Source organism: Calypte anna, chromosome 1, assembly GCF_003957555.1.
Source record: "Calypte anna isolate BGI_N300 chromosome 1, bCalAnn1_v1.p, whole genome shotgun sequence".
NCBI classification, from domain to species: Eukaryota; Metazoa; Chordata; class Aves; order Apodiformes; family Trochilidae; genus Calypte; species Calypte anna.
In genome coordinates, this window is record NC_044244.1 from 65,126,066 (window position 1) to 65,186,598 (window position 60,533).

Below are 60,533 nucleotides of genomic sequence, written 5' to 3' on the forward strand. Positions count from 1 at the left end.
CCTCTCACTACACACCTGTGTAAAAAGCCCTACCCCAGCTTTCTTGTAGGCTCCCTCCAGATATTGGAAGGTTGCTATAAGGTCATCTCAGAGCCTTCTCTTCTCCAGGCTGAACAACACCAACTTCCTCAGCCTGGCTTCATAGGGGAGGTGCTCCAACCCTCTGATCATTTTAGTGTCTCTCCTCTGGACATGTTCCAGGAGCTCTGCGTCCTTATGCTGAGGACTCCAGAACTGGACACAGCACTCCAGGTGAAGTCTCACAGGAGCAGAGCAGAGGGGGAGAATCACCTCCCTCAATGGGCTGTCTGTGCTCCTTTTGATGCAGCCCAGGACAGGGTTGGCTTTCTGGGCTGCAAGCACACACTGATGGCTCATGTTGAGCTTCTGGTTCACCACCACCCCCAAGTCCTTCTCCTCAGGGCTCCCCTCAGTCCTTCCTCCCCCCAACCTGTATTCATGCGTGGGATTGCCTCGACCCAGCTGCAGAACCTTGCCTTTGGCCCTGTTGAATTCATGCAGTTTGCATGAGCCCACTTCTCCAGCCTGTCAAGGTCCCTCTGGATGCCATCCCTTCCCTCCAGTGTGGTGACAGGTCCAAGTAGACAATGCTGTTTGTTCTGCGGTTGTCCACCGAGTCTGTGACCCCATTGCCAAATGCCACCAAATGAGTCAGGCAGGGCTTGCCCTTAGTGAAGCTGTGTTGGCTGTCACCAATCACCTTTTGCTATCTGCTTGGCAGGGCCTTCAGGATGATCTGCTCCATGACCTTGCCAGGCACAGACGTGAGACTGACTGGCCTGTAGTTCCCTGGGTCTTGTTTTATTCTGTTTTTGAAAATGGGGGTTATGTTTCCCCTTTTCTAGTCGACAAGAACTTCACCAGACTGCCATGACTTTTCAAACAGGAGGGAGAATGGCTTTGCAACTTCATCCACCAGTTCTTTCAGGAGCTGTGGGTGAATCCCATCAGGTCCCATGGACTTGTTCACCTTCAGGTTCTTTGGATTGTCTTGAACCTGCTCTTCATCTACAGTGGGAGATCTTCCTTTCCCAGTCCCTGCCTTTGTTTTCTGTAACATGTAGGGTGTGACCAGAGTCCCTGCTGGTGAAGAGTCATTGAGTATTTTGGGTGACCAGTTCTCTCATTTCCTTCTGGAGAGGGCCCACATTTTCCCTAGTCTTCCTCTCATCATTACAATACCTATAGAAACTTTTCCTGTCGCCCTTAATCCCCTGTGCCAGATCCAATTCTCTCTGTGGTTTTGCTTTCCTAACCTGATCTCTTGCTTCTCTGACTACTCCTCTGTACTTCGCCCAGATTATCTGTCCTTGCTTCTATTGTCTGTAAACTTCGTTTTTACCCCTAACTGTATCCAGACATTCCTTGCTCACCCACACCAGCCTCTTGGCACTCTTTCCTGCCTTCCTCTTCACTGGGACACATAGTCTTGGGCATGTAGGAGATGAGTCTTGAATAAGGACCAGCTTCCCTGCAGGGCTTTGTCCCCTTCTATCTACTAATCAGATCCTTGAAGAGACTGAAGGCTGCCCTTTTAAAATCAAGTGCCATCAGCTTACTTCTCACTTTCCTCACTGTCCTAAGGATCTTGAATTACACACTGTCATGGTCATTGCAGCCTAGTCTACCATTAAGTTACATGCTGCTCACCAGCCCATCTCTGTTGGTGAGTACAAAACATAGCAAAGCTCCATTGCTGGTTGGTTGCTCTACCATTTGGAGGAAAAAGTTGTCATCAATGCACTCAAGAAACTTCCTAGAGTGCTGGTGCTTTGCTGTGTTGTCCCTCAAGCAGATGCTGGAGCGATTACAGTCGCTTATGAGGACCACGGTTCGTGAGTGTGAAGCAGCTCCTATCTGTCTAAAGAAGGCATTATCCACTTGGTCATCCTGGTTGGGGGGCCTGTAGCAGACCCTTCCTATGATACCACTTGCCCCTGTCTTCCCTTTAATCCTGACCCATAGGGTCTCTGTCAGCTCCTCATCCAACCCAAGGCAGAGCTCCATGGACTCCTGCTGATCAGTGATGTAGAGAGTGACACCTCCTCCTCTTTTGCCTTTCCTGTCCCTCCTAAGCAGTTTATGCCCAGGCGTCCCCACACTCCAGTCACAGAAGCCATCCCACTGCGTCTCGGTGATACCAGTAACACCATAGCCCTGCAGGCAGGCAGACGTGCAGCTCCTCTTGCTTATTCCCTGTGCTTTGGGTGTTTGCATAGAGGCATTTGAGATGTGCCCCCTTTGAAACAGCCTTACTGGCAGGGCCTGTATTTATCTGTACACACACGTTCCTCTTGGCCTGTGATCCTTTTCATCCCCGTGCCACCCCTTAATTCAATCTCTAGTAGTCAGAGTATTATTTTACTCTCTTCCCCCTTGAAATCTAGTTTAAAGCCCTGTTGATGAGCCCTGCCAAGTCCCAGCCAATAATCCTTTTCCCTCTTCAGAATAACTCTGCACTAACCCATGCCATGACCAAAAACCCAAAAATTCAACCAATAGCACCAGCCTCTAAGCCACGTGCTGATCAGCAGTGCTTTCCTATTCCTTTCAGCATTCCCTACCAGCAAAGGAACTGACAAACACACCGCATGTACTCTGCAACCCTCAACCATTCAGCCCAGTACCCTGGAGTCTCTTGTTATTGTCTTGAGACTTCTCTTGGTAACCTCATCCCTGCCCACCTGCATGACCAGTAGCAGGCAGTAATCAGAGGGTCTTACCAGAGCTGGAAGCTTCCTAGGAACATCTCTGACCCCTGCCCCAGGGAGGCAGCAGACTTCCCTGTGGGGTGGGTCTGGCAGGCATACCAGGCCCTCTGTTCCCCTCAGGAGGGAATCCCCTACAACAATTTCTCTCCTTTTATTTTTCAAAGGAGTGGTTCCACTGTGTGAGGCTGTTTTTCTTGGCAACTCCCTGGATGAACTTTTATCAACATCCTCGTCAGACAGGTCCTCCTTGCTGAAATTGAAGCAATATTTAAGAGTATCTGCAGGACACTTTCAGCTGGGAAAGCAGCTTCAATAGATACCTACTTTCCATCTATGCAGGCAAGCTTTCACCTATACTGACATGACCTGCATAATCCACTTAGTTTCCATTAAGAAGGATCCATACAACACAGTCAAGTCTCCATTATTTTGGCTAACAGAACAGAATAACCCAGCTAAAGGAAAGACATGCATAATTATTACTTCTAGGTAAGAACTGGCACATACTTCTGCATTGTGCTCTCCAGACAGAGCTTGTACTTCTGTCAGAGCTTGCTAACATACAGTTTAACTCTGGCATTACCTGCACCCATCTGGTACAAGCCAGCTTGGGTGTCTCTATGATTTAATCACCCCACAGGTAATCTACTGATAATTGTCTTAGTTAAAATTTAATAACAGCTTCCATATTCACCCTTTTATATGTGCTGATACTGACACAGTGTAGAGCCAGTCATGCATGGCCATGTCAAGGTTGAATATGACATAATGAGGACAAGCAAATTATGCATGAAAAGCAAGAGGAGAACATTCAAAGGAAAAGGGAATGTGTAAGGCACACAATGATGCGGAAGGGCTTTATATTCACATCTAACAACCCAGAATTAACACAAGCTCTTCCGCTCTTATTCCCCTTGCAGAGGAAGTATGCTTAGGACTGTCACAGGTAACACATGGAAGAACTAGAACTATCTTTCTACATCAGCTGTCAAACGTGTAGTTTTTTTACTGTGTTTCAATTACTCAGACACTTTGAACATTTGTCAGTTGCGAGTTCTCATAATCTCCACTGACCTTTTAGTACAAATAGATAGGCTTTCTGATCTCAGCATTGGTATATAAATTGTTGTTCATTCACGAGGGACAGTCAGTTCTGTTACAGATTTATGGGCAAAACAGTCTTCAGTACTGAAGAAAGGAATACAGGTTCTCTTCCAAAGAAAATGAAAATGTTGCAAGTAATTTTTTTCTGGATTCTAATGGGAGAAAAGGGATTATAAAAAAACAAGCTCAGACTTAATGAAATCAGCAACACCATTTCTTATACACTGAAGTGAATCATCTTATGGAAACCAAACCATTGTCAGGCAAGTTTTTAATGGTGTACTCGTACATTACATTGTTTTGAGGAATTGATGATTTTATTCTGCCAGACTCAATGTTGCACTTACAGATCAGCATTGCCTTGGTTTTTCTGCACATTACTATTAGATAGAGAAACACAATGATGCAAGCCACAGGCCCAGCTGTAAAGGGAAAATTGATGGGGTTTAGAAGTTAGCCATTATCGTGTCATGTTACTAGACTGGCTACAGAAAAAGCAGATGACAGCAAATCACAATGCCACATATATCAAATCCCTAAATATCTGTTCATTTTGCTTAAAGCATCACATACAGTGTTTAGATCACTGCGGAGGTCCTGAACGACATTTTCTATACTCCTGGTATCCTTCAGAATCTCAATGCTTTGCGTATATGGATTGAAATACACAGAGAAGGGACGATTGATCGATTTGGCAAAGTCCCTGAAAGAAAAAAGAAAATTACCATATTTTTTGTTTTGACTGCTAAAGAAGAGAAAAGTAGATTTTTGAGCCAACAAAAATAATTTACCTCATTTTTTCTTTGGCTTCTTCAAAACTTTCTGAAACAAAGTAAGCTTCCTGGAAAGTAGTGATAAGGCATTCTTGCAAACAGGTTGTCTTTGGATCGAATGTTTTCACATTGGCCTTATCAGAGAGAGCATGCTGCAAAACACATCACAGGATATGTTGGGTTTTTTTGATACTATGATGTATGTATACAACTTTTCACACATACAGTTTTTATGTTGCTGTGCTGCTCATTTCCCATTAGTTAGTAGACTCTCTTGTTATCCTTAGTGTTTTTTCAGTCTGAACAGAATTAATCATTCGTTACTTAAAAGCTCTTCTTATGGAGAGCAATTTATTTCCCAAAAGAAATTTTCAAATAATAAAAAGGGGATTAGAAACGCACCTGCCGTGTAGGCATACCTAATTCTTTAGCTGGAAATAGGAAAGTCATCAGATCACCTCTTCCTGAAAGATCACCTGTATAACCACAAGCATGTATGTCCCCAAAATATCACTTAATTGGCAGAACTCATCATCATCTTGGTGGGTGAGCTGAGTCTGACCAAACCATTCATATAATCTCTGCTCTACATTTTCACGTCAAAAATATATATAATTTTCCTGACAGTGTGTTTAAGAGTGAAACTATGTACATGAAAACTCATTAAATAAAGCCCATTTGTTGTGTGCTGATGAAATGCATTATCCTTCTGCCCCATACACCTGAGAAATACTGCTCCATGCAGCAGTGCAGGAAAAAATAACTACATGAACAGGCAGAGGTAGTTTAGTGCAGACAGTGGGCAAATAAAGCATCAAATGCTGCTACCAAGAGAAGAGAGCAGAATAAGAATATAGGTAAGAAGTTGCCTGTGTGCCAGTACTTAATTTATAGCCTTGTTATTCTGTGAGAGAACACGGAGTCTTGGAAAACTTGCAGCTAAATGTTTTTCTGCTCTACAGATCTGCAACATAGGACACTTTCAGATCTGCCACCTGCTTTCACCAGAATTTTGATGTTATCAGTATAATTTTCTATATTTAAAAATACTATTTAAAAAAAAAAAAAAAAAAAAAAGCACTGATTTGAACATCTGGGATCCAGTACCATCTTTATCCTCTTCAGAAAAACGAACTAAAACTTGTATTGGAACCTTTTCAGTTATAAAACCCAATGTTCTCTCTTCTTAACAAACTATCATTAAAACAAAACATGACTGCATACTGTATTTGGCTTTAAAAAATCTATACAAAAATATTCTAAGTCTACCTCGGTTAAATATAGAAGCATTTTATAGGGATATGAGATTTGATCTACAGACAAATGAAGTTGATAGAAGACTCCTTTAACGAAAGAGTTCAAGAGAGCATAATACAAAGTAAATGGATTAAAGCTTCCCAATACATTTGGGATGCCTTCTACAAATAGCTTTAATAATTGAAATGTACATTATTACTGCCTTATCTCTAACCCCAGAATATATACTGTGTAATTGTGGCAGCTAGAGTTAACCTGACTATATTAGGCAGAACATTTTATAACCACTTATTGTATTACTCATTTTCCACCAGGCTTTTTCATCTGCTCTTTCTCCTTGTTTGCTCCTTATTTTGCCTTCAAATTTTTCTGTTTGATGTCTCCATTGCATACAGAGGAGGAATAGCATTTTTCAGTATGCAAAATTCGAAGTCTAAATACCAAGTTAAATAAATCTCTAATTTTATAGTTTTTTGTTGCTAAAAGCTGTTGACCAGCTTTGAAGAGTGGAAGAGTGTAGCACAGAATCAGGGATCACTGAACAAGCCATTCATTCATTCATCTGAAAGGCCCAAATACTGCTGGCCACTTCCACCTTGCAAATAGTGCCACTCATTTATTTCTAGACATTTCTAGAAACTATATATAAAATTGGCCATGATTTTGTTTCCAGTGTTGCACTGGAAAGAGAGATGACAGGGAGGGCAGCTGCAGAAAGGCTTCTCCTCTTGCTGACAGAAGTATATATTACTATCAAGTGCCTGTAAATCAAGGTAGCAAAATCAACACTGAAACAATATTTATGTTCCTTGTCCTCTGTGGACAAGCCTTCTCTGTGGGAGAACACAAGGACAACTACATGTTTGATCTTCCAAAGAAGGGACTACGGGCTCACAACCACTATTGTCTTAATAATGACATAATTACTTCTAAAAGCACTTCTTCACTCTCACTTCTGTGAGAAGTCTGGATGCTGAACACAAGTGTCAGACTTCAGGGCCATACAACATGAGTCTCCTATTCATACCCACTCACTACAGAAATAGTCATTGTGATAATACTAGAAAATATCATTTCAAGAGTGGCTGCTGCCATCCATTAGAACTTCAGTTACAACCAGGATATCGATGTCATCAAGATCTCAACTACAGTCTATTAGGACAGCATTAGCTTTCAAAAGCCTTCAGGTCAAGGAGAAAATCTTCCCTCCCAATGGATGCTAGGAGGTACAGGAGGAAGGAAGGGAGGTTGCTTTCCACAAAAAACCAGAGATGGACAATGGCTTGATGGAAGGCTTCGTGCCAAGTCATGAGGTGCATAGCCTGCACCTGCCTGATGAAATCTTGTTGACACGAAGTCTCCTCACTGCCAGGTTTTTGCTCTAGGAACAGTTTCTCCCATGCCTGAATTAGCAGAAAAATTAATGGATTTATGCTTTTTTTTTCCCCTTACATTTTCCTTTCTTTTCTACCTGGAGCACAATCCCACAGAAAATTCCCTGACATTTTTCACCATATCAGTATCAGTTCTTGACGGAGACTGTGACTATTCATGGAATGGTGCTGTTCTGCACCTGCAGCAAATAACTAAAATGTCCAACTTCAGTCCCTGTGCTTGGTTAATATAAGAACTGCTGAAATTTAACAGCTTATGTTACAGAAGTGGTCAAATCAAATGATGGAATAGTCCCTTCTGGTTTCACACCTAGGAAATACATAAGTATGTAATAGACAAGTATATAATATCCCTGATTTGTGGCAAAACAGTGATGATATATATGTGTGGTAGTACCTTTGAAGCAGATCAGTATAGTATATTAATGTACACATTATTTAATTTGTACTGTTGCTTTTCAAAAGGATTATTCTTTGCATCTTTACTCTGAGATTATTGTTAGTAGTACCAAAAAATGCACATATGACAAGGATAATGTGTTTAAGACATTTAGGCTGAAAGATGTCTTATGTTCTTGACTGTTCATTTCCTCACTTTCGTGCCCCCATATGTTGTAAATGGTATGATAGATATTTTGGGGGTCATCACCTAATGACCATAATTGTTAGTTTAAATAAAAAGCCAGATTCTCTGTAGCACCCTGCACAAAATTTGGGGTGCAGCACAGAATGCTTTTGCACCAGAGGAAAACAAGTGGACATGTTGATCTCTTTGCATTTAGCTGTCTTTGTAATGTCGGTATTAAATATTGCCAGGCTGATACAGAATGCTTCTGTGGCTGAAGAATGCACTGAACTCAGAACAACAGTAATACAATCAAAGAAAAAGTATAGGAGAAGGTAATTTTCTTTAACCTTTTTCCAAGTAATGAAAGAACAGCAATTCGACTAATAAGCTTCACCATTAATATTCTCAGTTACAGGGGAAATGAGCACGAAGAAACTGAGATACTTAATCTATTAAATTGCCAGGTAGTTCACTGAAAGTGAGCCCAGAAGAGTGGGAAAATGTTTAAACACAAATGAGAAGCAGATATACTACAAAACTGTTTGTAAATACTATTCTGTATATGCTTCCTAAAACCCAAATGTTTACTTTAAAAAGCCACCAGGTGTTCATTTGGGTCCCAGGACCCAAATATAGCACTACTCTCTCTCCTTCCCCTTTCATCCCATCTTGCCAACAGAGAGATGTAGTATGTCCCAAAATACCACACTTGTAACAAAAGACCTCGTTTATTCCTTATGTTTTCTAGGTATAAAAAGAGGCAATAAATGATCCACTCTACCTACTCACAGCATGCAAGGTTAAACAGTTTCAACTTTATAAGAACAGGACTCTACATTATGTCACTCAGACAGGTATCTCAACCTTGCATACCTGAATTTTAAATATGATTAATATACTGAAACAGAACCTTAGAAAATGTTCTTTTAACGTCAATAATGAACTCACTGAAATACACTGGATTACTTACAACAGAATTGTGTCTGATTTCAGAACATTTGGTGTGTGTATTAAAAATACATGCTCCTCTTCTAAACAAAGCTTTCAGAGCCCAAGGCACCCTTACCTGTTAGAAACTTTTTACAAGGAATGCAAATTCAAACAGAAATAGGTTTTCTATTTTATAGTTGCTTTGGTACTTCAAGCCTTACAAATCCATTTCATGCTTCAAGTCCTAGCTGGCATTTCAAACAAAGTTTTTAGGTCAGTATCACATCCTAAAAGTAAGCTTTTTATCTTAAGAACTTTGCTATTTTAAAGGCAAAATATTTGCATCCAACAATTACTTTAAGATTAAAAAGTTGATTCTGTTTTAAGGGCACATACCTTTAATTCACCAATAGAAGACAGAAGTCCTGCCCCGTAAGCACGTAGTTGTCCTTCTTGTTTGCAAAGGCCAAATTCAATTGTAAAAAAATAGCACTGTAAAATATAACAGATATACAGAGATATATAGCAAAGTTGAAAACAGGCACTTCAGCATTGACAATGTGTGCCATATTCACCTGATTGCCCTACTTCTTCAGAATTTAATGTCTTTAGTATAAAATCATATAAAGCATATTGTTAGTGCTAAATACTTTAAATGTCAGGTTCTGCAGCAGGGGACCTTTGCACGAAAATGTGAGATTCTCCTTTTTATCTGGGCACCCAAGCAGTTCATTGGAATGGCCAGTTAGGATCTGACAAGAAAAATCATTTAGGTATAAAAGGCCTTGATAGTAATCTGCTGAGATTTTTGAAACTTTCTGAAATAAACGAGGTGCCTTAAAATAAAACCTTGCAAAGTAGTTGGTCTGCCTACCTAGGCATCTCTGGAGATCTCAAAGATCTAGTTCAGAGCACTCAGCTGTAAGCACAAGCTAATGCCACTTTAAAGGCTGGCAAGTATTTAAAGTGCTGTCTTGAGTTAGAATGAACTTACTTATATGCATATGCTTAAGAGCCTTCTTGAGCTGAGCTCTGACTATTCACTAGATTTTACCCTGTCATAAATGAAAAATAAATATACCATTTGGCTTCTTAAATTACAGAAAGTCAATTACAGTCAGTTGAATGAGTTCACCTGACCATTTAGTTACAGTTGTTCTTACAGTCTGCATTCAAGTGGGTAACATGCCTGAGCTGTAAAACTGATGAGCAGGTGTGAAAGAGGTGTTCTAAATCAGCATAACAGTACTCTGTCTAACTTTGCTGTATCCAGCCAACAAAGTTAAATACTGGGGAGGCATACGAAGCACAGGTAGCCCACTGCCCACTAAATGCAAAAGAAGAGAGTCGCTTCTGCTTATAGCACTGAGTTTTACTTTGGTTTTGTTAGGACACAAAAAAAATTGCTTATTGACATTAGATCAAACAGTCAAGATTAAGCTATTAACTATTTTTACACATAAAGGTGTTAGGAAGTTGATTCCTAACTTATATAAAAATACTGCATATATATGTACACACACACCCATATACATGTGTGTGCTTTTTTTACATTATCTGACAATTTCAGTCTTTGTGCAAAGGGACACAACTCCACTGAACCTGACAAATTTAAATTTCTTTGTAGGAAGTATGAATCTAGGACAAAAAACAACCCAGTATTCCATATTAAGTCTTAAGTTTTTCTAAATAACTTGAGAATGGATCCTAAAACAATTTTTTCGGTCCATTTCATCCTTAAACCCCCACTCTTCCAGCCTAAGCATCATCTTAAATGCAAAAGAGCAGAAATTAAGATCTCTTTTCAGTCCAAAAAATGTTTAGAAATTGAGAAATTATTCCTATCTCTGACTCACATATAAGATCCTGTAAAGCTAGTGATTCATGCAGCAGGGTGTAACAAAGAAGAATAAAACCACGAGCCCTGTGTCTGATCCAAGTCAGCTGCAAAGAAGGAAAGGCTGCAGTGACTTCAATTGTCTTCAGTCAGATTCCATCACAGGAGTCAAAGGCACAGATACCCAGAAGAGGATGTGAAAGCATGACATTGTCAAACAAAAAATAAAAAAATTAAAGTTCCAGTTCTGGCTTTGCTATTGCTTTGGATAAGCCCAGCTGGCATAAAGTTTTTCATTAGATGCAATGAACTGGTATTACCATTAAAGGAAGGCAAAGACAACGGGTTTAAAAAAAGAAAAAAAAAGCAAGGCCTCAGGAACACACAGTCAGATATGCAAAATAACAAAAACATCACTGTAGGAGCTGACTGAAGCTGAGAGACCAACAGTCAAGAAGAGAACAAACTTAGCTTGGCCACCTAAATATTTTGTCAGAAAAATCTTTAGAGGGCTACATTCCTGGTGCCATTATAACAATGAACCACGTGGCTTCCCACTTAAATCCCACTGACATCTTCGAATGAGACCCTATCTTCAGTATTGGTAAGACCTGCACTCTCAGTGTAACTAACTCAAGCAAAATGCATACAAAATGACCAGATTATAAAATATGTCTGTGTAGTACTAACTTGTGGTATTAAGCTACAGCTTTAAGAAAATTCCTTCAAATTAAAAGCTGATTTTTTGATAAATTTGCCATATTCAACAACTACAATTTCTGTATTTGAGAGCTCTGCTTAGCTAAGAAAATGAGATAGCTCACCCAATGCTGCCATCTTCAGATCATCAGTCTGCAACACACACTTCCCCCCCCCCCTCACAGACAGACAGACAGACAGACAGACAGACAGACAGGTAGAGGCAGTTCAGCACATGAGGAGACTCAGAGAATTTGGCAAGCTGTGCTCACCAGTCTACAAACACGAAAGCATATTGATAAAGAGGTTAAATACTAACTATATAGATACACTTCCTATACACCAGACATACAAATACCCACTGTGTGCCTGTCTTTGTATGGTAAACTACATTGACTGTGGTACTGTATGCTATATAGGATAACTGCACTGCACTGGGAATGACTGATTTTAAATGCCTTCCATGAAAGTAAACAGTAAACAGCTGGTTACTAGAGGTGGTAAATGTAAGCACAACTGAGGGCACACAGGCTCTCATGTTCTGATTTCAATCTTGGACCTATCAACCAGCAGAGTCCCCAGCTCATGGCCCCATACATGTGGCTCCTCTACAAGCTACAGCAATGTCCTATCATCTCCCTTTACTTCCAGTTCAACCTCATCTTTGGGGTGAAGTGTGGCTTTGCTACAACCTATAGGTAGGTTCTTGAAGTAGGAAAGGTACCTTTCCGTGATGTACAAATTCTACATTTCTTGAAAAGCTTTCCACTAAAATGACACTGTTAGTCAATTCAGCAAAATAAGATGAAAAGTCAAAAGGCAAAATAAAGGATTAAAAAGAAATTTTAGCCAAAAGACACTGTAATAATCAAGATTGCCAGGAGCGTGAGACACTGTAGGATATAATTTTAATTTTAATTTTCTCTTATTTAACCGAAGTACATGAAAGATAATTTCGTTATGCTTATGAAACACTGTCTACATGGGTTCAAAAATTAATAAATAGATCCATAGAAGAAAATCATATTAAGGGCTATTAAATATTAATATAGTAGATCTCTTCCTTCAGAATCCCAGAATCAAAAGTTAATGGCAATTAAAGCAGCATAGTAGGCAAATACCATCACTGTATGTCTTTAGACCTGCACTGTACTCTTCAGATATCTGCAATTTGTTGGTGCTAGAGAGAAGATACTGGGGTAGGTGATCTGGCCCTGTAGCTGTGCAATTGTAAGAGTTAGAGCAGTTGTCCTAGTATTGACAAGAAAGATACAGAACAGACCAAGCCACAGCAAACTCTAAGGCTGTTCTTCAAGCTAAATATGTCTGTTCATCATGTTCAGGCACTGTCCTACATTATAAACTGGACTACCAAAAAGAAAGAGGAAAAAAAACCCAAAAAACCAGTGACAGCTAATAAAAACAAAATCTCTATTCAGAAATTTTCAAAGACAGGAAAAAGGTCAGGTAAACTCAGCTCTCATCACCTGGCTGGTTTCTACGACTGAAAAGTCACCCCTCATATTCCCCATTTTGCATCTGGGAATCTCCCTCCTGGGACCTGTGCAAAGAGCTTGTGCAGGATCTTGGGTGCTAGAGTCACAGAGTCAGTATTTCAAAATCTGACTTGTCCATAAAAAGGCCTTTCAAGCCATTCCACTTCATTTAGTTTTCTTATGGTATAGCTTAAAGACCAATATTTGTGTTCACTTGGCAATTTTCAGCATGATGTATAACATGAGATTTTATCTGTTCTCTAAAAGAACATTGTAAAGGAGCTGTCAGGATGAGTCGTGAGCACCCCAAGCATGTCAGCAGCTGATTCACCTGCACCCTGTCACAGGGCGGAAGAAGGAAGGACTGAATGACTGGAAATATTCACCACTACAGGAACTGCTAATGGGTCATGTAACCCTTCTGCTGGGTTTAGTATTTTAAACCTTTGCTATTTTAGCTCTAAACTTATTTACCTAGAGATTAACTCTCTCATACAGTTGTAATTATCTTTTAAGAAGATAGTTATTTATAACTGACTTTCATCAAGCCCGTTGTTAGAAACTAATCCTGAGAATTAATGAAGATATTTTCTTTCAGTAAAAGCTGCTCAAATTGCAGCAAATATTTCTTTAAAGATCTCAGTGACTCTATTTGTGCTTTCATTCTTCGTTCAGAGCTGGTGCAAATAAATTTGTAAATAATTACTTAGTTTTCAGTCTCGGATATATCAATCACACCAGAAAAACAGCTGGCATTTCACATTTGACTGAATTATTCAAAATTCAGTCTGTTGAGTAGCACATCAAGAATGCTCCACTACAAGAAACAAGAGAAACACAATGCAGGTAACCCAGGCAACTAGCCAGTACAGCCCAGTGTTGGAGTCCAAACATCAAGCAATACCAGCTATTTGGCAGCTATTCATGTGGGAACACTACTGAGCAGAAACGCAGGGAGATTTTTGAACAACAAATAAATCTCATTATGAACTTGTGAATATATCAAAAGGAGAAAAGAAGTAAAAGTCAATGGCTAAGTCTGTCCTCGTAGATGATTCGCCTACCTCCAACAAAGGCAGTGACCCTACTGGCAGCCAACAGCACTTCTAAATAGGAAAAATGTTAATTATTCAGAGTCACCTTCATGGCGTATTTTGTTTGTGATTACTTTGAAATGTACTTAGGCTCACTGAAATAAGGTTGCCTTTGGGGATTTCAAATAATATGTACTTAACAATATTATTTTTCCCCTCATCAGATTGTTTTTTTCACTGAGGGTGAATGCTTAGAGCAATCTCTATAAACTGAAGTTTTTAGTTGATGTGGCATCACTCGTTAAAGCACTCAGGGACAGATGCACACCAGTCTTCACTCCTCTGTTGACAGCCATAGCACACAGAATCACCACATGTAAATTCTTCAAATGCAGAGGCTTGGCACACACAGAGAAAACATGCACTATATCTTGAGAACAGTGGGGATTAAACACTGCTGAATACTTCAAAATGTAATGGGGTTTGGGTTTTTTTTTCGCAGGCGTTTCTGGAGGAAAACTCATAACAGTAACCAAAATAAAATTATCAGCCTGAGTTTGTAAGGAAGCAGAAAATGCAGCTCAATGCCATGCTACTGTGGTATCAATAAGGAGGTAAGTCTATACCTCCAGTCCTTGGGAGCCTGGCCAAGACAAGAAAAATTGTATGGCAGCTGCCTACCTTGCAATCAGTTTTCCAGAACAAGATTGTTCTGGAGGACATTCCTACCAACACCTTGGTGTCTCTTGAGAGATTGTGTCATTCTGCAGTCCATTCTCATATGAAGGATGCCCTCCTGCTACTCTAGAGTGGGCAAGTGAATGGAGGATGAAGCATTTCTGGGATCTTTGGACTGCTTCCACTCCAAAAGAAGTTAGCTCCCACAGAATTGGAGCCACTCAACATCCCACTTCATGTTTGAATTACTCCTAAATAATCTGAATTTAGGCTTGCTCCGCACAAAGATTATGTTTGTTTACCCTTCTCATTTTATCTGAGTAGGAAACCCTGGAGATCCATGATGCTGCAGAACCTGGAGCCTCAACACTTAAGCAAAAAGCTTTTCTGTGTAAGAGAATAGTGTCTTCTGGCAAGGCAGCAATTCTCCTCCAACAAAGCTAGTGGTCACAGAAATGATGCAGAAAATCAGTCCTACACAGGCACACTTGCCTCAACTTGTTCAACACTGTCAGGGAAAAGAACTACTTTTCCCATAATTACAACATAATTAACTAATAATGCTGAAACTTAATATGCAGCTAAGGAGATGAGACGATCAGAACTATGAACTGCAGCTTGCATTGTTTGTTAAACATAAGCATTGAAGCCCCTAATGCTTCACACTTCTTATTTTCTCTCCCCTATTATTTGACTCTTATCTCAACTTCTAAAACCTGAGGGTTTAAGGTTTATTAATTTCATGTGAAGTTATTAGGAACCAAATGATGTACAGCAATGAGCCATCCACCTTCCACTCTACTTTACACAGGTAACATGAATTCACATTCAGCACTCCCTGTGGTAGATGAAGTGAATATTTGCTCATTTCTTTAGGAAGCTGGCTGCTTCAAATTTCAACATATAGAGATTTCACACAGTTAATGTAGAGGCCAGTCTTTTGACATGTTAGCTGGGACTCCAAGAGATAGGGTCCTCTGAAGTCAAGAAAAGGAGAAAAATTTAGAAAGTGAGTAAACATTTCACTGCTGTCCAACCACACTCTCCTGTCTATGCTGCCTGATGTGAAACACTTGATCCACCATGATCCTTCACAGTTCACAGTATAACAAACAGGGATTGTCTTCAGGGCTCTGCCATCCTGTTTTCTACATCCTTCTCCCTGCTACTCTTTCAAAATGAGGACTTCGTGTTAAACAAAAACCTACCCAAAGCAAGAACATTTTATTTTATATGTTATATGGACAAGGGCTGGTACCTCAGAGTGCTCTCTCAGCATTGTGGCTTATTTTACAGCTTGAAGAGTATGACCTCTAGCAAATGGCTAGACTGACAGGTTCACATGACTGAAGCAACAGCAGAATGTAGAACATATACATGTACAAGAGATTATTTATTTAGCTGTCCTTTACCTAACAGCATTTCCATTTTATGGGGAGTCATCACCACTAGGATTGTTGCCCCAGTTGTGAACTACATTGCTTAGAATACCCAGAAAACATAAAAGAACAACCTCAGGTACTTTTCTTCCCCCGGCATCCAAAGCAAGCAACTCTACAAAAGCTAACCCAGCCCTGGGGATGTCTTCCCACAATTACCTGTAAACCTCAGCACTGTTCAACATCACTTCTGCTTCTCTAAAAGGACCAACTTCCATTCCCCGGCAAGCATGTTAGGAAAAAGACTCAGAAGTGTAGGCCTAAAGAGATAACATTCCCTGATATGAAAAAAAAAACCCTCTTCAGGCTGGGAAGGCAGAATCTGTCCTTTTAACACACAGCAATTCTTTAGGGAAACTGCATAAGGGAAAAATAGACAGGACTCTTTCTTTTCCAAAAGCTAGGGAGAAGATTTGACAGACGAGGAACGTAAATCCACAGATTAATGAGAACAAAGGTGCAGCAACAAATCACAGTACTGGCAAGCTCATTTTATAATCAGTGATTCAGTAAATTTGTCAGAATTAACTACTGCAGGCTGTGAAGTCTCTTTAATAACTACCCTTGGCCAGCACAGACAGACTCCCAGCTACCCCCTCACAGACATTCCCTGGGGATGCACCAGGCACATGAGGTGCTTCTCAGGATGTAATGGCCTGGAGAAGGCTCTGTCCCACCTAATTGCCAGGGCAATTACTACGTATGGAGACTGCATTGCACAGAGGAATGCATAATGGTCACTAAGCCTCCCGTAACATTTTAGTTGAGGTGGGGTATGAGGTTCCTGTGTACATGATCAGCATCAAAAGTCCTAATGTCATGAGTTAGTCATATATTCAGAAAGGAGGGCCTGGAAGGGTCTCAGAACTTCTGTAAGCCCTGAAATTGTGGTGGAAGAAACACTGAAGAAACAGAGACAACTGGCTGGCAAAGTTTTACATTTCTGATTTCAAGAAAATAATGTACTATTTCTTCAAAGTTATAACCACTTAAAATTCATTTCTGAGGAAGAAGAAAGAGCAAGACTTACTTCAAAAATAAAAGCATCTATACTAATTTTCTAAATACTTAAAAATAAAATTAACTTCCTCTATTTATTTACTGAAAACTGATTTAAGAGCTAAGACATTTTTTCAAACATCACCGTTTCCAACAGCAACACTGCATTTAAACTCAATATTCTTTTAATCACATCAATGCAAAGGGACTCCAAAAAGCTTTTGTGGCTCTTAATGCATTTGCTTAACCTGCCTTGTAAAAAGAAAAACAAACAAACAAAATGTAGTAGGCATCAGAACAAAAGTGTAAGTTCATGTCAAGCTGACAGATCGATCAAAGAGGAAAGTAACTCAGGGAATTTAAATATCTATTGTTTTTTCTACTAAAAATATATCAAAATGAAGATGTTTTTCACAGCAAAAATCAAAAATCTTTTTCAGTACAGTTGAGCATTTCTTTGTATCTGATTGTCAGGCATGAGCACATGTAAAACAGATCAATCATGACCACAGAGAAGTCAACTGAGTCACTGCTGAGGTACCTGCTAGAAGTCTGTAGACACAAAGCAAATCACCTGAATGTCCACTCAGCAAGACAGAAAAAAGTTATGCTGAAATAGTACCTGTAAGCAGGGAGATCATAATCTTCACTGTACCAAAATCACAGGTATTTATAGTGGCTGTGGTCTAGGAGTGACTTACCAAAGATGAAAATCATCCTGTAATGGTCACTAGTGATCGGGTTCCCTCTGATATGCAAAATTACTATGCTCATACAGGTCCCAAATTCATTGCAGAAATATAACATGGATCTGTTTGTAAATTCATTGAAAGTTGAAAATTTAACCCTAAAAAGGTGTTTAAAATCTAGCAATTTGAAATGTCTTTTTAAATTACAATTTTAGCCACTTTTATGTAGTCCAACTATGTAATTGCAACAATTACAGCCTACTGATTCAAGGAAGGGAAGAAAATATTTAGAAAAAGAGTAAAAAGTTTTATGGAGGAAAAAAAAAGATAATTTGGGATACCCACTGATTCCAGCCCACGTTTTGAAAACGCTCTGAATTCAGACTTGTTTTATTTATTCAATAGTAGCAGGCATCATCTTTATTATTACCACAATGATGATCTATGAAAGTTCTCTATAATGTACAGAAATATAAAGCTAAACCAAGGTTATCTTGCCAGAACTCATGCTTTGCAAAAGGAAAATCCCAAACCAAGCTTGAACCGAACAAACAGACTGATGATGAGGGTGCGCCTGAAATCATTCATGCCATCATACTGAGGGTTCTGTTGACCTTGTACTGAGAACAACTTCAGCCACAGCTGAAATCAAACCAAAACTATCAAAATTAAGAGACACAAGGCCCTTCTCCACAAAACTTTGCTTTGGCTTCAACAATGCTCTCAGATTGAGAGTATTTGCTTTAACTTTCAAAAATTTATGAACAAATCAAAAAGCCCTTTACACAACAATATCAGAAGGCCTCCCAGGTCTAAGAAGCAGCAAACAGAATGTGTTCCATGCTGTACCAACGTGAGCCTGGTTGGACAAAGGAAGGAGACATAAATTTCAAAATCATGTGTTCTCCAGAGTCAATTCCTTTCCCTGCAGAATCTCATATTCCTAAATAACATGTTTTGGCAAGTAAAGGATTAATCTTACAGGATTAATCTTACAGGAACAGGAAGCAGGAAACCCTACCTTCTGTATACATGGAAATGAAGGCAGTATTAAGCCCACAGATCTAAACTTATTCAAAGCAATGGCAAACCTCCCCTTGGCCTTCTGTGGTGCGCAGAGTCAGGACCTATAAATATATAATTCAGCTATACTTACAAAATTGTTATGGTAGGAACACCCAAAAATATCTCAGTTAAAAATGTATTGGAACCATATTCCACCCAGCACTTTTATGCCATTTGAATAGAAAGATGACTACAGGCACAAGAACCACTTAAGAGCTGCAACATTAAGTAATTGAGCCTTAGGCATTGTTAGCTCTTTACAGATAGCAGCCATATTATGTTTTATCTGTGCCTACAAATACCAAGGAACATGCTGGGTGAGAGAATTAGACAGAACACAAGTGCTAACCTCAGTCCTTGAGCCAGTATTTAAAATGATTCACAAATTAGTATTAAGTTTGGATCTTTGCAGCTCTGTATACACATGAATATCAACATTCCTTCCATAAGAAGATGGTATTTTGGTTATCCATAGTAGCTACATGTATGAATGCTTCTTCTGGAAGCAAAATTATTTACTGAAAAATTCCAGACAAAAAAAGATAAGTGCATGGTTTGAGGACATTCTTCATTACACATTATCGGTTTGTTTTCTGCCTGAAAGCAAACTCTCCTCACTTTCTTCTCTAAAATGGGGGCCCACTGACACCTGAAAGGAGGGCCAGGCTGCCCTGCACAAGGTGCAGAAGTCCCCAAGTAAGGGGAATCTGGAGCTGGCCACCCCAACAGCATTGTAGCTCCCAACCAGCTAACAGGGCAGCCAGCATTCAGGGAGCTGCTCCCAGGAGAACCCCACCTGTAGTCACCAAAATTTTTTTGTACAGCACTCCTCAGCTGCTCTGGCTCCATAGAAAGCATGGATAAAGCCGATTCCCCATGTCTGGCACCCACAGCACAGACACTCCCTGGGTCTTAGGTGAGACCTTGACAGGGTTGAAATAGGCTGCCATATGCTGAACTTCTTCACTTCCCCACATACCTGTGTGGTGCTGCCAGATGATCTCCACATTTTTTACAAATGACTCAATTACCATTTTATATTACAGAATCTTGCAGATTTAAGTAACAAAAAACAAATGCAATGGAAAAAGAAATTAGCTTAGTGTAATTACCAACCAAATTTTTATCTCTGTATGAACACCACTGTACCAGGTACTACACTGTATATCAGTATTGAAGACCATATCACAACTACAGTATTTAAGCAGCTTCTTACCAAGAATGAAACGCAGAGCAACACTAATCCCAGCTAAAAAGCCACATATCACATACCCTGAATATCATACGTATAGGCATGATTGGTTTAACTTCCAACCCTGTAAAATTTTTGAAGAAAAAGGTCTGACTCCTGCTCAGCGAAGCCTTCTCTGTATCCTCCCACTGGAGCTGGAATTCAACTATTCAGGTAAATTAGTCAAAATTTAAACCTGGTATTGAGCTAATTAGCTTAAGCCATGTTGGGTGCCGTAAATCTGTCACGGTTTAACACTGGCCTGGCAATTAACTGAATGACAGATGCTATCTAATTAATCCCTCTGCCTGATAAAGAAAGGAGAGAGAACAAGGGAAAGAGACTTACAGGTTGAAAACTAAACTACACAGCTTTAATGAGACAGTAATGATAAAAAGGAAAATTACTAAATATATACAAATATACAGGAAATTGATACCACCTTCCTCCCCCCTCCCCTCTAATAACTCTCTCACGTCACCACTGAGGTTTGCAGGGCAGCCCTGGGAGAGTCCAGGCTGGACTCCTGGAGTCAGCAGCAGTAGGGAGATGGAGGCAGGAACACACAGATATGGGCTGGCATGGATCAGGAGCACAGGCAGAGGAATGGATGGAATCCTCACAGGATGCCGAAGCAAACAGGGACAGGGGAAGAAGAATGAAGGTGAAGGGCAAAGAGGAAGGTGAAGAGAAAAGGGTCTTGACCCTTGTGATCCCTCAAATTTATGCAGAGTATGATGTGTATGGAATGGAATGACTCTGGTCAATTCTGATCATCTGTCTTGTCTGCTCCTCCTAAAGGAGGGTTGCAGGTGTGACCTCCTTATTCCTTTTCTCTTTCCAGAGCATAAGATGTTCCTAAGAACCAAGCAGTGGCCTTGATTCTCCATACCAGTCTCTAGCTGTAACTATATGCACCGAGTGTTATCAGTCCAGAAGCAGACACAGAGAAACTTGCTGTTAATTTTCAGCAAGTACAGCTACTTATGAGAAAAGCAAAATTACAAGACAGAAAATTAGCTCTATCCTGGCCCAAACCAGGACAGCATTATACATTTACTTAGTTAATTTGCTTCAGCACCCAAGTATCCCTCTAAGAATACTTTTAGTGTTGTATGGGACTAGAGGAAATAGCCTGAAGATGCACAGAGGTTTAGACTAGATATTAGAAAGAATTTCTTTACTGAGAGAGTAGTCAGGTGCTGGAATGGGCTGCCCAGTGATGTGAGGGAGTCACCATCCTTGGAAATACTTAAAACCATATAGATTGAGGTACTTCAGAACATACAGATGAGGTACTTCAGAACATGTCCTAGTGGGCATGGTGATATACATATATTTATAGATTAACATATGCTAAATAATTTGATTTATTGGGGGGGGGGGATGAGGAGTGGAGGGAAGGAGGGAAATCTTAGAAGTCTTTTCCAACTATGACAATTCTGTGATTTTCTTCTACTAGTACACAAATATAGCTTTAGCAGCATGAGACCCGTCCACAGTTCTGAACTGTACATGTGAGTTTCACATGTATGTACTTGGACCAAAGAAAGGTAACTATAGCAATGTCAGTATGAATGTCTACACAGAGCCTAGCCCTTTTCCTTCAGCACAACAGTGAAGACACTGGGACAGTTGGAAAAGAAGTAGCAATATATTTAAACATTCCTGCTACTGCTTTTTTCCAGTTTTCTTTATTTAAATCTTTATTCCAGCAACTTATATTCTTGTTTGCAAAACACTTGTGTAATTATTGCACACTAAAGCTTATACTGGGTCCTTTCTTTTGTCCCAGTTGTATAGATTCTATAAAAGATATTTTATGCCATTTTGCTAATACATTTCCTGCTCCAGGTGAAAAGAGAAAACAAATATGCAAAAATCCTATCAAAATTCACAGACACCTTCAGCCTACCTCAAGTGAATCCAGCATCAAAATGGAAGATGCTCTCCACATGCATATGCTCCTAAATTCCACTAAATCCTCCAGAGCTCTATTTTTGAGGCTCAGTCCCATTTCTGTTGTAGCAGAGCACACATTAAGAGTGTGAGCTACTGAACTAACCAGCAAAGATTACTACTGCAGAATCTGCAATTTCTTAATGAAAACGAAATTGCTTCTGAAAAACAAATGTAATTAGCAAGTCAGTGCTGTGTGAATTTGCCACCATTCTCTTGTTAACCTATATGTCAAAATGTATTACCTGTGTGCGTGTAAATTTGTAACATCACAGATTATGATCTAACCACTTCTGGAAACATAATGCTACAAGAAATAAAAGCAAATCCACTGTCTGGATGTAATTTGTAATTTTATTAGAGGCTTTTTCTTTAGCATTCCTAACTGCTTAGGGCTTGATCTTCATAAACCACATCCTGCCTAAAAGGAGCTATATTATTTCTACAGTGAAATTTCCAATTCCTTCCCTGCTCCCAATTAAGTCAAATTACTTCTCTCTTGCATCTAGCTTATTAGTTCTCTATTGCATCTATCTTCCTCATTAAGGGGCTGGACCCAAGCATATAAACATGAAAGCATGGTAAAGAATAACATTATTTCTAATCAATTTCGAGTGCAAATAGGGTAACCTGACATCCTCTCAAGAAGCTGGTCACTGACCTGACTAACTGGGCACCCTCAGAGCAACAAGTGAACCTCCTTTATGTTCTTAACTTTGAATGCCACACTACAAAGCATGAAATGCTTCATTTCCAGATGTAGCACACCTGTGTTGACCTACTTAGCCCAGAAAGTTAAAGCAGGAGGCATCTATTTAAATTTTTTTGCAAACCAGTATTTTATGCCATCCTTTACAAATTAAACAAAGAAACACACACCACAATTCCAACATCAATGGTTCCAGCTCCCACCTTCACTGCAGTGATGGACACATGATTCTAAAACATTCAGTATTGATCCAGGGGAAAGCTTCAAGTATTTTCCCCCTGAGTCTGGTTCTGTGATAGATAGAACTTTTCTACTCACCTATTTGATTAGGCATACTAGAGAAAGTACCTGACATCATGTTTCACCAACTTTATCAAAAAGCATTGCTGAAAGAAACCCTTAAAAACGAGGACCATTACCTGTTATTAATTCCTTTGGAACACCACAAAGAGTGAACACACAAATTAGGGCATGCTACTGGAAGAGCAGGCAGTATACCAGCAACATCTTGCCAATCAAAGGAAGGTAATCCACACTAAGTTATCCTCTCCAGATTCAAACAACATTTGTGGACTTTGCAATGCTTAAGAAGGACACAAGGTTTCATCAGCTTTCTCTCTGCTTCTTGTAGCAGTTTTCAGATTTTGCACTTGGGAAATTTCCAAACATGTCCACAGATAGGTGTTTTTGCCTGGTCAAAGCCAGGAACAGAAACAATCAGGCCAACTACTGATGAACAATATGGATCACAATACTTGCAGTCTCATGCTGTGTAGCAGGACAAAGTTCTGGCTATATTAACCCATCATAACTGATTTCAGCTTTATAGTCATAGCTTTTACACTAGGAATTGGTTCATCTTTCCTAAGCAACACACATCAGAGTCCTTTCAGAGGAAGACAGTAATAATCCAGCCCACAAGCTGTACTTAGGGCTCAGCACTATCAAATAGCCCCTCTGGAAATCCAATCTGTTGTCTGGGAAGATGAAAGACTGCAAAAGTCTGCTCTGTCTAGAGAGACAACACTGCACCTACCCTAATTTACCAAATGCAACTTACCTGCAATGGTGCCCTTTCTTCCAGTCTGCTTATCTCCTCTGCAAACATAATGTATAATTATCCTGAATTATGTGCCAGTTGTCCAGCATGGGAGGAGAACTAAAATCAAGCCAACAAGGCCAGACAACATAGAACCTGAGAGAAGACAGGCAAGTAAACTTGCATGAATTACCACTGACCTCTCCCAGAGAGGTAGTTCTGAATAATGGTAGTTTTCTGCATAAACACTAACAAAACCAGGAGAAATGTCTTGATTTCTACTGTCCTACACAGTTAAAATACCAGAACAAATATCAAGAAAGACTAAAATGCAAGTTTCACAGTTCAAGAGAACTGAATGCTAAAACAAAACTTGGCAGGAGTGTGGAGTAATTTCTGCATTCACAAGAGAGGCGGGATCCTGTTTATCAGCTTGCAGCTTTACAAAGAGAGCTGCTCTCTGGCTCCCAGGTCTACAAATTACACGGTAATACTGAAATGTATATCTTTCGTACAATTTTCCTAGGAAAACCTTATGCTATGTGCTGTTTAATGTGTTGTAAATGATGTATTATATGAGTTGCAACACTTCATGTCAAGCCCTCCCTAGAGTTTATGGTTTGTTAGGTAAGCAGAAAAATGAGTGAAGGTCAAAAGACCAGGCACTTGAAAAATTCAAAGTATTTTATAAAGTCAGACAGAGTAGTAGAAGACATCAGTGATAATAGCAATAATTAGAACCCAGATATGCACAGCCAATATTGTATTTGGTCAACTAACAAACACATTATACCACACTACAAGCAAAAAACCGTATAGTGCAAGTATTTTGCCTTGTTTCCATAACCTATCTCTCAGTCATTTATTCTTGTATTTTCCTTTTTTCTTAGTCTCCTTAAATACTGGCTATTTAAATGGCATCTCAAAAAAAACAAAACACTGCAAAGACAGTCACTTGTCTCTTCAGTATTCTACTTTTCATGGTAAGAATACTTAAATTTGAAAGACTTTCTTTTCTCCTTGCCCCAGCCTGACTACCAGCTTCAAACAAGAGGAAGAGGGGAGTTCATATCCTTCTCCTTCCAGCTGGCCAGCACCCAGGGCCTCTGCAATGCTCTCTTGTTTAATCTCTGCTCTCAGTGGAGCTGCACATATGTGACTAATTGCAATATAGCAAATAATTTTAGTCTGCTCAGGGACCAGACTCCAGCTTGCTTTACATCCACTGTGTCAGTTCTGCAGGGACAACATCAGTGCACTTCCTTTGCAGCTCAGGACTGATAGGATACAAAGAGCACATCAAGGCTGATGAGTAGTGGGTTTTGAGAGCAGAATGGAGCCAAAGATTACAAAATCACCTGTAATAATTCTTTTCTTTCTCATCTCAACTCCTAAAGAGGCATTTTCCTCCTTTTCTAAAGCTATTGTCCTCCCTGTAATGTCTCAGCTGTTAATGTCACTATCTTTTGAAACAGGTGATGCTAATGGCAAGCTTGCTTTGGGCATATTTGGCTCATTAATATGCATGTTCTCTCTCCATTCGTTTGCTTCTCTGTTTTTGAAGCTACCTCGCTGGAACCTGCACTGCTTTTCTGTGTTAAGACTCTTGGCTGGCATTTCTCAGCTTGCTTTGTTTCTGGTTGTTATCTAGGATGGAAATGGGACCAAATATTGCAAAAGTAAGTTAATAGCACCTCAGGTAACATATGGTGCACAGGTGAAATTGATTTCTTGGCCTCCTCACCTCACAGATGAAAGATGTTCTTTCTGCTTCCTCTCAGACTGCCTATTTACATTGCAAATTTTAGGGCAAGTAACATCTCTGTATTTGTCCCCACTTGTCCCAGGGGAATACAGCCCATCACTGTACTTCTACAAAAAATAACACTACCTGGGTGCCTTTAGACACTCTTGAATGCCTCTTTCACCTGAAAGAGCTATTTCCGTCATGGGAGGAGAAATCAACTTTGACTCAGATATCAAAGTCTCAGTGTGATAAGGGAAAGTCATTCAGCTGTCTTTTATTTTTGGCTTTCTGATCAGCAGCTCATTGTTTCAGCTGACAACAAGTCAGTCATAACCTGGAACTTCCATGAAAGGGAGGAATTAAAGCATTTATGTAATATTGGAGGTCACTTTATATTAATATCCTTCCCCAAACACAGCAGTCACAACATGATCCTCTGCAATAGGCCCATGTCACCCGAGGTTATTCCGGGGTGAGAAACTTGGACATAGTATTTTCTACAAAGTCCCTACAGGGAAATCCAGCTAGGTAGTTTCTCTTGGGCCTGCAGTTCCTGGCAGGCTACATCTGCTTCCCACTACGTCCCTTTCTAGCAAACGTGCAAATAGACATACAGCTTTCATGATTCCTACATCCAGAGAACAGATTTTTCTTATTGGACAGCCATTTAGAAAACCAAAGGTATGCACTGTGAAATGTACAAGACGAATGGGCCATGAGGAACACACCAAGTCAGTCTAAAGAAGTGAGGCCAGTTTGATGAAAGGAATTTAGTAGCCTTGTCTGGAGGCTACAGGATTAAAACAAAACAAATGTGTACAAATGTCTTTTTCAGCAGACGGACTCTAAGCCATTGCTACACCAGTTTATCAAAACTATTCTAGTTTAATTGAACCCAGTTGAATCCACCCCCAATGCTGTGTCCATTATTTCCAACCCTTAAATCATACCTATGCTTCTCACATAAAAATCAGTGGTACAATGGATAAGTTTTAAAATAACCAGCTATGCTGTGTCTCAAAGAATTTTTGATGACATAAAATATTTAAACATGGAGCTGATTTTTAATACAATATAGTTCATTAAATTATTTGCCAGCATTAGTTTTAACAAGATCCATCAAAAGAAGCATACAGTAAGTTAAAATAACTGAAGAGAGGAAGTGGTAGAGACCAGCAGTCACTAGCCTATGTCATGACACAAGGAGCTGCATACGAGTGATTTGGATATGGCAATACAGCATTGCTGACAGGTGGGGAGGAGCTAAGAGCCCTGGCAGCTACACAGGGCCATTCAGTACAACCTGAGAATCACACAAGGGCCAAGAAGGCTCTAGTTGTGTGGTCAGTAACATCTGACACATTTAACATGCAACCTCTTCATGTTCATACTGCTACTGGCATGTACCTCACTTGATGCAATATAGAATCCATCTCAAATCCACTGGCTGAGGCACTTAACCTCAGTCTGGATCTACTGCTGTGCAGCCTTGGCTTAGTAACTACATATTCACCAACAGGAGGCAATACCAAGGGTGCAACGTCATCTCAGAATCCATCACACACTACAATACAGTAGCAAGAGAGAAACAGTGAGTTCAGAAATAGCAGTGTTAAGAGCCAAAGTAGCCAACTGTGGAGGACTGAGAGCACACATCAAAATGGTGGGAGCTTTTTGTTGTTTCTTCTTCCAAAATTACCTTGCTTGTTTGTTTTCAGCACATTCAAGTCAACTAAATCCATCTCAGCTAGCCCTGGAAATTGGTGGTTATTGCACATAAAAAATAAAACTGACTACCTGATGTCTAGTGTGTTCAGCTTTGCTTTTATTAAAAACAACAGAAATATACCTAGAGCTCTGAGATTGTCACATAATAGTCATCTGCATCCTGAAAATATAGTCAGCTCTAGTAAGCACAATGCACATCAACTTCATCAGTCAAAAAGGAGAACAGATGAGAGAGCAAGCCACAAAAAGATTTTGACTCACAGTGGCTAATTTCTGAACATCTTCATCAGATGCTCCCAGTGAAGCAAGTCCTATCTCTTGTGAAAAACTGTGCAAACTTGGGATCAGCAAGGAGAGGCACGTGTCCCAAGAGTTCGTGGCATGTATCCCTAAGGGAATGGAAAGGAAAAGTCATTACAGAAATTAATATCATAATCAATTTCATAATTAAGCATAAGCCATTTTACATGAGTCTGAACTCTACTTTAAACGTCTTACTATGAAACATGTTTTTTACCATAGTGCTTCCCTTTGAATGGTTCTGTAGAAACATACAGCTTTGTTTCCATTAAATGGATTGTATGTCATTTAACTTGTTCCATGATTTCTCTACCATTTCCAGATTAGTGGGAGGGGCTGATCACTGCTTAGTACCATGATCCAGGGTTACTACCATGAAGGCTGAACTGCCCAAAGGAAAAGCCAGATGTCTCAAGAGTACAGTTTTCAGCATTTCTCTCTACATGAATCAACGGTTCAGAATCCAACACATTCCCTCTTCATCTTCTCCATTCCCTTTCCACACCTGGCTACAACTCCATCACCCAACATTTTGCCACTAGAAATTCCACGGGCAATATTAACAGGGTTTTCTGTGTGCTTAATTTCTCATTTAATTTTAAATTCCTACTGCAATTCCTGGGTTATTGTTGTTGTTACTTTTCTTTTAAGCTCTCACCAAGCAGATTTCAGAACAAGCAGAGAATCCAAATTGTTTCAGAAAGAAACTGCTGTCCACATCTGTAAGTGCATTATGAGTCACAACAAAGTGCAGATATAAGTGTACAAAAAACTGCGTTGATAAACCAAACTAACAAAAGTGTACATGCATCGTCTACAAAAAGCTCTCAAACAATTCTGAAAGTTTTGGTGCATTTTGTTCACAAAAACCAATTGAATTGGTACTAAAGTTCACTTTAAAAAATCGGATCTGACATTTCCTTTGCTTTCATCTCTCAAAGACATTTCTCTTTTTTTTTTTTTTTTCCAAAGCTGTAAACAAATGTTTTTAAAGGCAGGGAGAAAACATCAAGTTTTCCTCTTTGTTTTTGAAATAATCCAATTTGTCTTTTATAACCTATTTTTGTTTGAAAAGACACAGAACCTGACACTTCAGATAAATCTATGAACAGAAAAACAACTCTCTGTATAGTTTTAAAGTTCCCTACTGAGTATTCTTCGCCAGGGAAGTCTGAGCCAACTGTGTCTAGGTAGACAGTAGACAGTAGTTCTGAGTTCATAGCAAATGAAATAACGTTTTGGAATTCCCAGTTTGTCTCACTAAAACTTCTCAAATTATAGTTTCAATGTTAATAACAAGTCTCTCTTCCCCAGTGCAGACCAGCCTCACTGACAGATGCTTAGCAACATCTGCTTCATATTACATTCATACTTTTTGGTGACACAAGAGCACTCTTAAGTTGTGCAAGATAAGTTTGAGCCAATTCTGTGTATGAGTGACTCATTCAAAATACAGAAGAATTACCAAATCTCATTTCTCTTCTTCCTAAACATACAGTTCCCCAAAGAGGCAGGGAGTAAATATATATTCTTTGCCTACAACTAAAAACAAACATGTCCACATGGTCCACAGCACTAACTGGAGATTCAATTGTAGCAATATAACTGCTTGCTCACTGTTCTCTTGCCAATATCTGTCAACACCCATGAAACATGTTTGATGTGTACAGCTGGCAGGAACAGTATCAAACATCATACTTACATAAAGAAAACCACTTGCCGTTTGTTTCCATCAACTGGAAACAGTCTGGGAACTGGAAACTGTACAGCTTGTCCTTCCTCCTGAAATAGTCCCTTCCTCCTTGTTTCTACATCATTGCATTCCTTTCAGAGCGTGGAAATTCCTGATTTTTCAAAAGTGGACTTAAAGGTTTTCCTTGTATGATCTCTTTCATTGACCACTTAAGGGACCTGCTTGGTAGGTATCAGGGATAAAAGTCCTGGAAGGGAAAGGAGCCCAGGTGGGCTGGTCAAATGTAACAAGGTTTACTTCTTCCAAGCCCAGAGCACTGCATCCCAAGAAAGAGGAGGCAGGAAAGAATGCCAGGAGACCTGCAGAGATGAATAAGGAATCCTGGACATTCTTAGATGTAAAAGAAAAAAAGTCTCCCAAGGGTGGAAACAGGGGCAAGGTAGGCTGTGAGGAATACAAGAAGTTGTCTGAGAAGCCAGGGATCATGTTAGGAAAGCTAAAGCCCAAGCAGAGTTTAAACCTGGCAGGACATCAAGGGTAGCAAGAAGGGTTTCTACAGGTACATCAGGTGATAAGCAGCAGACTAGGAAAAACACGGACCCTCTCCAAAAGGAAAACAGAATCCTGGTCCACACATGATATGGCTGAGATGCTCAAAGACTTTTTTTTGCCTCAGCCTTCACGGGCAAGGGGCTCTGGCCACACCACCCAAGTTGTAGAAGGCAAAGGAAGATCCACCCACTGCAGAGAGGAGCAGGTTCAAGACAATCCAAAACCTGAAAGTGCACAAGTCCATGCAAACTGATAAGATCCATCCATGGCTCCTGAGGGAAACTGGTGGATGAAGTTGCGAAGCCACTGTCCATCATATCTAAAAAGTCATTGCAGTCTGGTGAAGTTCCCACTTGACTGGAAAAGGGGAAACATAACCCCCATTTTCAAAAAAGGGAAAAAAGGAAGACTGGAAGACAACAGGCCATCAGTCTCACCTCTGTGCCCAGCAGGATTATGGAGCAGATCCTCTTGAAGGCTCTTCTAAGGCACATGGAAAAGGTGGAGGTAGCTGGTTGCAAACAGCATGGTTTCATCAAGGGCAAAATCATACCTGACAAAATTAGTGTCCTTTTGTGAATGACAGTCACCAATGTCAATGGACATGGGGAAAGCAACTGATGTCATCTACCCGGACTTCTGCAAAGAGGTTTCACACTGCCTTTGCATGTTATCCTGGTCTCTAAACTGGAGAGATTGGAATTGATTAATGGGCCACTTGACAGATGAGGAATTGGCTGGAAGGTCACACTCAGAGACTAGTGGTCAATGGTCTGATGTCCAAATGGAGACCAAGTGATGAGTGGAGCTTCCTCAGGGGGCAGTGCTGGGACCAGTGCTTTAACATCTTGGCCAGAGACATGGACAAGTTTGCTGATGACCTCATGCTGAGTGGTGTGGTAGACACTCTGAAAAGGGATGGCATCCAGAGGGACCTTGACAGGCTTGAAAGGTGGGCCTGTTGAAGAATCTCATGAAGTTCAACAAGGTCAAGTGCAAAGTCCTGCACCTGGGTTGGGGCAATGCCAAGGACAAACATGGGTTGTGAAACAATGGATTGAGAACAGCCTTGAGGAGAAGGACTTGGGAGTGTTGGCTGATGAGAAGCCCAACATGAGCCACAATGTGCATTTGCAGTCCAAAAGCCAACCATATCCTGGGATGCATCAAAAGAAGCATGGCCAGCAGGTCAAAGGAGGTGATTCTCCCCTCTACTCTGTGTCTCATGAGACCCCACCTGGTGTGTCAGTTCTGGAGCCCCAATACAGGAAGGACATGGAGCTGTTGGAAGAGTCCAGAGAGTCCACAAAGATGATCAGAGAACTGAAGAACCTGTGCTATGAAGAGAGGCAGGGAGAGATGGAGTTGTTCAGTCTGGATAAGAAAAGGCTCTGGAGGAGACCTTGTAGCAGCCTTCCAGTACCTGAGGGGGGCTTGGGAGGACTTTTTATGAGGGTGTGTAGCAATAGGACAAAAGGCAACAGTTTTAACAGAATAGGGTAGATCTAGTTAGAGAATAAAAGAAATCCTTTAGTGTGAGGGTAGTGAGACACTGGAAAGAGGTCACCGAGGAACGCTGTGGATACCCCAGCTCTGGAAGTGCCCAAGGCCAGGCTGGGTGGGACTTTGAGCAACTGGTCTGGTGGGAGGTGTCCCTGCCATGCAGGGGGGCTGGAACTAGATGATCTTTACGGTCCCTTCCAACACAAACCATTCTGTGATTCTATGATTCTGTGATCTCCACAACCCTCTAGTGATGCTCCAAGTCTGCAAGATGATCAAGTTCCTGCCACAAGACCTGTAGCTTAGGTAGCACTGCATTCCCCATGGAGCTCCAAACTAGAAAGTTTCTACTGGCCCTCCATCTCTTTGTTCAGGTGATGGTTTGCATCACTTGAGTGGAAAATCCTCAATGTAAAATGATCCTTTTTTAATTAATTCAGTCCAACAATTTCTTCTGTCATCTCTTGAAAGATTTAGCTCACTAAACAACACAAAGAACAGCAGGAAAAGGAGTTTACAGTATGACAGACACACCCAAAGAGTTCCCAGTACCCAAACAAATCACTGGAGGAACCTGACTCCTCCATCCATCATCTTCCAACACAGAAATGGGCTGCAAAGCTCAATGCTCTGAGCTCCAGAACTCTAACTCCAACTTTCAACTTCAATCTAGAAATGAATAATGATTGCTGAGCACTACACCTATGCTGCACTCCATCATTCCATATCAGTAGTTCAAATAACAAGAGCAAAGAAAATTTAGTGGGATCTGTTCGTGTTCCTGTCTTCAAGTAAGTGCACATGCAGACAGGCTTCTAGAGCAGCATGACTTCTAAGTGTACCTGAGTGAGTGTCTACATCTCTATATTCCTGTGCTGAAGTCACAGCTCCAGAAACAAATAAGCAAAGACATGTTATTCCTACTTCTGCACTAAGACATAGGCTCCTGGTGTCACTTTGACCCTTGCAGACAAAAGGAGCCCAGACAAAGCCTAGCTCCATTAAGCTTTGCTTTCCTGGCAAGGGGAGAAAGATGAGAAGGCAGCAAATATTTCTCTCATGCTTTTATCATTTAGCTTCCTCCATTAAAACTGTGCTAGGTTGTATTTTGAACATGCAGTTATAAAGAGGAGAGTTGGAACAAAAAGTATATGAACAAACAACAAACAAGCAAACAAACATATCTTCCAGCAGAACCAATGAACCAGCATTTGAGATCGTAATTGGTGTCCCAGGAATTTCCCTGCCAGTCTGGCCCTTTAGAAGACAGTCTAAAGAATACAATTCTTTGCTTAACTATCAGGGCTTGATTTTTTTGTTTTCTTTATTCAGAAAATAATTAAGTTTCTTTAATTTATTCACCCACATTGCTCAGAGAAATAAGACTTTTTGTAATGCACTTTTCACAGCAAAAGATTTTTATTGGACTAAATTAGTTAGCAAAGCAGAGGAAATCTATATAGCTCTGAAGATATAGTAGAAACATAATGAAATTCAGGAGAAATGTTTTAGAATGCATATAGTCGTGATACAGATCAAACCAATGAACTCTTCTAATTTGTATCTAGCTCTATAGCCTGTGTGTTAAATCTGATGGAAAGCCTACTGAAGTCAAGGAGTCTTTCTACCTAGTTCATGCCCTTGAAATGCAACATTCACCAAGTCAAGGACTTGCATCAAGCCTCATATAAGCCCATAACGTCAGCCACCAGATCTTAGGGCATTGCAGCCACAGCAGAAAGATGAAGACCTCCCCACTCAAGTCAGTTTAGGTTGCTGCTGGTATTTCTTTTTAAAAAGCCATGATTCACTATACATTTACTCTACTAATGGGAAAAAACCCAAACAAACCACATTTAAAATAGGGTTTTCAAAATTTCCTATGGAATTCCTGGTAGGCAGTACACATTATGTAAACAAGTAAGTCTTCAAGAGAGTAACCTCATTAGAAAATGACAAGTTGATTACTCTGTTAGTCATACTTAGAAATGTTAAGACCATAACCTGGACTAGGTTCAGCCTAAATAAGGAATAAAATCTTCATTCTAACCTGAGCTTTATTACTACACAGTGACTTTCCAGACACTGTGACCAGAAAGTTTACCAAAAAAAAGCAGTTGCTGTTACTACTAAGGATCAGCCATGATACACCATGTAATTCCTATAAGAAGCAGCACACTGAAAGCTACAGGGGTCTCAATCAGTGAACCAGAGAACATCAGTAAAAAGGATACACATAGGTAATTGCTTCCTGAAAGGTGTTCCTTTCTTGTTCATGTTGGAGCTGTGTGCCTAAATCCCTTATTATTAGATGAAAATGGTTGCATTAAGTTTGCATTAGTTAAGAGTTAAGAAATGTCATCAGCCAAAAGCTGACGGGTGCTGCAGTCTGAGAGACCAGCTTCCCACGAGAGGAAATCATTAGTGCAAAACCAGTACTACCCAGTATAATTTATTTTTTTAAAATATCTACATAATTTCATATAGACCAGAAGAGCTCAGCATCATATATATCCAGCCCTTTTTACAGGGCTTTAACATTCTTGAAAGTTGCCTAGAAATTGAGTAAGAGGATTCCTTCAGAGATTACCACATCCTTACAAGAAGAAACACACACACACAGATTGGCCTCTGAGCATTTCAGCAAGTACTTTGCCCAGTTCACAAGCTGAAGGAAGAAAAAAAAAATAGTTAAGTGTCTAACAGCACCACCTGGTGACTCTGCCAGAAAATGTCAGAGCATTTTAGATACAGCTCAGTATGTGCGGTTCCATTGATCCTTTTATATCCAAAAAATACCACTCTGTGGTTTTGGCAATCTATTTGATATCAAATTTGGCATGGGTCCAAATGATTACAGGTCCTGGAGCTCATATATATGTTATGAAACCTTTGTGTAAATTTTGGCCAAAATAAAAAATACTCAAATAGTCCAAGCTGACTGAAAAACAGCTACTATTTTCATGCTAACTGCCTGATGACTGATTCACTGCAAAAATGTCATTCCAGTGGTTACTAGATAGCAGATGCCTTTGGTAAAACTACCTCCATAATATCTGACATGTATTGTTTCTGTTATTACTACAAAGAGCACACAATAAATAAAACAAGGCAAGAACTACATTTCTTTGATCTTTTTTATCCCACTCTTCATCAGGAGATCATAAGGCAAAATATTTCATCCAACTCACAATAATCTGTTTTTGGAAAAAGCTGCAGTGCTGTCCATGAACATCTTAATTAAAGTGTCTCTTATTTCTACCATATTCCCTATAACAAGCTCTGTATGTAGTACCTCTGTAAGTGAGAGAGAGTACCTCATGACTTTCTTATATTGTGTTACAAGAGAGAAATGAAGCTGTTGAATCTGGCTCAGATAAAAGATAATAGACACAACAAGACCAAATTATAATTCTAGAAGGAATTATTCTCAAGAGATTCAGGGCTTTTTTTCCAAATTCTTTCCTTAGTTGACCATCAAAAACAAATTTTAGATATTTTTTCAGGATGCTTGATAATGATCCATTTTCCACTGAAATATAATACAAGTTGAAATGTTTTGACCCATCAGGTAAATAACCTAGTTATTTAAGACCTTCGTATAAAGTGCAAAGCAGCTCCTGAATTAAATTCTGGCTCACCAATATGAACGTTTTTTAACTCAACACTGTAAGTAGATTTTTTAAATTTGTAGCAGGTTCATCTTTCAATCTTGGCTAATTCAATGAGGTCTTTCAAGAATCTAGTGAGCACATTAAATTCAGTATTGAAGCCAGTAGCAACTTACGGTTCTGGTGTGTAGAGAGGATCTGAGCCATGTCGTATGTACTGAGTACAGTGAAAAACTCTGTATGCAAACCAGCTAAAAAATCTCGAGGAGACAGGTATCCAGCAACTGGTCTCACTGTGAACCAGACCCTTTCTGAGGTGAAGGAGACAATAAAAGACCACATTCTATAAAATACGTATATCACTAGATCAGTTTTTAAGGACAGGCAATGATCTGTGGTTAATTATTCTACTAGAAGCATGACATGGAAAATCTTGGCTGAAGATCAACACACATCATTTTCACCTATTGTGTACAAGAACTAATTTGCACAGCTAGCATATGCTTAATGAAAAGAGTCTCAGATATTTCAAAGTTGGCTTGAAATACCTTTGCCTAGAAAGATGGTAAGGTATCATAAGTGATGTTCTCGTATCAGAGTATCTCATTTTTTATGTCTTGATGGTGTCCAAAACAGAAGATTACTTCAGTAAAAATTAACAAAAACTAAGAGAACAGGAATTAAACTCAAATCCATCCTTATTTTAACAGATAAAATATTATTTTCATCGTGAAATACTGACTTTTCACTACTAAGGTTCTCATGATATTTAAATATTAAATATGCACGATAAATTAATTGATATGGTAATTAATAATAAATCTTAAATCTTTAACAAAGTGGAGAACCAATTTCAGACTCAGTGGCTCTGAAAAGCACATTTCTCTCCAAATTCATTCTTTAGTATTTCCAAGTCTTTACACAAGAATGTTCCATGTTTCTTGAACAGACAGTACTACTGCTGAATTTAGTTGAAAACATATTTCTAAAAGAAGTATGAAATTGTGAGTTCCTAGTTAGGGAGGAAGAACCTGTATGCTTTAGCATCATTCCTTAGAAACCATAGTGCAAGACCAGGAAGGACACAATCTAGTTTAAAGAGTGATAAGCCAGTTATTAGTAAATGCAGTTGTTCACAAAGAGTTACAGGTGCAGCAGAGACTGAGGAAAGTATGCCTTTCATTACATATTTTTTATTTCTACTAGCTAAAGATTTTCCATACTACCTGGACAAAATGCTGGCTAGTTTTTCTCATCAGACTTAATTTTATTTTTTTTTCAAACACCCATCTTTATAACATTTTAGTTCCTGAGCCCCTTGGAGCTCCTGAGCAAGAAGATTAAGGAACAAGTATGAGTATCTGAAGAGATCCTTGACAAGAAACAAAAATATTAAATGAACTCTTTGGTGGCTTTTGCTCTAGAGTTAAAAACAGCAGGTTCATGTCTGCCACTTCATAACAAATGAAAAATCAATTTTGAGGGGCCTGGGTGTGTTGATTGACAGACAGCCAAACATAAGCCAGCAGTTTGCCCAGGTGGCCAAGAAGACTAACAGCATCCTAGACTGTATCACGTGTGTGGCCAGCAGGACCAGGGAGAGGATCTTAGCCCTGTATTCAGCACTGGTGTGTCCACAACTCGATTACTGTGTCCAGTTTTGGACCCCTCACTACAGAAAGGACACTTTGCTACTAGAACGTGTCCAAAGAAGGGCCACGGAGCTGGTGAAGGTTTGGAGCATATGTCTTACAAGGAGCAGCTTAGGAGCTGGGGTTTGTTTAGCCTGGAGAAAGGAGGCTGAGAGGGGACCTTATTGGTCTTTACAACTGCCTTAAAGAAGTCTGTAAAGGGGTGGGGATCAGTCTGCTCAGTGTAGTTACAGTGATGGACAAGAGGTAATGGCCTCAAGTTGTGCCAGGGGAGGTTTAGATTGAATGTTAGGAAGAATTTCTTCACTGAAAGGGTTATAAGACACTGGAAACAGGCTGCCCAGGCATTGGTGGAGCCACCATCCCTGGAGGTATTTAAGAGTCATATTAGACATAGTACTTTGGATATGGCTTACTACGGTCTTGTCACTGTTAGGTAATAGTTGCACGTGATATCTTGAAGTCTTTTCCAACCAAGGCAATTCTGTGATTCTGTTATTTTCAAACTTAGATATGCAATTTATTGTATCAGATCACCTATGGAGTCTCAATGATCTTTTTTGAACATACAAATATAATTACTAACTTCATGAGGTCTTGGCAATCAGAAAAGGCTCATATTCCTCAGGCTTACAACAATGTGCCAAACCTGCTCTCCTCTTTCAATTTAATTATCTTGGCATTTTATTCCCTCTTTTACCTGCTAAGATATTTGAGGGAGGCCCACTGCAGTTATGAGAACTCCACTCTGGCAATAAGAAGAGAAGAGCTAACTCTGCTAAACCAAAGTCCTAACTCTCTCTAAACCAAAGTCCAGTGACAAAGTTCGGATGTCTGTTCTTTCAATGTGTTTTGTATTTATATCAACACATTTTCACACTAACACAAGGGAGTGTCTTCATTAAACTCTATTTACAAACCAAAATTGAATCTTACCTTTAAGAAAAACGGAAACATCTTCAACTGAGGCACATTATCCTCTCTGTACCCACAGTACTTGGTCAGCAGAGGAAGTTTTTTAAATATTCATGACAAGCATGGGTGGGATAGAGTTTAGTGAGCTCCCTAAATACCACCCCCATGTTTTAAATTTCTTCAGCGTGTATTCCACTCTGGGAATGGGTTGGCCACTGTAAAAAACAAATAATACAATACATTTGATCAACATTCTAGCCAGACTGTGGATGGCAAATTTCTGTGAAAATATTGTTTAAATAAAGGCAGACGTAGACTATTTAAAGCATTAAAAAGTTTTAAATAACAGCTAGATGTTTTTTCTTAGATTACTTCCTAATTATGTTGAACATATTACAATAATTTCTTAATAATTGTATTTCTTATCCAGCAATGAGATTATTTCTTGATCTTTCTACACATCACAGTAAAAAAAAATTTATATGCCATGTTCCTATACCAGAGTAATATTTTTCCATTCATTGCCACTGATGCCTTTGCAAGTATTTAAGTGAAGATGCTGACTCAGTCTAACTTGAAGATTCAGTAAGGCCTTCAGCAGACCACATGCTTTAAGCATTCTTTAAAATACAATAAATTCACAGCATTTTACAATGTGAAGATTACTCACTTACAGAGATATCTAGAAATGTGTGGATCCTACTAAAATAGATATATTTACTGTTCAGACTGTTACTTACATGTGCAAATAAGTTTGGAAACCAGATTCATGCAAGACTACACTGTGAGGAAGCTCACCTCAAGAGCTAGCAGCCTAGCCTATATGAAACTAAGCCTGCTAAATACAAATATTGGTTTTTTCCTGCATTCATTCCTCAGCCTTGTCCCCTTAACACAGATGTACAGAAATTGCAAAGCAGGATTCTTCACAGGAGACCTGCTAATCCATCTCTGTCATCCAAGATGTGCTTTGAGAGGTTACAGCTAATTCAAAACTGACAGTGTGAAGAGTGAAGAGCTCTCTTCCAATTTGCATTTCTTTGTATTTAGCTGTAAGGAATTTCCCATTACCTAATCCTGGGCACCATCTCATGTCATGAATTCCTTAGAAACTTTATAATCTTTCTCTGGATTTACATGTTTACAATCTATAGTATGGCCAATCTCTGCCAATTTGCCTTCTTCTCAGGTTATCCTCTTTTCCCACACTCTAATATAAAGAGACTGCAAACTGATTCAAAGGATTGCCTTACCACATCAGCCCCTTGCCAAAGGGCTGGCTGACATCCCAGCCCAGTACTTGTGGCTTTCCTGGTATTTCAGGAGCAGCCAAACAGGAGTCCAGTCACAGGGAATACCATTGCAGCAGAACTACAGTGCTGGGCTTTTGCCAGGGTTTGGATCTTCATAAAGCCTGTCACCCATTTCATGAGCCTGTCTCTACTGTAGGGGTTAGCAAGGGTAGCAAGCCCTCATGTCACATGCAAATACTGCTCTGCAGTGCCTACACACACAAGAGAAGAGCATTCACCCTACAGTTATTGTGACTGTCACCTCACCTTTATTGAAAAGCTACTACTTAATCCCATTGCCTTTCACTATATCAAAATATTTTGATCCATGTCAGTAATTGTCAATGTCCTGGTTTGCGCCAGAACAGAACCAATTTTCTTATTAGTAACTTTACTTTTCAGTAAATAAACTTTTTCATGAAATTGCACTTCCTGAAATTAACAGCATGTTTTTCAGTCAGTATACGCTTCTAGGACTAATAACACCTGACGTTCATAGGTACTGCTGGAAAACAGTGTGCAGAACCAAGGTCACTGCTCGGTTCTGCTGAACATCTTGTGCTCTGGAAACAAAAGGGAGTAAAGGGGCCACATCTGCAACCTTCCTGGAGGAAGAGAGGGCAAAATTGACCAAACGAAGTATTTCATCCCATATGCATTATACTAGATATAAAGCTGAGGGATGACTAGGATCGAAGCTGTTCTTCCACAGCAGCATCCTTGGAAGGACTCCATCCCTTCTTCTGCCTTCATCCCAGTCTAAGATTTCCTGAAACAGTGTGTTCCTGCATCCAGCTACCATCTAACACTGATGCCAGGAGCCCAGCCCAGGACTTTCCCAGGTCCTGCCCTGCAGCCTTGGTGGTGATGTGAACATTACTGAGGAAAGTGTGATATTCACTTTGTATATATTTGTATACATTTTATTATTTTCTTTTTCATCATTATCGTTTCATTAAAGCTGTGTAGTTTAGTTCCAACCCTTAAGTCCTCTCCCCTGTTTTCTTCCTTTCCCCTTCTGGGAAAATAGAGGGGGTTAATAAAACCCTGGTTTTTTCTAGGGGTTAATTCATTTTAATTGCCAGCCCAATTAAACTTTGACAATCAGTTAAAAGCTTCCTTGTATGATGTATTCATAGGTGTTAAAGACTCACTGAACACCCAATACATCCACTAATTCCCTTCAGCCACTCTTTTGCAGACATGACAAGTATTGTAACACAGATAGTGAAGCACTGTTCATCAACAGAACCTGCGCTGGGTCTATACCCATTCTGCCATGGGAATCAGTCCTTCAGGTCTAGAATCTGTCTTCACATCTACACTCCATTAGCCTTAAGCTCTCTACCAGCTTACTGAAAGCATAACACAGCTGTACTAAATCCTACCATACATGACAGACACAAGCAGGCTGTTACTCCATCCACCTGGGGTTGCCAGAATACTGGGCAATATTCATTCCTTTTCCTTGGGCTTGATCACTAATACAGATACGCCAGTACAGGCAAGCACTGGCCCAGCAAAGAGGAAGAAATGTGTGCAGTGGTAGAAAAACTCAGGTTCCTATTCAGCTTGTCACTAGAGAGTATAAATGCAGTCAAGCATTTGAAGCTTGTTCTCTGCTCACTAAAAGGTTTATAACTTAGTCATTGTTTCAATTAATTCTTTAGTACTCAAGTAAGGTTCACTGAACATTAATTGCTTAATAGGATTTATGCCTAGGAGAGCTGATCTTATTTCAAGCTGATCATAACATTGCTTTCTTTACTGAGAGGATCACAGCAGCCAGACTTGACCCATGCCTTTCTCACTCAGCTCTGCAAATCTCATTTTACTTCAGCAAGCAACACCCACCATGTATTTTACTTCAGCAAGCAACACCCACCATGTGGTCAAACCTTTCCATGAATCATGGGAATGGCCATCCTGCATAACCAGTTTTCTTGTGGCTGAGTAAGATAGTCTACAAGCTAATCTATCCTGAATTTCTACATTCCCTTATTAAAATCTTTTTTTCCATTTTGCCACAGTCATGAGCTATCAACTCACATTATAAATTTCATCTAAAACTTCAAATTTTTCCTGCAGATTTAATTTTATCAACACTTTTGCAACCCCTAATCAGTCTCAAAGGACTAATTAGCAAGATTAACACAATTTTACTACCTTTAGAATAGAATCTAAGTGGAGGAGGGAGGAATTTTTTTTATTTTTTTTTTTGTCCATTTATTTCATATAGCTGATTTTCACTGCTGTGCTCTGTTAACATGGAACTCCCTTTAACACCTAGCACCAGCAAATGTCTGCTTCTCCAAGCTCATGGCTTAATGTTTTTCTCTCTTGCAGCTACAAGGCCTCTTTATGGTCAAGACAAAGAGCATCTAGCTCTATAGAAGAGCAGATAAACTAAAAGCTGATCTGGGATTTTTAACTCAGTTTTTGACAGAGCCAGTTCCTTGCAGCCAATTTTTTGCAGAATTCTTGAAAACAAGACACTTTTTTTTTTTTCTACACTGGAAAATGGATCAAGACTCAATAAATTATTAGGAAGGTCACTTACCTGGAAGACACCGAGAGGTTCAAGACAATGCTCTGACTTTATCAGAAGCAGTCCTTACTATAGAGCTGTTTTTTTGTATAAATTAATAGTCATTAGGCCATAGAATAGAGTGTGTGACAGACTGCCATGCAGTGTTGAGACACTTGTATTAACCCTGAAGTCCCCAGCACAGGTAGCAGAAACAGCTGTAGCAGCATGGCATTCTCCTGAGCTGATTTGCTTTTTGTCACCATGGCTTAGGGTAAGCTGCAGAATGATGAGGGTAGATGTCTCCCAGGGCTGTTTCTACAAAGGGTACCCAGAGAGAGACTGACTGCACAGCCTGGTAGACATGGCACATCCTTGGGGTAAAGGTAAACTGCTGTAGCTGAGGAATATGAATGACACAACTGCCCTAATCACTAATCACATCCCTGCTATTTTGTGGTTCCTGGCGAAAAATACATGAAGCATCTTGTTTCTCACTGCTGATAATAACAGGAAGAGTTTTGAAATCCTTTAAGGTTTGAAAAGACAGATGAAGGAGTACTTCTGAGAAGTTTTGCTGAAGTACAACATCTGATTCCCCAAATAACTTAAGTTTTGGTTTGTTTGCTTTTTGTAATGCGCCTGCAAAACTAGATCTTGAGCCTTCAAAATCTAAAGGAAAATATCTTTCTTTTCCTTTATCTGTTTTACTGGGAATATGCAGCATTACTCTACGTGACGTTTGTGAAAAGGAATTGCCTAGTGGTTTCAGGGAGGAAAAAAAAAACAACTTTGCAGTGGAAGACCAACCACTGCCTAGTGAACCACAGCATGATCTTTCTAGCACTTAAGCAGCTGAGAGAGGGAAGGGAGGAAGGTAATTCCACCGGCTTAGCAGGAGTGAAGTGAATGGCACTACTGCTATGGTCATGGGTAAATGGATAACTATCTGACTTACTGAAAAGAGCTCTAGGAGCACACACAGCCTGCCCTCACCCATGGGTATCTGCTTGACATTTCACACTGCAATAAATGATAGGCAAAAAGAACTAACTCTACAGCAAACATGTTACTAGGGAAAAGATAATAATAATAATTCAATCAGATATGAACAAACAAAAAACTTCTCTCAATTTGCATTCAAAAGTTGGCTTACCTGTTCAGCCTAGAAAGCTTCTCTACCAACCAGCATCCTGCTCCCAGCAGGCAGCACTCTTTGTACTGGATGAATGTCAAATGCCACCCAGATAAACAAATGCCACCATGGGCAGAAAAAAGGGGAAACCAGCACTAGCACTTAAACAATTATTAGATTGATAATAGTTTAATGGAATGGGACAGGAATGGGACAAAACTAAAGGAAAATATATCAGGATTAATGGTCACACAGCAGAGTTAATGCTCCTTTCCCCCTGCAGCATTTTGCAACCATATGCTAACTTTATGTTAAAACCCCAAAAAAAGACAGAACTGAAAAACTTTCACAAATCCAGTTGCTTCCTGAAACAATGTACCTCTTACAAAAGGAGAAAAAAAACTGTTGCTTTTTACATCCTTCAAACAGCATAGGTAGAAATCTCAAAGGAGAATAATAAAAAACCTGATGAAGTGCAGTAGAATGGAAAAAAACCATCATGAAATTAGCATGTTCTTTCCCTTGAGAAGGAGGACTTTGGACTGCTGCAAATAAAACCTAGAGTATTAACAGAATTAACTGAATGATTCTATGACAAGAAAATTGCAACACAGCAGGTACCTGTACATAGTGCAGAAATTTTTTTTTACTTACAGGGATAGTAGCAAATTGAAAATACTGACTTTATATGCAAAAAAAAAAAAAAAAAAATTCAAGATGAGAAAATCCATGCAGTGTATTTGTGCACAGACACCAGCTCCACTAACCACAGAAAAATTCACTGATTTTATTCTGAGAAGTTCAGAGATGTACTGGCAAAACTGATGAATGGCATTTTGCAGCATCCACTATAATAAGCGCATGAAAAGAAAATAATAATTTTGGGCTTAATGAGCTTATCAAACTAGGAGCACTATATGTGGTGAATCAGCAGTACACCAGTTTGTCATTAAGACATGCAAGTGATTTTAAAAGGGTTTCTTAAGTTTAAGCACCTACAAATAAAAAGCTGAAGAGGTAGCATTTACATTTCAAATGCTTTATTTGCCTGTATCTGTACCAAAATGTAATGAGATTTCAAGCATAAGTTTTGTCATTTATAGCCTACACTAAAACAGCCAAAGTTTAAAAGATTACTTTATCTACTGTTAAACTTCATCCTACAGAATTAAGTAGAGCATAACTTCTAACTAGTCAGCAGCATGGGAATGACTTATGCCAGTACTTACTATTTATAACTCATGGCAACATCCACAAAGTACTTTCTCCTCTGTCGATAGACATTGTCTTTAAATCCCTTAAGCAAGGAAGAAAAGAGTAATTTACAATAAAGAAGAAAATTAGCTGTAAGAATTATTTTTAAAAAATCATTAAAGTGTTTATTTAGTACCTAATTATATTGTATTTTGATTAACACTGTCTATTGGACTGCAAGAAAAAATACGTATTTCTCTACCTTTTTCCCCACCAAAGTCCCACGTGATTTTTTTCAAGACAGGTTTGTGCATAGTCATTCATCCAAGATGTTGAAAAAGGGAAACTTTCTCCTTGTCATTTCATCTTATTCAGGTTTTCCTTAATCTGAATGGATATCTACATGCAGTCACAAAGCACAATAATTGACCTATACTTAATATACTTTTTTTCACTAGAAGAATCAAGTTCATGCCCAGAATTCATAAGCAACTCATTTCAGTAGTTTCCATCTTAACCAATGCATTAGAGACTGAGCCATCATCACCAAGCAGCAAATCTGGCCCAATATGAGTTACAGGGGAAGGGCTCATAGGCTGCAGTATGTAACACATACACACCAGCCAGTTACAGACCTTTGAGCTATTCACAATTAAACCAAGACCTCTTCTATACCTATTAAATATGTAGACACTTCAGGTTTTGGATTGCAAAAAGAGTTATCTGTTTTCAAGGTAGGACTGTGAACCTCTTGAATATGAAAAACGGTAAAGAGTTAGTAAGTTTCTCAGTTAGTAGCCCAGACAGTGCATTTAATTTTCCCCTAGTCAGAGCTCAGAAGTAAAATATGTTTTTCCTTACTGCTCACATACACAGACACAAATAGCTGAGGGATAACATTTTTTACTCAAAATATTGGTATGAGCTTCCAGAAATCTCAGAAGGCATTTTACTGCCCCATAACCAAAGCTGTTTCTGCTGCGTCAGAGAGGATGTCAAAGGACTGCAGAAAAGGCTCAAGCCTCCAAACCTACACAGAAAAGTGTTCTGACTGGCAAAAAGTTGCTGTACTCTGGGCAGTATCCTTGTCTGCTTAATATCTTTGATAAAAAACATTGAGTTATTCAGCTACAAAACTGTTCAAGAGACAAAAGGGAATGAAGACAGTACAGGGGATTTAAAATCCTGTCACATGTGGTAAAACTGAGACTGAAACCATTAGCCTATATGGAGAGGGTTAGGGCTATGCTGCTGAAGTGGTGCTGCACTGGTCCTATAAATAGGGTAATTCTCTTTGGTGCTCTGGCACCTACACACCACAAGTGGCCTTTGAAAGGCCAGTCACATCTCTAATACCTAGCACACTGCATAGGCTAACAAATGGCATGTAAATTATGTTTATAAGAGTTCCCCCAAGTGTAAAATATATATTCATATAATGCAAATGTCTTTTTTCATTGCCTGTAAAACTGAAGGCAGATTTTCAGGAAAGTACTCAAGTATTTAATGAAGGCACCAGCTCAGAACATAAAATGGTATCAAATGGCCCATCACCCAGGCTAGATTGAGCTGCCACTGAGGCCTCTGTTTAATACAAATGACTATTAATGACTGAGGGTAATCTACAGATTTTTCCATTTGAAGGCAAGGAGATAAATCCTAGTTTGGGCATCAAGAAGTACTTGGCAGAAAGCAGGATCCAGGAATGCATTCCCCGGTTGTGGGCCACAGTGTGAGAAGGTAGAGATGTTGCAAACCAAGTGAGGTGATGATGCTTATTGTGACTGCTATGTGGGCAGGTGACACCAGGGACCATGGAGGTGAGGTTGCCAGGGGACACAGAGGTGATGTCCACTTTTTTGTGCATGCAGACATGGAGGTCTGTGTCTGAGCCCCACCACAGCATGGCATTTGTAGGAGCTGTGGAGCAGATAGGGCAGAAGGAAGCAGTCTGAGTGCCATTTCCACACTGACATTGAGCCCCAAGCCCAGGACCTCCAGGGGTACCTGCTTCTCCTCAGCCAAGACAGTCGCCAGGGAGGAGCCCACACGGGAGCTGTAATCCCATGATATAGAACACTTGCACCACTAGAAAGTCTCCTACACCAAACTTATCTTTCTGCAGTCACATACAAACTCTTCAGGGCCATTTTTCATTACCCTGGACAAAAATGTATGTGACAAAAAAACAAAGGAGACTTGCTTACAGCTAAAGTTTAATCTGATTCTATTGCAAGGCAGTCTTATGATGAGACATCTTAGTTCATTACCTATTTCCTTTCAGCTGGAAATTTCCTACAATGCCACTATAATCCAGATGATTTTACTTTGGAATATAACTAGCTTTCACCAGTGTCTTTCAGCCAACTGGTCCAAATGTACAACGTTGGATTTATATCAAGTGAAAATACTGTAATGCGAATTCTTGCAGTCATATGCTATCTAAATACTCAGAGGTTAAGCATTTACAGACATCAGCCAAAAGAAAGAATAACAAATTCATTCTTTTTCCTTCTTCATTAAGCAATTGCCACTACTGCAGATGCAGCTTGTGTGAAATGCAGGCTTGCCTCCTGTTACCAAAGTGAGGAAACAATGCTAGACACCTTACCACCTGCTGCATTAATCCAGAAACAAGGACATACTGCTCTGTTTCCTTCTGTAGTTATCATCAATCATAAACTAAGAGCTACCTGTAGAAGAACCAAATGTCAGTTGATCTAAACTCCTCAGTTTTAAACCTTTCTGATAGCTAGTTAATTAAAAAATAAATACATAAAAACAGCATAAAAGGGGACACAGGCTTTTTAAGAGCAACTATATTTTCAGAAGAATTTTTGGGTGTTCTACTACAGAAAAAGAAAATTAACTCACTGAAACTGATGAAAAGAAATACATTTCCCAGCTTCTGAAAACCATATGCCTAAAAGAGCAGTTAGAAACAGCAGTCAACAGTCTTTTTATTTGACTGGCACATAACCTGAATGTATTATCTACAAGACAATTTGATGTTGCACTTACAGGGTGATCTGCATCCAGCTCAGATCCATACATCAAAACTCTCTGTGAGCATCTGTCTAGTTCAGATATCTTTCTGGGGAACCAAGGGACACAGTCAAGATCTGTAGAAGATAGAATGTGAATTCAATGTACTGGAGCCTAAGAGTACAGAGATACCTGCATATAACATTTGTCATTGTCTAAACCAAAAGACAGAAAAGCATCCTTGCCTTCTTCATCAGTCCAGATGTTTTCAGGTGGATTGAGAGATACGATATTAGTTTGAAATTTGAGCAATTGGATTAGTTCGTTAAATTCTTTCTTACTGCAGTCACAGTCCACAAAAATTTCCACCTCTGAGTTCCTTCTCTTTGATTTTCGTGATTCAATGTGAACCATACTCACATGTTTCTCCTGTGGAAAGATGAAGTAATGGATAAATACAGACATACCAGTTACTTCTCATTGAAAGTACTCCCTTTTTACTTACACAGTTAGTTAGCAATGCTTAGTAAATACTGAAACAAGAAATCTGCATACCAAAAGTAAAATAATACTATTATCTTTCTTTATTAAAGTCAACTAATGATTGTATAAAAATTGTGTTGGAATAAAAATTCAGTCTCTTGAAGAGGACAATATTGCATTGCAATTTTTTGAAGAAAAAAAACATAATGCAATTTTATATTTACTTTCACTATAAATATTCTAATGCAACTTTATTAGGCAATGTGCATTTTTAAACAGATGCTATTAAGCATGTACTACTTCAGTACCTCTTATGATCTCTTGAGGAAGAAAATATTTTTGTGCAGACAACTGTCTATCAGCCTCATATATTTTTCTTGCACTAATTAGGCAATAATGCTGTGTTAACAGTAATGAAATTTAAATCTAATTCAATTTATTCTCCATTACAACATTACCATCAAGACTAAATGATGCAACAAACATCAGTGTGTAAATAGTTCTAACATTAAAACATTTCCGTGGGATAGTTCTACCACTACAACTACTGGTCTGCCAAGAGTGCCATACAATGACAGACAAGAAGCTGACCTGATACAGTGCTGCCAAAGCCTTGCTTCAAAATAGAAGACTAGTCTAGAGGGATGCCTTCAACCAATACTTCTATTGACTCTGATTTTTCCTTTTTTTGCCAGGCAGAAACTGTACCTTTTCACAACTACTCCTTCTCTTTCCCGGTGAAGCAAAAAAAAATTTTCAACTTACAAATGGGGAGAACCATGTGCTTGTAATTCCACCCACCTGCTGCATTTTACAGAAATCACAGAAAGTCGGGGGTTGGAAGGGACCTCAAAAGATCATCTGGTTCAACCCCCCTGCCAGAGCAGGGTCACCTACAGGAGGTCACACAGGAACACATCCGGGTGGGCTTTGAATGTCTCCAAGAAGGAGACTCCACAACCTCTGGGCAGCCTGTGCCAGTGCTCTATCACCCTCACAGCAAAAAAATTCTTCCTAATATCTATGTGGAACCACCTATGCTCCAGTTTATAACCATTGCCCTTGTCCAACTGTTAGGCTTGACTCCATTCTCCTGGTGCTCTCCCCTTACATAGTTATAAACATTGATGAGGTCACCCCTCAGTCTCCTCTTCTCCAAGCTGTAGAGCCCCAGCTCCCTCAGCCTTTCCTCACAAGGGAGATGTTCCACTCCCTAAGTCATTTTGGTCGCTCTGTGCTGGACTCTTTGAAGCAGTTCCCGGTCCTTCTGGGACTGAGGGGCCCAGAACTGGACACAATATTCCAGATGTGGCCTCACCAGAGCAGAGGGGGAGGAGAACCTCTCTCAACCTACTAACCACCCCCCTTCTGATGCACCCCAGGATGGCATTGGCCTTCTTGGCCACAAGGACACATTGCTGGCTCATGGTCATCCTTCCATCCACCAGCACCCCCAGGTGCCTTTCCCCTGGGCTGCTCTCCAGCAACTCAGTCCCCAGCCTGTACTGGTAGCTGGGGTTGTTCTTTCCCAGATGTAAGACTTCACACTTGCCCTTGTTGTAATTCATTAAATTTCTCCCTGCCCAACTCTCCAGCCTGTCTAAGTCCCTCTGAATGGCAGCACAGCCTTCTGGGGTGTCAGCCACCCCACCCAGTTTTGTGTCATCAGCAAACATGCTGATAGTAGACTCTATTCCCTCATCCAGTCCATCAATAAATACATTGCTTAGTACTAGTCCCAGTACTGACCCTTGAAGGACTCCACTAGAAACAGATTTCCAACCAGACTCCATTCCACTGACTACAACTCTCTGGCTTCTGTCCTTCAGCCAACTCCTGATCCACCTCACTACCTGATCATCCAGGCCGCACTTCTTCAGTTCAGCCCCAAGGATGCTGTGGGAGATGGTGTCAAATGCCTTATGAAATCAAGATAGACCATGTCTGCTCCTCTGCCATCATCTATCCACCCGGTTATATCATCACAGAAGGCTATCAGGTTGGTCAGACATGACTTCCCCTTAGTAAAGCCATGTTGACAGCTCCTGATAAGCCTCTTGCTCTTGCTGTGCCTGGAGACAGCACCAAGAATGAGTTGTTCCATCACGAGGTGAGGCTGACTGGTCTATGCTTACCTGGGTTCTCTTTCTTGCCTTTCTTGAAGGCTGCAATGACATTTGCTTCCCTCCAGTCCTCAGGCACCCCTCCTGTTCCCAGTGTCTTACCAAAGATAATGGAGAGCAGACTAGCAATGACATCCACCAGTTTCCTCAGCACCCATGGGTGCATCCCCTCAGGACCCATGGATTTATGGATGTCCAGCCTCATTACCTGATCCTTAATCCAGTCCTCATCAACCAAGGCAAATTCATCCTTTACCCTGACTTCCTCAGCAGCCTTAGGGGCCTGGGGGTCCTGAGGGCATCCTCCAGGTGTATGAACAGAGGCAAAGAAGGTGTTCAGCAACTCTGCCTTCTTTGTATTCTCTGTCCCCAGGGTACCCACCTCATTCAGCACTGGGCCTACATAGTCTCTAGTGTTAGTTTTATCTGCTATGTATTTGAAGAAGCCCTTTCTGTTATCCTTAATCTCTCTTGCAAAGTTTAATTCCAAGGAGGCTTTACATTTCCTACTTGCCTTTCTGCATTCTTGGGCAACAGTCTTATACCAAGTATACTTTACTTCCAAGTGGCCAGCTCTTCCTTCCACAATCTATAGATTCTCTTCTTCCATTTGAGTTTACCCTGTTCAACCATAGTGGTCTCCTAGTTCCCTTTCTTGATTTCCTTCCCATTGGGATGCACCTGTCCTGAGCTCAAAAGAAGTGGTCCTTGAAAGTTAACCCTTCTTCTTGGGCTCCTTGACCTTCTAGTACCCTGTCCCATAGGATTTCCCCCAGCAATTGTTTGAAGAGGGCAAATTTGACTTTTCTGAAGTTCAGGGTTCTGATTCTACTTGGAATCTTGTTTCTACCACATAAGATCCTGAACTCCACCATCTCATGGTCCCTGCAGACAAGGTTGCCCTCAACCTTCACTGCTTCAAACACACCCTCCTTGTTGGTTAGGACAAGATCCAGCAATGCTCCACTCCTAGTTGGCTCCTCTACCAATTGCATCAAGAAGTTATCAGCAATGCACTGGAGGAACCTCCTGGACTGTGAATGGCTGCTGAGTAGGTCTCCCAGTATATATCTGGGGAGTTAAAGTCTCCCATGGGAATCAGGGCCTGTGGTCACAAGGCTGCTGCCAGCTGCCTGTAGGAGGCCTTATTGACTTCCTCATGCTGATCAGGTGCCTGTAATAGACACCCACCACAGTACCTCCCCCATTAGCCTGTCCCTTGATTCTCACCCACAAACTCTCAACTTGCTCCTCATCTACCCCTGGACAGAACTCAGTACATTCAAGTTTCTCTCTTATGCAAAGAGCAACTCCCCCTCCTCACCTTGCTGCCTTGTCTTTTCTAAAGAGGACATAACCATCCATGACCACATTCCAGTCATGTGAGTTGTCCCACCATGTCTCAGAAATTGCCACTAGATCATAGCCCCTTAACCTGATATAGATATCTAACTCCTCCTGTTTGTTCCCCATGCTGCGTGCATTTGTGTGCAGGCATTTCAGGTTATGGGCTGAGCCTGCTGACCCCACCCTAGAGGAATGGGGGTCCTTCTGGTCTACATTCAGCCCAGTACATTGCAACACTGGTGCAAACCCAGCTACACCCCCTTTATTACCAGTTCCCATTTTGAGCAGATTGGAGGCCATCCTTAGGCTCATCCTTAGTGAGCCTGGTTTTATCCCACTCCCCCTTTGAGTTTAGTTTAAAGCCCTCTCAATGAGGGCTACTAACTCCTGGGAGAAGATCCTTCTCCCAGGCTGAGATAGGGGTACCCCATCTTTTGCTGGCAGGCTCAGTGATGAATATATTGATCCATGATCAAAGAACCTAAAGCCCTGCTGTTTACTAGTCCTTAAGCCACAAATTCACTTGTTGGCTCTTCCTGTTAGTTCCCTCATCCATCACTGTCACTAGTGGGATGGGGGAGAAGACAGCTTGCATGCCTGATTCCTTAACTAGTCATCCTAGGGCTCTGAAATTTTTCTTGATCATTTTTGTCATTCTTGATACCACTTCATCTCTACTCACCTGGAAGACCAAAGGTGGGTAGTAATCATAAGGCCTCACCAGGGTTGGAAGTTTACTCATGACATCCCTTATCCTGGCCCCAAGGAGGCAGCAGACTTCCCTATGACATGGTTCCAGTCTGCATATCAGGCCCTCTGCACCCCTCAAGAGGGAGTCACCCACAACAATGACCCTTCTTTTTTCCTTTCTGGAATGTATTATGATCATTAGTTTAGCATGAGTGGGCCTTGGTGGTGGTTTTGGCCTATGTGGGGTATTCTCAGCACTGTCTGCCATTTACTCCTGCAAGGCCCCAAACCTATTCTGCAGCACCACTGAGGGTGGTGAAATTCTAGAGGGAACATGCCTGCCCTGCTTGTACCATTGGACTGGGACCTGTTCCCATTGTCCCTGCTCCTGTAAGTTATCTTGGGATGACTGGAGAGCTTCCTTGGCCAACTGGGGAGCTTCCTGGGACAACTGGGGAGCTTGAGACAATAAGGAATCCTTTGTTCCACTGAGATTTGCCTCCTGAGACATTTTAGTGGTGAGCAGGCTTAATACACTCATCTAACCATGTTGCTCTCCTTGATGTTCCTCAGTCTGCTCACCTCCTCCCTGAGCTCCATTACTTCATCCTGCAGCATTACCACCCGGTAGCAACCAGACACAGCCATGATCATTTCTGTCCCCTGTTGCCATGGAAAGGTTGTGGCATTCCCAACAGTCTGCGACCTGGATAGCCACATCCTTCTGTGGAGGCACCCTCTGAGTGCCCACATCAATTCTGGTGGGTGCTGGGAGCACAATCTTCTTTCATTCTTCACAGATGTCTCAGAGTTATCTCCATCTATCCCAATCTATCTCAGTAGCTAAAGGAAATAGCTCTCACTGCAGCCAGTGCCACTGTCTCCATCTGCACTGATCGTGAGGTCTCAAGGGAGGACCTTGTTGGGTTACCTGTCCTTCTCCAAGCAAGGAAGGGGTCGTGCTGCTCTCTCTGCCCACTCCCAAAGGCCTCAAGCAAAGTGCCACACTTCTCTTTGCCCACTCCTGTTCCTCGGGATCCTTAGGGACATTTAAATCCCCCTGGGGCTGCCTGGACTCACCCCCCGTTGCCACTGATTGCCTGAGCCAGCGAGACTCCGGGTTTCTTCCCGCGGTTCTGAGCAGCTGTATGGGGTGTTCTGATTTCAGGAACCCCCCTCTACAGCACCATCTCGCCGTGAGCCCCTGGGCTTATCTCAGCTTTTTGCTGTCACTGCCTCTGCTGGTGGCCCAACCAACTCAAATGTCCATTTCAGATCAAGGTCCTCTCAGGTACAGCCAAATAGCAGTCTCTGCTCTTACTACACTGGATATACATGCATAATTCTTTCACTGGACTGATCCATAAGGTATGTATAAGGTGTACATGGCTCCTTAGCTAACCCATTCACATAACAAATTCACTTTGTTCTACCCTAGGTTGAGTGGAGACCAAAAGCCTACGCTCCTCCTCACAGTGCTTAAATCATTAACTTCCAGGTGATTAGAGGTGATATCTCTGCAACATCTTCCCAATCATGTTTTAATAGTCCAGTGATTTATATAGCCATTCCCAAGAAGAGAGAGTTCAAGTGTAAATCAAAGATATCAGCTCTGAACCTATTCAAGCATTTAAGTCAGAGCTAAACACTTAAACCTTGGAGAGGAACTGCATGAAAAACAGTGAAAACATGACTCCTCCTGCAACTCCTATCAGCTCACTTAGGTTGCTCTCTTTCTCTCAAACACACTGGTTCCTGGCAGTCTCCCTCTCTCAGGTCAACTCATCCCTTTCCCTTGGCTGAGCACTTCAGCATTGGGAATCCACTCCCAGAGCCTTAACTCCTGAGAGTTAAGGCTGGTACGGCTCAGCCCTGCCAGAGTTACACCCCCTCTTGGAGTCAGGGGTAGGCTACAAGCCACCTCCTAACTTTCCCTTCACTGCAGTGCACAGACTGAGCAACTTAAGATATTCATCATACTGCTTTGCTTTAACTACCATCAAACATGCCTCCAAGCCCACTTCAACTTATTAATAAGGCAAGCAGACCTTGTGCAGTTCCATTAGTCTGACCAAAAAAACACTGCCCGCATGGGGAACCAGTACTTCACAATTGAAGTTCTAGTGAGACAAATCAAGTTTTGACCCTGCAAACACTAGTAGGTAAATCTAACCTTATAACCAAACATTGTCCTGTACCACAGCTGACACCACTGTCTCACTTGGAGAATGTCACTTAAATTCTGAAGTGCTCTCTGAAAGTGCCTTCTGTCATTGTGGCCTGCACCGACAACTTCAGATGTAATTTACAGTGTCAAGAATTGCACATCAGAAATCTAAAGTGAATGGTGTGAGCATCAGCATCACTGTTAAGCTTTATTCCAGAAAAACCTTCACAAGCCCAAAATGCTTTGTTGAATGGTCCATAAAATTTTAGGCTACTTTTATACAGTTCTTCAGAGTGTAACTGCACTCCTTCCATCATGCTCCATTAGATTTATACCAACAAAGAATGTGACCTCAGTAGCCCTTCTAGTCCAGTCAGCATAATGATTTGTGAGCTTTACCTGGAAGAGTCGGAGAGCTTTTACCAATCCACCAACTTCATTCTTCAAGGAAAACACCACAGCTGTCTTTCCACCTTCAGAAACTGGCTCACTTTTTCCATTTCCCTTATTTCCTTTCTTTTCCTCATTTTTCCCAGAACTTGACCTGTTTAGCTACAAATGGATAAAGAACAGCACCATTTCAGATGCAAATGGGCATTTCCCCAATTTAACTCTTTTTAAGAGAAATTTTTGTTAGAAAACAGCTGAATACACTCACCCAGATATAATGTAAATGTAATGCATTTACTTGAAACCAGTATCACAGGTCAAAAGCTGCTGTCAGAGATGTTTGTGTAAAGGGCCAATCCATAAAAAACGCATAAGGAAAACCACAAAAGTGTTTGGAATACAATTATATTATTAGGGCATTGCTATCATTAGCAATACAGATGAAGCAAAAGGAGATGGTCTGAACTACTGCCATTCTAACCTGAACATTGCTGCAAAATTGCTAAGATGCTATTCTAACCCGTACCAGTCAATTTATGACAATTTACACTAGTCTGTATTTTTTATTAACCATTAGATTTAAAACATATAATTTCTGTTCTGCTTTGCCATAATTAATGTTTCATGTAATGTCATATTACCTGAGGGAAATAACCCTTTGTTAATTACACAAACAAGGACAGAAATACAAGCTTAGACTGTACCTCTTAGAAGACGAGATGGCTTGAGGAGTTAAAAAAAAATACAGAAAATTGCAGCATTCTCAGCCACTCCTACATTCTGCTCACAATTTGGTGGACCAAGATTGTTCTAAGCTAAATTTCAGCCAGCATTTTCCAGCAAACATAATTTTATCAGCTTAAATCTTGTTAAGATGCCCACAGTACAGTTATAGACAATTTTTATGAGGTTGACAATGATTTTCCAACACCAGTCTGCATTTTCCAATACACAGGCTATGACTCCTGGAGAAATTAGATCTCTAGTGAGCTGCTAGCTGCTTTTTCTAAAACAGTATCATCCATAATATAGTCACTTAAAAAATCAAGGTAAAAAGATAGAAATGAATAATAGTACACAACAATTACACACGATTAATTAATTTCTTTAGTAAATTGTAAAGCAGCATGAAGGGAAAACAGTGAGAATAGATGAAGTTTTTTATCTTGGTAACCACCAAATTAAATCTGTATTCTTATTTTTTCCTTATAATTATCTCACTTGCATAATATCTATGCCAGTAGACTTCAGCGAAGAAGCTCCCTGTGCTTCTAGAAGATTTTATAAGGTTTTGTCAAGTAATCTGTGATGCAGCAGAAAATGAGTATGGTTCATCCTGATTCCTTTTCAAACTGGATTATGCAAAACAATTTTCTTAAAAACCAGTATCGCTGACAGTGATGAGGTATATGCATCAAGTGGTTCATGTTAAATTGGTTTACTTTTTTATCTGAACCTAGTCCACTTTGAAATACTTTCCTCCACTGAACTAAGAGCCCACTGCTCCCAAGTCAGCTTCCACTGGAACTACTGAGATTTTTTTTTTTTAAGGTACAAGAATTCACTGAATGAAAGAGGGCTAGTTAAAATGTGCTGTCTTACCAAAGCCACACTTTCAACAACACAGGTTAAACTTGCCACACTTAAACTATTTACTGGACATGCTAAGAAGTGATTATTTCACTACACAGAAACAACCTGAACAAGCAAATATGTTTATGGAATGATATATGAAGGGTTTAAAACACAGGGGGGGGTTGTAATCGAGCTTATACAATTCTGCTGGGTAGGAGGTTTGCTCAGGGACAGTATAGGAGCACATCACTTTTGTTTTAACTTTAATAATATTTGAGATTTAGCTGAGCCCTTTTCACAGACATCAAGTATACACCTCCAGATGAAGTGTGACAAAGAGGCTATTTACATAGCATCTGTGATTTTTCACTGTGTGTTGCTTTCTGGAAGCTGTGTACCAAGAATCAAGTGCTTCACTGAGTGTCTGAGAAATCCGTTTATCATCAGTTCCTCTGGGAAATGAGAGCACTCCAAGACTGTCACAGGTTCCCTAATACTCTCAAGTGAGCATTACTTGAAGTGATGACTGAAAGCCTCTCGCAAGCATTTGAAAACTACATTAGCTGTTACAAACTCAGCAGAAGAGGCACTATGTGACATTGCAAAAACTCAATTTTTACTGACCATCCTCTATAGTATACTTTATAATTAAACAATGAGTAGCTGATCAACCTTCTTAATGAAAATTAATTATCTGGAGCAAGCTGAAGTACTCAGGGAAAAGGTCTTCTATAGCAGAACTTGGTGAAGAAAGTAACTCAAAGAAGACAACAATAAAACAAATTTATCTCATTTAATTCAGTATTTCCAATAGAATCAAAGCATGTACAAATAAGGATATTTCACATATCAGGAGAGTTCACAGTTGGTTCAAACCAGTGTATTCCCTTGGTTCCTAATCAAGTGATCTGAATCTTCATGTGTTGCAAAATTTTACATAATGAAAATTTTTCATAATCCTAAAACGTTCCACCTATCCAGAGCAGACTTCATTGTCAGTACCTATTAACATTCTTTATTCTTATTAGAATACACCCATTCAAACACACTTACCTGTAAGTATAGAGAAGGTCATCCCATACTTGAAATCACCTAAGCACCTGTTGCACCCATATCATCCCCTTACAGAGAACTGTTTGTACCTCCTGGCAGGGTTTTCAGCCGGGAAACTGCACACCCTCTGAGCGATGTTCCCGTTCGTTTCCGCGCCCCTGCTGGTCAGCAGAAGCCGGGAGAGCTCCAAGCAGGGGATGCTCAGAAACGGAAGTGCCACAGGCACCAAGGCAAAGCAAGTACGTGTGATTTGCATCTTGCCAAAAAAATAAAAAGCTTTACATATCGTGCCGAGAGGTTTGCGAGTGCCTTAAAAAGGCAGAATCTGCAGGTGCAGCACTAGTGGACGCGGTCGGCAGGACTACTCTCTGGCTTTAAAAATTCAAGCACTGAAAAGCACCTGAACTGGACCCCAAGGCTTTGATATTCCAGTAGCAATGCGGTTAATTTCTGCAGTAGGGCTTTAATTTCTAATGGAGTTTTTACTACTCTTTGAACACACTTTCAGGGCAGCGCTTCGAATGGGGAGCTAGGGGGACCGCAAAGTAAGTTTCAGCGTCCCCTGTACCCGCTGAGCAGCCCCCTCGCTTCACCTGTACGCTCGGAGGCGCCCCCGGCCAGCGGGAGCCGGCCCTGCTCGCAGCTCCCCGGACTGCACCTCTGCCTCGCCCCCCTCCTCCGCTGCCCCTACGGGGGCTGAGCCCGGCGGAGAAGTCCCGCTCCCAGCCCCGCCACTTACGGTAAGGCTGCCGGCAGCGGGACGCTCCTCCGGCAGGGCCGAGTCCAGGGAGAAGCCCCTCCGCGCCCAGTACTTGCTGGAGAACATCATCATGGCGGGCTGCATGGGGCTGGGCAGGGAGCGCGGCGCTCTGCCCGCCTCGTCCCGCCTTGGCGCCTTTTATGCGCCCCGGCGGAGACAGATGGAAACCCGATTAGGAGAAACCCATCGCCGAGTGACGACGTTGAATAGACGCCCACGGCCCTCGCTTACCTCAGCCGCCGCCCCACACCGACAACCCGGCTGGGGCCGGCCTGGGGTGTGAGGTACCGCCACCGGGCGATGGCAGGTTCCGCAGCCCCCGCCCCGGCAAGAGCCTCCCAGGACTCGGGGGGTCGGGGGGCGGCCGTGCCGACCCCAAATACGGATGCAACCTCTGCAGGGCGCGTCCTCTCCCGCGACTGTCTCTGGCCGGAGCCTTCACCTTCCCTTGACACCACTGCCCGCCCCGGGCTCGCTGTGGGGGAGCGGCAGCTCACCCAGGGTTGTCGCCTGCCTCGGGCAGGGAAAAAAGGGATTGTAGGTTTGTAGATACACGCCGTGCCCTTGCCACCCCTCATCCATGGGCAACAGGGCGGGGGGCACGCTGCCACCTAGAGTGGCCCTGGGACAGCGAGGTCATGGGGATCCGATGGCAAAGAAAAGTAGGAACTGACTTTTCTACACACAAAAGCTATGGTTTTGATGGGAGAAATTCTTTGATCTAGAAACTCTTCTCTCTCTCCTATGGAATACAGCTTTGGAAAACTGGCTGGCTTTCCAAAGGTGCATTAAGGGGAGGAATTATACCTTTTAATGAAAGACTTGATGTGTCTTAGCTGTTGAAGGTTAATTGGAAATGTGTAAAGAGGGTTAGCTACTGAAAGAGGGTTGGCTGACTGGAGAAATCTTTTTAATAGAGACAGCGATGACTGTGGTTCCCACTTGAGCTGTGTAAGAGCAAGACTCTGATCTACAGACTCTGTTAAGCACATCAGTTAACAAATTAATCACCTATGAATTGTGAAAATACAATACCATACAGATCCTGGAAGTCCTCTATATGACAACTTCACTTGTCTCCAAAATATTCATGTCTCTGGGATAATGTGGTTTGTTGGTCTTTTTTTTTTTTTTTCCCTTCATGAAATTGTATGCTACTTAAATTCTAGACTACTATTACCTCAGAAATTGTGAGTAGAGGCAACTGCTGAAACAGTAACTTGACTCCAGTGTTAAGGTACCATCTCAGTGCCTCAAGTCTAGTTGTGAATTTGTTTCTGGGTATTTAATAATTTCTCTTATAGCAGCATTCTTCAGTCAAACATAATTTTGTCACCTACTTTTGTCATTTTTTCTCCCAATTTTCCTCCCTGCTTCTCCCATTTTCCAAAACTTTTCCATCACCTACTTTGAATAAATAGGTTACATTACAGAGTGTAGAACTAAGCAGCACATCTGGATTGCAAGCACTATTGCAGTAAGGTTCCTTCAAATACACAGAATTTTCTCTGTTCCAATGCAGCACATGGGGAAAATGGTCACAGATTCCCCTTGAAAAGCAGCAACAGTGACTTGCCCTGCAGCCTTCCAGACAGTGACAACCTAGCTGGCATCTTGTGGCCTTAACTTAGTACTGAGAGGAAAAAGCTGAAATCTGATACATTGAAGCTGAGACACTGAGCAGGAAACTGCACAAGGCAAGCAGCAGGAAGTTCCATTCATAGTACTAAGCTTTGTGTTCTACCTCTCCAAGTTGCTGATTGCATCCCTTTAGCCTTGCTAAACTCAGCATCTTAGAATGTCCATGTTTGCATCATGAGGGAATTTATTTTGCTTTTAAAAAGAGACCAACACAAAAGCACAAAAGATTTGAGACCATTTCATAGCTCCCATGGAGCCTCACTGAATTCTATTGCTTGTCTCGACTAGCAGAAAACACCAAAAGCTTCCAGACTAAACTGGAACTGCTGGTCAAATGACCCGCTTGTTAAAATGAGTGATCATGCTCAGTGTTCAGGACTGCAACAGGTTCACAGCTGCCTAAGAATTAGTGTGAGGCTTAAAGAAAAGACCCTTTTAGGCTCCCTTTTACATGGTTCCCATGTGTAAAATGTAGTAAGGATCCTTTCTTATGCTTGACATACTACTTGGTTGCTCTACCTGCTCCTGTAATGCATATCCACCATTTCCATTATACTAACCCACAAACTTTGACTTCATTTTCCCAGTTAGGGGAAAGTATGTCTATATATTGAACTTGAGATGGTTCAATCACAAATTATCAAGAGACGTTCTCTGTCACGTTTGTTCATTATTTTTTAATAATGGGAAGCACATCAGTGTTTGAACTTTGATATTCCTACCTGCTATGGCTGAGATACCTATATACAGTTCCCTCCAGTTGAACAGTTTACAAGAGTGAGCAGCCTCGGAATGCTCCAGTGATGAAACCAAGCTCTGATAAACATGATTTTATCTAGTTAGATGTTAGCTCTGCAGCTGGGACATCACACAATTCAATGACCCTCCTACCCAGCAGCCTTGCTATATCACGGCTCTGTGTGCTAACTAGAGTGTGGCAAAGGTTTTCTGTCTCTCATAAGCCCTCCAGGATGACTCACAAATGCAAACCACACAAAAGGTACATTATGCCAGCATTGTAACAGGCAAGGAAGACTAAAATTCAGCTCCCTGGCCATGAATCCCACAGGGACATTGCTTCTCTATGGAAAGGAAGTTGTGCAACTTTATTTTGTAGGTGGATTTTCCCATATCAATTACAGATCAAAAGACATTTATGGATTGAAAATACTTTTTTGTTGTTGTTCTTCTAGGAACCGTACAGCAGAGCTGGCCTATGCCTTTGAGAATAAATGTAAACTACAGATTTTGTTTAGAGGTAAACTAATTTTTCTGTAGTTCACAGTGCTACACAAGACCAAAAAAACTGTAAATACTTTGAGGCAGCTATTTAAAAATACCTGTTGTAGAATGTGTGGCAGAGTGACACACAGAAATCCTATTTCACTTTGGACAACTGAGGTAATGTTTTTGGTAAGAAATAAAGAGATAAGTCTACTTTTATTTCTAAAAGGCATCTTACTGTCTATAATCAGAATTCAGAAACTGCAAGATGCTCTTTGGTTTATGCACACATGTTCCTGTCCTCTCATGGAAGAACAGAGTCACCATTCTCTGAAGTCCTAAGCTACGCACTTTAAAAAAGTGCATACTTAAAAAGTCACAAAATTCTCAAGTGTAATTTAAATCTGAAGCAAGTCTGTGAGATGCTTTCAATGTCGGAGTAATTTTTCTCCCTTAGAGATACTGACTATCCATCTCAGCACAGTTTTCCTTAAAATCATTTGCAACATTTACCATAGTTTGATGACATATACTAGCAGCCTTAAGACCTTCCATTTAAGTTTCAACAGGAGGATAAAATTCACAGTGTAGATTACCTAGTGAGAAAAAAAAAA

The 60,533-nt window shown here is 40.7% G+C and overlaps 1 protein-coding gene across 1 annotated transcript; it reads right to left on the bottom strand.

Moving 5' to 3' along the window:
- Positions 1-4,364: 4,364 nt before the first annotated feature.
- TPH2 (tryptophan hydroxylase 2) lies at positions 4,365-57,138 on the bottom strand. Its single transcript, XM_030458368.1, is given in 16 exon segments — positions 4,365-4,539; positions 4,628-4,761; positions 9,155-9,250; positions 27,369-27,434; positions 27,436-27,496; positions 34,943-35,012; positions 35,015-35,077; positions 37,355-37,381; positions 37,384-37,431; positions 37,434-37,493; positions 37,496-37,548; positions 43,517-43,584; positions 46,503-46,603; positions 46,712-46,895; positions 53,676-53,828; positions 57,034-57,138. Coding segments are annotated over 16 exon segments (1,464 nt in total).
- Between the last annotated feature and the right edge of the window lie 3,395 nt (positions 57,139-60,533).